Consider the following 72089-nt stretch of genomic DNA (forward strand, 5'->3'; position numbering starts at 1 on the left):
ATCTCAAGGGGGAGGTGCGGTTCGAGGCAGAGTGCGCGGACGCTGTTGTCCTCGTGGAGCTCACCGAGCGTGACATATGCGTCTAAGGAAGGAGTCGGGAAGATCTGTTGGAAATATGAGCAAATTACTACGAGATTTAATCCGAATAAACAGAAAATAAATCATGGCTACAGTAGCAAAGATTGAACTAATCATGTGAACTAACATAGCAGATGAACAGATCGCATCTAGGGCACACACTAGAAACATGAGTTCTACCACGATCTCGAACAGAAAAGATAGAATCACGTATGGTGCAGCGGGAGCAGCACCGCCGGCGTTGACGTTGTCGCCCATGTCGTCGAGGATGAGGTTGCCGAGGTCGGGGAAGAAGTCGTCGTTCGCGAAGTCGTCGCTGCCAGCAGTCGCACGAGTGCGCTCCCCAAAAACCTGATCGCCCCTCTCCCGTACATGATCATGAGAGGCGGGGTTCCGGAGGCCTGCTGCCCCTTCTCCCGGTGCACGCCGAAAGAAGGGATGGAGAAGACTTGCTTGGCGGCGCAATGATCTGGAACGGGGGTGAGAAACCATACGAAGCGGCGGCGGTTAGGGTAGACGTCTGCCTGACTATATAGCGCGGGCCGGGTAGGTCGTGGGAGTAAACCCCACGTCCGAGTCGTCACGATCCAAAAGAATCGAAAACGGTTCAGTAATTAACGCGTCCGTTAATTATTAATTAATGACTCATTAATTTTTCCCGAGCAGCAAAAATATAGACAACGTGCATAGCTCTGTCCTCGGCTCGGCTCAATCCCGCAACCCGCGGCGCATCGTGACGAGGCGAGCGAGGAGGAGGAGCGCGCGTGTAAGTCTCCTCTTCTCATGCTCATACAAGTGGTAGGAGAACTCACCTTATAAAGAGGTGCAACTCTCTCTCAACTTATGAGGTGGGACTAAACTTTAGCCTCACTCACTCCAATCACATGTGTGCATGAATGGGCCAAGAGAATTTCAGAATTTTAGTTGGGCTTTGGGCTAAAAGCCCACTAGCAAATTCCAATAATCCCTCACAAAGTCTCATTGGCACATTTCACCATTTGTTTCCAAAACATTGTTTATATACCGGTGCTTAGTGGAGACTGTGAAGTTGAACTTCCACTTAGAGATTTATGCTACACTAGATCACAACTTGAATAGTGGACTATGCCTTGAACTACAAGTTTTCTACGAGACTAGTTTCGCACAAATTCTTGACTGATACTGGGCTGCCGCAAGGCTTCCCCGCGGGTGGAGCGTATACGTCATACTCCAGGGCCTTTTCATGAATTTATTAGAGAACACCCAATTCTCACAGACTGCGACGTTAATAGTCAAATTCATATAGGTGTGTTCCTCACAAGATGTTCTGCAGGACAACATCTCTGCTTACCCGAATAAGCCGCTTGGAACACATTAAGATAAGTATCAACCTGCCATGAAGATCAGGAGAGTATTGCATCTTCACGGAGTGGAATAGGTAATATAGGGATACTCTCCTCCCAGCTGGCCAACAGCTTGTCTCCCACTTCTACTTCACGGGATCTCCGATCACATAGAGTGGGTTACCACTATGGACAACTCATGCGGTGGGTCTCAAACTCATCTCCATCGATGCATTATCTATCACATTATGTGATAGACCCTTTGTGAAGGGATCTGCCAGGTTTTTCGACGTTTGGATATAATCCAACGTAATAACTCCGGAGTTCCTCAATTTTCTGACAGATTTTAGTCTCCTCTTCACATGCCTTGAGGACTTCATATTATCCTTAGAACTGTTTATCTTGACGATCACAGTTTGATTATCACAGTTCATCAGGATAGGGGGTATTGGTTTTTCAACCATAGGCAAGTCCATCAAAAGCTCACGAAGCCACTCTGCTTCAACAGTGACAGTGTCTAATGTTGTGGGTTCTGCTTCCATAGTTAACCTCGTTAAGATGGTCTGCTTGCAAGACTTCCAGAAAACAGCGCCACCACCAAGTGTAAAATCGTAACCACTTGTGGCCTTAATCTCATCAGCATCAGATATCCAGTTCGAGTCACTATAACCCTCTAGTACCCTTGGATACCCGGTGTAGTGAATCCCGTAGCTCGCAGTGCCTTTCAAGTAGCGCATAACTCTCTCAAGCGCATGCCAATGATCATCTCCCGGTTTTGACACAAACCGACTCAGCTTGCTAACAGCAAACGAGATGTCAGGCCTCATGGCACTCGCCAAATACATAAGCAAGCCGATGATCTGAGAATACCTTAGTTGATCTCTAGCAATCCGTCGATTCTTTCGAAGCAACACACTAGTATCATATGGAGTTGGAGAAGGTGTGCAGTCGCTATACCCAAAACGACTCAAGACCTTTTCCACATAGTGAGACTGAAGCAGTGTGATTCCACCATTCTCATCTCTCAACAGCTTGATGTTTAAGATAACATCAGCTACTCCTAGATCCTTCATCTCAAAACAGCGAGATAAGAAATCCTTAACCTCCTTGATTAAATCAAGTTTGGTTCCAAAGATCAATATGTCGTCGACATACAGACAAAGAATAACTCCTTAGCCCCCACCATGGCGATAGTACACACACTTGTCACCATCGTTTACTACAAAGCCGGCAGCAGTTAATGTTCTTTCGAACTTCTCATGCCACTCCTTAGGAGCTTGTTTAAGACCATATACAGACTTTAATAACTTGCACACCTTTTCTTCTTGACCGGGTATTACAAAACCATCTGGCTGATCCATGTAAATTTCCTCCTTCAACTCTCCATTGAGGAAAGCCGTCTTAACGTCCATTTGATGAACGAGAAGACCATGTGAGGCAGCCAGTGATAGTAGCACCCGAATTGTGGTCAGTCTAGCCATGGGTGAGTAAGTATGAAAGAAGTCTTCACCTTCTTTCTGGGTATAACCCTTAGCCACAAGCCGTGCCTTGTACTTTTCAATCGTACCATCAGGTCTAAGCTTCTTCTTGAACACCCACTTACATCCTATAGGTTTGCACCCATAAGGACGGTCAGTGATCTCCCAGGTTCCGTTAGCTAAGATGGAATCCATCTCGCTACGAACAGCTTCCTTCTAGTAGTCAGCATCAGGAGATGCATAGGCTTCTAAAATAGTCCTGGGTGTGTCATCCACAAGGTACACAATGAAATCATCACCAAAGGACTTTGCAGTCCTCTGTCTCTTACTCCTTATAGGAGTTTCATTATCACCCTCAACAGGATTCTCAACGTGTTCCATGGCAATGGTGGGTTCAGGAATTACAGTGAGTTCCTCACTAGATGGAATAGGTATCTCCTGATTTGATGAACTTGACATATCCTTCATAGGAAATATGTCCTCAAAGAAAGTTGCATCATTAGACTCCATAATCGTACCAACATGCATGTCGGATACCTCAGATTTTTTTATCAAAAATCTATAGCCAATGCTATGAAAAGCATAGCCCAGAAGAACACAATCCACGGTTTTTGGTCCAAGCTTGCGCTTCTTGGGAATTGGTATATTGACTTTCGCCAAACAATCCCAAGAACGTAGGTAAGAGAGTTTCAACCTTTTCCTTTCCCATTCCTCAAATGGAGTCATGGTCTTATGCTTTGTGCGAACTCGGTTTAGGACATGACACGCGGTCATTAGCGCCTCCCCCACCATTCCTTGGAAATACCCGATGTGTCTAACATGGCGTTAACCAAATCAGTTAGAGTTCGGTTCTTTCTTTCGGCCACCCCATTAGACTGAGGTGAGTAGGGAGGCGTCCTCTCATGGATTATACCATGTTCCGCACAAAATAGATCAAATTCATTGGAAAAATACTCTCCACCATGATCGGACCTAAGCCGTTTAATTTTTCGATCAAGTTGGTTCTCTGCCTCAGCTTTATAGTTTTTGAAGAAAGTTAAAGCCTCATCTTTTGATTTCAGAAGATACACATAACAATATCTAGTGGAGTCATCGATCAACGTCATGAAATATCTCTTTCCACCTTTTGTCAACACGCCATTCATCTCACAAAGATCAGAATGTATAAGCTCTAGTGACGCCAAGTCTCTTGCCTCTGCAGTTTTATGGGACTTACGAGGTTGCTTAGCTTGCACACATACTTGGCACTTAGAGCCTTTGACAGCAGAGATTTTTGGAATTAATTTCAGATTGGCTAGACGCATCATGCAACCAAAGTTAATGTGACAAAGTCGTGAATGCCAAATATCAGACTCATTGTTGTGGCAAACATTATTAATAACTTTAGTGCAAATATCTGACAAAGATAGGCGGAACAAGCCTCCGCACTCATAGCCTTTTCCAACAAATTGTCCGCACTTGGAAATTACAACTTTATTGGACTCAAAAACCAACTTAAAACCATCTCGACATAAACGGGAACCGCTAACGAGATTTTTATTGATGGACGGCACATGATGAACGTTCTTCAGACGCACGGTCATCCCCGAAGTAAACTTCAGATCGACCGTACCAACACCTCGAACGATGGCATGTGACCCGTTCCCCATCAGCACGGGAGAAGTCCCTGTGGCCTGGTAAGAAGAAAACATGGAGGCGTCAGCACAAACATGTACATTGGCACCGGTGTCAATTAACCAATCAGGGGATTGAAATACTGAAAGGATGGTAGGAAAAATACCGTACCCTGATTCCTTCATATCAATATCACCGATGACAACATTAGCGGACTTGCCGCCCTTCTCATGTTCGCGCTCCTCAAAGCGGTTAGGACACTTCGGAGCCCAGTGATTAGGATCACCGCAGACATGGCAAAGTCCCTTCCCCTTCTTATGAGAATTCTTCTTGAAGTTGGTAGAATGTGATGGCTTGTTTTTTGTATCAAACTTGCCTTTGCCCTGAGTTTTGTTGTTGTTGTTTTTGAACTTGTTGGGCTGGAAGTTCTTCTTCTGTACCATGTGGGCACTAGAAGCTCCCTCAGCAACTCGAGCACGTGTGTCTTTTGCTCTCGCCTTCTCTTCAACATCAAGAGTACCAATGAGATCCGTAACGGAAAACTCCTGTCTCTTGTGTTTCAGGGAAGTAGCAAAATTGTTCCACGAAAGTGGAAGCTTGGCAATAATGCCTCCGGCAACAAATTTGTCCGGCAACACACACTTGAAGTGCTCAAGTTCTTTTGCGAGCGACTGTATCTCATGAGCCTGCTGTACAACAGAGCGCTCATCAGTCATTTTGTAGTCATAGAATTGCTCCATAACGTACAACTCGCTACCAGCGTCCGAGGCACCAAACTTGGCCTCGAGCGCAGCCCACATGTCCTTGCCGTTGTCAAACGACATATAAGAATCCACAATGGAATCATCAAGAACACCCAGAAGAGCGCCTTTAAAGAGAGTATCGATCTTCTCAAAAGCTTCCAGTTGTACTGGATTAAGATCGCCCTCAGGCTTGCCCTTAATGGCGTCATAGCAGCCCATGGTCTGAAACCAGTAGACTGCTCTCGTGCGCCACCTCTTATATTGCGCCCCCTTAAAGGCAGGCGGCTTCAGATGCGCAGCAAAACCACTCGGAGTAAATTGCCTATAATCAGGTTTTTGGATTGTTGGAAATATGAGCAAATTACTACGAGATTTAATCCGAATAAACAGAAAATAAATCATGACTACAGTAGCAGAGATTGAACTAATCATGTGAACTAAGATAGCAGATGAACAGATCACATCTAGGGCACATACTAGAAACATGAGTTCTACCACGATCTCGAACAGAAAAGATAGAATCACGTACGGTGCAGCGGGAGCAGCACCGCCGGCGTTGACGTTGTCGCCCATGTCGTCGAGGATGAGGTTGCTGAGGTCGGGGAAGAAGTCGTCGTTCGCGAAGTCATCGCTGCCAGCAGTCGCGCGAGTGCGCTCCCCAAAAACCTGATCGCCCCTCTCCCGTACAGGATCACGAGAGGCGGGGTTCCGGAGGCCTGCTGCCCCTTCTCCCGGTGCACGCCAAAAGAAGGGATGGAGAAGACTTGCTTGGCGGCGCAATGATTTGGAACGGGGGTGAGAAACCATACGAAGCGGCCGCGGCTAGGGTAGACGTCTGCCTGACTATATAGCGCGGGCCGGGTAGGTAATGGGAGTAAACCCCACGTTGCATAGCTCTGTCCTCGGCTCGGCTCAATCCCGCAACCCGCGGCGCGGCGCGGCGCGGCGCGGCGCGTCGTGACGAGGCGTGGCGAGCGAGGAGGAGGAGCGCGCGTGTAGGTCTCCTCTTCTCATGCTCATACAAGTGATAGGAGAGCTCACCTTATAAAGAGGTGCAACTCTCTCTCAACTTATGATGTGGGACTAAACTTTAGCCTCACTCACTCCACTCACATGTGTGCATAAATGGGCCAAGAGAATTTCAAAATTTTAGTTGGGCTTTGGGCCAAAAGCCCACTAGCAAATTCCAACAAGATCTGCAAAATTCGCTCACTACGGGCCAGCTTGGGTAATTCTTCGTCATAATGGGTTCTTCTCTTTATCGTTCTCCTTGTGGCTCAATGGCATGGTGCGGGATGCAACGATTTTGTTGGTGTCTACCCTAGCTCTCTCTCTCTCTCAGCGTAGCACTCTTCTTCTCTCTCTGATGCGCTCGAACGACACGAGGAAGAAGAAGAAAGGAGGAACAGGAGGGACACAAGAGACACGGTGGTGTTTTTCCCGGCGCACGAACGCCGCTGCCACAACGGGCAATATCACGAGCAACAACTCGACACACTCCCATTACAACGAGCTCCACAGGGGTCTTATACCCAGGGCCAGCAATGGGCACGACCCACGCTCCCACCCAGTCCAAGCGCTTGATCCGGCACGCTCTGGCGGTTCCCACGACCCGCACGCACGCGCGGGGATCGTCCCGAGCCCGCAACGGATCGGTGCCAGTCACCCCCGTCCAGCTCGCCAACGGCTTGGACCTGGTCTGCGGCCTCGCGCACATACACGCGTGCGCCTGCACCTTTGCTCTACCTACGCACGCACGGACGCAAACCAGACCTGCCCTCTACACTAGTCGGACACAAGTCAAACTATGCCCAGACTGTGAACCAGTCGGACCATGGCCAGACACACTCACGCACGCACGCCATGAGTCCGACGCACACGCTCGCACACCCGACGCGATCGCCACGGCTTATTGCCAAGAGATTTGTCCCAACTGGTTAGAGCTGCCAACAACTATGTAAGTGCTCCACAGTAAATGCTTCTCTATAGGTTTGTCTTCAAGTGATGTTGCACGTGTTTTGCTACTCCATCAATCGCTGGGGTTGGAGGGCAGGAGTGCAACCCGGATCGGGGTAGGGGTGTAGCATGGAAGTGGCCAAGGACAACCATAAAACAAATAATTTTTTTGTCGAAATCTCACTGGATTCTCGCCAAAATTTGGACAAAGCTCGGCGAGGCCGCAGGTTGTCGGCCGGCGTGTGGGGTGGTCGCCGGAGACAGAATGTGGCGTTGTGGGCGCCGGTGTGGACATAGAGGAGCGAGGGAGAGAGAGGTGGGTGAAGGGAATCATGTATGGAGAGTTGTGTTCGACTGCTCAAATTTGAGTCGCGGCTGACGCATCTCCTCAAACTTTTATAAGGTGTTTAAGGATTTGAGAGTTGGTTAGAGTGGTCTTAATTTCGAAACAGAGAGGAGTTAATGCATTTTAGGGGTTTGATTAGAGATTCCCATAGTATATGTATTGTACAAACCTACATGAGAAAAAGGAATGGAGGGCACCTATCAATCGAGGCCACACCGTGCTAGATCACCAAACACACCTGCAAAAAAGAGTCCATCCATGGGGACAGACCCTTGCAAGAAGGACAAAAAAAGTAAAAGAAGACCAAAGGACACCACCACGTAGGTGTGTTTGAGAAAGAAGCATCAGCTGGGTTGGCAAAGCTCTGAAAATAAGCGGCATTGTAGCATTAGATCTGACGTTTTGTTCTTAAGAGTCTTGAGTCTTCTTTTCGATCTCTGGTTGGCCTTCAGAGAAAAGAGGAGCTAATCTAGTTTAAAATCAATTTTACCTATTGCCATTGTTCAGGCTGCCAATTCTATGGATTGCTCGTTTAGACGTCGATTGGAATAGTAGTGGAAAGTGAGCTCCAGACTAATCCTCGTGGACCTTATGAGTCGGCTATTGGTAGATTCACCACAACATGAACATAAGGATTTTATCGTCTTCAGAAGCTGAAAATATATAGACAAGCCACTAAAAATATAAGCAATAACGTTGATTACATATGTCCCTTCGAGAACCCTCAAGCCAAATCCGAACAAACTATATGATATCCGTGTCAAAAGATCGCACAATTCTTAATAAATGAGCATTACATAGTTCAGCAGAAGATATAATCAGTTTGTTTCAAAAACAATCCCAAATAGTCCAACAAATTGCAGCCACATGATGAAGCTAGTACAACATTTATGCCTACACTGAGCCCCAGTGTGAAGTCCATTCCAGATGCTAAGTGCAATGCTAATATTTTTGAGACATTTGGTTTTCAACGGAGATGTTCAAACCACCTACTAAACGTAAACGGAATAATTTAGAGATGCAGAAGTACAAAGCACTTCCTCACTCATTGAGCCGTCCACTACAACACTCCTATGATTCGGAACTCAAGACTAGCTAAGTCCCCACAGTTCACCGGTGGAAGTATGGCTAAATTTTGGTACTGGTACAAGCGTCTTCTTATGTGTCCTTCGCCTGATGTGATTGTGGTTTGGTTCGCTCCAATCTCCCATGCAGAAGTTAATTTAAACATTCATTAACCTTGGGCCGTGATACACGAGCTCTTGTTTTGTGACATATTCATTGTCAAGGGCTGGCTAACTACGAGTATGTTAGTTCTCTCGTGTGATACCTTCTATAGCAGCTCCAGTACAACAAACCATATATATAACTAGCCTACCTAGACAGAGGTGTCCATAGCATAGGTAAGGTATGTATATGCATGCACTTTACCTGAATTAACTGAATGCAATACATTCACCAAAGGTCATGCTTCCATGCTTGTTTTGCCTGTAAGGCATCACATTGGTCTCATTGTTTCAGTGCACTTTTGCATGGCTTTGCCGTAAACATACTAAGGTTGGCTCATTGCCAAGTGCCAACGCCATCAAACAAACACGGTTAGCACACATACTAATTTCAACAAATAATTTAGAGCTAGCTTCTCCACAGTGCAGTCTACAATCGGACTGCAGACAACGATGTATTATCTTCCTTGGCGGCTCCAGTAGTGGCACACTTGGCCATCACGGTGCTAGTTGTAGACACACAACCCACCGATGTAAAGAGTGCCTGTCAATTGGACCAGTCCTCCAATTTGTCCTCTATTGCGTAACTGTGCATGGAAGGATGAATGTAGGCTGCCATTACATGTGCAGCATGGCAGCTTCACAAATCACAACCGTCGAGTGACCACATTTACGGCTCACATCGATGACAAGCAGACCAATCACGGCAGTCTGCATCTCCATCTTCCAAATGACTCAAGACTTCCTGTATCACGTGCCATGCCACCACCACAACAAATTTCCGACGATTGCATCACAGTGGGAGAAGACTGCTTGCTAGCATGCACTTTGGCATCCTCCAATCTCTCATCTAAGCTTTGCAAATACATTCATTGCTGTTAATATTTAAGTAAAAAATCTTCATTCTGAGCTAGGTAGCCTTGTTGATAAGCAATTAGGCAAATGAAATAAATCGGGGATATACACAGAAAGCTTTGGCCCCTCAACAAAGGCATGAGCGATGCGCATTAACATGATGAGGTCTGAAGTGCGTGAGTATATCACATAACTACTCCCACAAAGGGCTAGCATCTTTTTTTTTCTTTTCTTCTTTTTGCCGAAAAGGTCCGCCACCTAGCGAGCCGTCTGATCCAGCATACTATCCGTCTTTGCAACAACAGTATTGTTTCAGAAACAACGGTGACTATTGCAACATGAACTTTGTTTCAGACAGGGGCTCGCCCCCCCTCAACCGTTTTCAGCTCGATGTGCACTGTATACAACGCTAATGGCCGCTGCTAACTGTATCATTAGCCCATATAAAAATATATTCACTGAACCCAGTACACCGAACATAGAAGGCCAAAGCGCAATAGCCCACACACCTAAGCGTATATATGATGGCGACTGATAGCAACCACCGTCCAAGTTTGGGCCAACCGGTTGGCCCGCAGCCGTACGATGCAACTATATTCAACTGTCAGATTCGCCTCCAAGCTCCTTCCTGTTGAGCGTACGTTGTACACTGCATATGTATAGGACTTGGGTCTGTATTTATACCGTTGTATCTCTCTCTCCCCTCGTATATTTGTACATCTTAGGAGACAAGTAGAGGCCGATCCACCTTATACCTATATATGTGCACCATGCACACGATCAATGATTATCGATTCGTACAATCTCATTCTTCCTAACTAACACTTCCACCTTGCGCATCTCACTGAAAAATTCCCCTCTACTTTCATGCATCTCGCGGCGCACCCAACTTGTCGCCCGGACCGTGATGCAGCGACACTGCTGCCTCCTGTTCCCGCGATCACGCACCACCGCCGGTGTTGCTGCAAGACGCCACTGGCCACAGATCCACCATTGTTGGCTCCGCCCTGCTGCCGTTTGGATGCAGCTCTTCCAGGGAGCGTTGCACCAAAATAAAAATGTTGATCCAGCAAAAAAAAGCTGCTGGTCGAAGAAAAAACTCACCGCCGGTCCCAGCCAAACTCATCACCTGGGCACCCACACCCAACATTTGTTGGTTCTAGCAAAAACAAACAGAAAATCCAGCAAAAATCAAAGCCAGTTGCAACAAAAACCACGCCGATGCCAGAAAAACACCATTGGTTCCAGCAATAATTACCACCGGTGGCAGCAAAAAACTTGGCTGGTTCCAGCATCCCGCTTCCCCGGTTCCAGCACGTCGCCATCTTGCGGGTCGTCGTCATCGCAGCTTCTGCGAGTGCCGGTAGCAGCTTCCCCGTCAGCCGGATGCAGCTTTTCCACGCCCCGTGGTAGCACGCACGCTCGGCTGCCGCTTCCGCTCAGCATCGACGGCGATGCGCCGATTGCAGCTTTTTTTGGTTCTGGTTGGAGCTCTACGACGACGCGCGGGAGGACGGTGGGGCTTCGTGCGAGCACAACAAATGTGGAAGCTACCAGGGGAGGGCGTCGGGGCGAGCACGAACGAGCGCGCTGCGGCGCCACAGCTGGAAGAGTAGAAGAGAGAAGGGGGTGGTTCTGGCAACAATAAATGTGTGGCTAAGGAGAAAAGGATAAGGAAGCAGGGCGGTGTGGCGGAGGACGTGGCACGCATGCTCGATAAGGACGTGCGTGAGGAGCGAAGCTTCGGCCGGCCTGCCGTATCCAAACGTTTCCCATATGTGATCGATCCGATCTATTCATTGATCTACGTGTGTGTTCTGCCGAACTGCTTAGAGCGTTGCCGCTGCCGCTCATGCCATCCTCCGTCCGAGTCCCGTCCTGCGTGCCCAGCTAGGGCGTTTGCAAACTGCCAGGGCGGCAGCTCGCCACGACGACGGCGCCATCCACTGATCTACAGTCCTCTGCCTGGATATTACTAGAGGCAGGCGGATTAGATCACCAAAAGTTCAGAATACAATTAGCGGCCGCTAGCCAGACGACTAGGATTGAAGATAATTGCCGCAGGAACCACTGTGCACCAGTATTTTTTCCATGAATTATTATCTTAGTCTGGTTAATTAGCATTGCGTACAAAATAGAGCTTCTGATTTTTTATGCATTTTTGGATCCACGAGATTAGTTATTTGATGTGACTAATATATGCACAATGGTGGATTTTTGTATCTTGTAGTCTTTTCTAGTCAAGAACGGGTCAATTTGAGTCTAAACTTGCAACCATCTAGACCTAAAAATCTTGTCTTCACTTGCCGATTTAACCGTTCGATTATTTCATACAAGTAAAACTACCATAGATTAATGCAGTTTGTCATAACTCTTTCAATGTCAACCACGATCGACAACCGAACAAGCTTTTTCGACCATTCGAGACATGAATGTTTTTGAGACACAATGAAGACAATTTTCTTAGACATTACATGATTTTCTATATTGGAAGGAAAAATAGTCAACTTGTTTAACGCGGGTGGTTGTAGGGCTAAATTTAAGTTAACATTAATGTAACATTAATCAACAAAAATATTCAACCTATGATGATGTATCACGACTGTTGTGAACATTGACTTTTCGCCCCCGTCATGTCCAAATCCTGGCTCCACCCCTGATTTTCAGAAACACATCGGTGATTATTGCAACAAGACCTTTGTTTCAGAAACATTGGTGACGTTGAAAGCATTTCCGCGTATGTTCCCTTTTTGCAACAAGAGCTTTGTTATGGAAACACCATTGACTATTGCAACAAGAGCTTTGTTTCAAAAACATGTCGTATAAGGCTGGGACGGATCCAGCAAGAAGTACTCTCCGACACCAACAACGACGACGGAGAGGCCGCTAGCTGCGCCGCGCGCCACTGGAACAACCATATGGAAGTGTGGATCTCAGTCGCCGATGTCGGGTGACGGCTTGCCCAATCTAAATGTAGAGAGGAGAGATGTGAGCGACGGAGCACCCGCTTGCCCGGGCTCGACAGGTGAGGAGGCCAAGAAATAAAGAAGGGATGGAAGTGGGGCAGTGAAGGCTGGCTTTGCAGGCGAACGACGACTGCCGGAGCGGGCGGGCGGCGACCACCGGCGCGCGGCGAGTGTTTCCTTGCGGTGCTGATTCGGGGCGAAAGATCGAGGAAAATGGGCATAACGTACGAGACAGGGACGTGCGGTTGCAAAAAACGTGGTGCTGGGATCCACAGGGGACGCGTGGCACTTAATCGAGAAGGTAGACACGAACTTGATTATCGACCGGCTGACCAGAAGCTTTTCCCGTAAAACAAATACCAGAAATAATAAAAATTACATTCAGATTCATAGATCACCTAGCGACCACTACAAGCACTGAAGCGAGCCGAAGGCGCGCCGCCGTCATCACCCCTCCCTCGCTGGAGCCAGGCACAACTTGTTATAGTAGACAGTTGGGAATTCGTCGTGCCAAGGTCCTATAGGACCAACGACCCAAAAAAGTAACCGCCGCCAATGAAGAGAAGTTTAGGGCATCTCCAGCCGCGCCCCAGGAAGGCCTCTCCAGGTGTTTTTCTTGCGCCGGCGCCGAAAAATCGGCCCAGTTGCGCCCCCAGGAGCCCGATTTTCGCCGGCCTGGGCTGAAAACAGCGCCGGCGGGCCCAGGCCGAACCCGGGCGCTGGGGGGCGCCCGGGGGCGCCGGGCGAACTTTTTTGGCGCGAAAAATCCGCGGGCCCGCCGCGTCAGCGACACGGCTCTCTTCTCGCCTCTTCGTCGTCATCATCGCCTCGTCTCCCGTCCATATCGGCGCCAACGCCTCCCCACCCACCGGCCGCTTCGTCCTCGTCAAGCCCAAGCCGGAGTGCGGCCTCCCCGCGGAGTACGAGGAGATAGCCCGGCGCGGCATCTCCGACGAGGATGCCCTGCGGTGGGCGCGGGACGACTACCTCCGCGACGAGATGGTCCGGCAGCGCCGGGCCCTTGAGGAGATCGCCGCCCGCAAGCATGGGCGCGAGGACGAGCACGGTGTCGTGGTCCTCGACAGCGACGACGACGACGACGCCCCCGGACCGTCCAACCCGCCGCGCCAACCGGGGGAGGGATGCAGCAGGGACGGCGGAGGCGCAGGCGGGGCCGGCGGCGACGACGACGACTACGACGGCGGCGACTACACGCGGTTCTACCGCCTCCTCGGCATGTAGGCGGCGAGGTGGGCGGCGAGGGAGACGGCGGGGGTAGCCCGCGGAAGTTTTTTTTCTTTTTTTGTAAAATATGTTTAAGTTTGAACGAACTCGCCGATGTTTGCGTCAAATTTCAGTCGTGTTTGCGCCGTATTTGAATTTTTTTTAAAAAAATATGGGCGCCGCGACTGGGGGGCATCACGCCCCCAGTGCGCGGTTTAGCGCCGGCGCGCCCCAGGGGCGATTTTTTGCCCCTCCTGGGAGGCCAACGGCTGGAGATGCCCTTAGATCCGAAGGATCCAACCTGAAGACACATGAAAAAAGACGAACAAAGACCGGATCCGAGCATATCCACCAAAGAAAACCACTGATCAAATCCAGCGAGATCTGCCGGAGACACTCCTCCACACCCTACGACGATGCTAGACACACCATTGGGACGGGGAGATAGAGGGAAGAACCTTACTCCAAATTCAAGAAGCCGCCATCGTCATGTCTTCTTGAATAGGACACAAACCCTAACAAAACTTGAAGAAGTATCTGAAAACGGAGCCCTCTCATCGGCAAGGGCCGGGATCCACCATGCACCCATGGCCCTAAGGCCATAGGAGACGTGGGAGATCGGCGGCGCCGCCGAGGGGTAGAAACCATAGTCCCTTTTCTTGGTGGGGAGACAAAGGGAGGAGTGACGTACGTCCTTATAGCCACAAAGGGCTAGCATCAATTCTGAGAATTTAATCATCTTTTGCATGCATTTCACCCTCTCTTACTTCTCTAATATACTTCCATCCAGTTCCTATTTTCCGAGAGCAAAGTTTTATTCGCAAAGCAAGTCTGGTCCATCGTCCGAGAGCCGCGGAAGTAAAGAAGACCAGTAAAAAAACACCCACTACGCAAGATATATCCTGCAAAATAGAGCAAAGAAATGGGACGTGGCCCTACTCGGTTTCCAAGCACGGATAGATAAATTTATCTAGACTCTCTTCTTACCTTCTTTGATTATGTCTGCATACTCTAAACCAAAAATATAGGACGCCGATAACTGTTACACGTGTGGTGTATTAGGTGGTTGTTTCGCACGCCCTGTATGATACGGAGACGACCCCGCCCGCACGACCGCGTCCGGGTGCGTGCAGCCACAGCCCGCACGTCCGGTGTGTGGCAAAATCGCCCACACGTCCGGACAAACGATCGCGCTGCCCGCACGACCCAGCACGCCAGTCGTCCCGGCCTCCTTTTGGTCCCTAGTCCGACCCGCCGTCGTCTCCTACCTCTCGATCCCCTACCTCCGTCGCCTTCCTAATCTGGTTGCCATGGCAATCAGAGCAGATCCATAGCGCCTTCACGTACCTAACCACACATTTAGGATCGGCAGTTAGGAGGCTTTGATCGTGGTTCTGTTATTTGTAACAAATCCCCCCCCCCCTCCCCCCCTTTTTCTTATATATGTGTGTGCTAGGTACATGGGACCAGAACCAAAAGTTGTTATATATGTGCTCCCGATCAAGGCACATTTGTGAGAGGGTGGAGACTTTGTCTCTCTTATTTTTCTCATGGTTTGTTTACCGTGAGATCAATTCCAACATAGACACCCAACCTGCTAGCTGCCGCCGCACCACCACACCTTTTCTACACAATTTCACCCATGCTTCACCGCTTTGGCCATGCCAACCAACCGTGCCCACCTGGCGAAGTTCCCGCACACTGGCTTCTCCCACCACGCGCCGGTAGGGCGCCACCCAACATCTCCATTGGACTAATCCTGCTAGTTTGAAGTACTCCGAGGACACAAATTTGAACTAGTAACTACCATCAAACGAGCTGTTTGGTATGCTAATGAGAACCTCGGAGGATGATAAGCAACGAATTTACCATGTCAGAATTCCTGCTGCTAGCATGCCGATTCACACTCATACTGAAATTGAAAAGTGGTGCGTAGACTTGGCAATCTGAGCCTTGTATGCTTGTAAGGGGCAGTGGCCTCGCTAAATCTCCAACTGTTAGAAATTCGAGTGCAAAGTTAGTCGCGTAACTAGCGATAAAATTCACACAAAAAAATCTCTAAACCGCAGAGGACACGAACCTGTCGTCACAGCAGACGATGAAGACCTCCAGCAGCTTGCGAAAACTGGCATGCTCCTGGAGAAGTTGAGCTGCGTCGTAGAAAGCTAGGAGATTCCGAAGGCGTGGACATTTTCTGAGAAATCTGCCGCTGACGCTGCAGGGTGCGGCCTGCGCATGCGACAGTGGTGGCGGTGCTGGTGGCTATTGCGCCCGCGACCTCCTTACAAGGAGTGAGCTGGGACCAACGGCGATGCGGCGCTGAGTCCCGGAGGTGGGAAGAAGGCGGTGGCCTCTGGGCTAGTCTGTATGCTTTCCATTTTAGAATAGAGTTCGCTAGATTAAAAAGGAGTTTTACTAGAGCACATATGATTACTGGTATTTTGTTTCATCACTGCTTGAGAGAAGCAAATCAAGTGGCGCATCAATTGGCAAAATATTCTTATGAGTCTCATAATGAATTTTCTCTTATGTAATCCATGATGTACCTCCGTTGACATCGTCATAAAGCGTCATGAGGCGAAATTTCAAAAAGTAAGAAAAAGGTATAAAAAAGGAGTCATCTATTTAGCGACCTTTTTTATACAACTTCTATTTTGCAACCTGGCCGTGCGAGAGGCATTTCCTATTTAGCGCTGTAGGCGCCCATTACAGTGCATTTCAGCAACCGTGCGAGAGGGCACAAACGCCACACCTCCCTTGCATGATTTGGGCCGGCCTATATGCCCTGTTTTGCCTTTCTTTTTTTGGGTTTTTGGCTTCATATAGTTCATAATTTTTTTGTAAAAGCGAATTTAAAATATCTTCAACAATTTGAAAATGCTCTTGCATTCAAAAAATGTTTGTACATTCAAAAAATATTTTTAATATTGAAGACAATTCTTGTATTCATAAAACTAACCTATTTCAAAACAAATTTTGGTGTAATTGAAAATAATGTCACGAATTCAATAAATGTTCATGAATTTCAGAAAATGTTTGCAAATTTTTTACCAAAAATGTGGATTAAAAATATTTCATGAGTTTATTTTGTTTTTACGAACTTGAAAAGAAGGTCCACAAATTTCCAAAAATATTCATGATTTGGAAATAATATACTCATGAATTCGGAAAATGTTCACAGTTTTCAAAAACTGTTCACGAAGTCAAAAGATGTCCATGAAGTTAGAAGAATGTCCGTGAGTTCAGAATTTTTCCACTAACATCAAACAATGTTCACTGTGGTTCAAAAGTCTTCGTGATTATCAAAACATTGTTCGCGAATTCCATTAAAATGTTCACCAATTCAAAAAAATCATGAATTTGAAAAATATTTTCAACAACAACAAAGCCTTTAGTCCCAAACAAGTTGGGGTAGCTAGAGGTGAAAACCATAAGATCTCGCGACCAACTCATGCTTCGGGCACATGGATAGCAAGCTTCCACACACCTCGGTCTATAGCTAGTTCTTCAGTAATACTCCAATCCTTTAGATCTCTCTTTACGAACTCCTCACATGTCAAATTCGATCTACCCCGACCTTTTTTGACATTCTTCGCACGCTTTAGCCGTCCGCTATGCACTGAAACTTTTGGAGGCCTGCGCTGAATATGCCCAAACCATCTCAGATGATGTTGAACAAGCTTCTCTTCAATTGATACTACCCCAACTCTATCTCGTATATCATCATTCCGGACTCGATCCTTCCTCGCGTGGCCACACATCCATCTCAACATACTCATCTCCGCCCAACTAGCTGTTGAACATGTCGCCTTTTAGTCGGTCAATACTCAACGTCATACAACATTGTGGGTCAAACCGCCATCCTGTAGAACTCCAATGTATAGCGGACTGATAATAATTTGAAAAATATTTTCAATTCCAAAAAATGTGCACAAGTTTGAAAAATATGTTCACGATTTTTGAAGGTATTTTTGCGAGTTTGAATTGTTTTTCACAAATTCAAAAATTATTATCATATTCCAAAAATGTTGACAAGTTTTTAATAATGTGCACAAATTTTGAAATTGTTCACAATTTCATAAAAGTACATGAATTGAAAAATATTAGTGATCTGGAAAACAAAGTTTACAAAATTTAAGAAGGTTTGTGAATGTGAAAAAATGAAAGAAAGAAAAAAACAAAAATAAAATAGAAATGTAAAAGAAAAAAGAAAACTAATAAAAAGAAGAAAAAGCTAAAGAAACACGAAAAACAGGTTTAGGGAAGGTTCAAACCCGGTGGGGGAAAAAACCCGTCTAGAGAAGGCTTGGACGAGGAGGGGGAAGGTTTGGAGAAGGTGGTTATGGCGGTCGACCCAGTTGGGCCCAGATTGGAGATGGCGACAGCATTGTCGGCGGGCCGGCATCACACCCACCTCTTAATGGAGGACGTGTGGGAGTACTTCTGCCTCTTAAATGTTGGAGGAGCACCTCGTGGGGGAGGTGCGGCTCGAGGCGGAGCGCACGAACGCTGCCGCCCTCGTTGAGCTCCATGACGGCCCGTCCCTCATTGCTGAAATGCGTGCCATTCTGGAGTCCATGGAGGATGAGCGGGTGGTGTCGACGAACCACCACAGGATCTTCATTCATGACCAAGAGCCGAAGAAGACCTGTGTAGACGAGGACACGCAGATGCCTCATGCCGCCAATGACCACGAGGCCGGTCGTTCTGGCGAAGGGGTGATCCCGATCCCCTCGGACAAGAAGTAGATATATTAGTTTGCAGTATATGTGATTTTTATTTTCAGATGTAGTTTTAGCTCGTTTAATATATGAATAATAAATAAATCTATGAATGAGTTGTAGTTGTAGCTCGTTTGTAGTTCTATAGGCATTGTTTGCATATCTCCACTACTAATAAACAATCAAACTAATTCTTTCTTAAAGCCACACGGCAGACGTACACAGCTTAATTGTCACCGTACGATTAGACCCGCTAACCTTAATCTAACAGCTAACCTTAATTTAATCTATTCTCTGGTGTGCATTTAGTATTTTACGTTGGCTGAACATGCTTCACCGTAGAGGAATAGGAATCTCTGCCCCGCACCTATGCAATCCCTACAATCACGCAGAGGGTGAAAAAAAGAGGAAAGTGATCGCAAGCGGATCCCCTCGCTCGCTAATTGCAAGGCCGCGACCCACGCCGCCGCCTGATCCTCCTCCGCAGAACCGATGAGTGCGCCGGCAGCACCTCCCATCCCCTCGTATCATCTCCCCTCTTATCATCTTCCCTATCCCTACCCAGAACGAGACCTCACAAGTCGCCGGATTAAAGGAGAGGAAAATTTGGTATGTTGTTGCAGACCCGATGCATTGCGCCTCCATTACAAATCCTAAATTCTACTTTTGATCTAGAGCTCCTACCTACTGGACTTGCTCGGCGTCACGGCCGACGAGGACATCTACATCTCCCTCCTCATGGACTCCGCCGACACTGTCGAGGTCGCCGCCGTGCACACCCACATCGTCGCCACAGGTGTTGCGCCTGGTCTCCCTCCGCCGTTGCTCGCCTACGTGAGGTGTTCGACGGAAAATTCCCTTCAACGACGGCATCACGTGGGCGACCATGGTGTCTGCATCCCGCCAGTTAGCGCCCTCCATATGCCTGGGTATGTTGGATTTGAGGCACTTGGCTTGGATCTTCCCGAGAGCAGAACACGTACGTACAGCTGCAAGCTAAGCAAGCTGCTGATTGATTTTACGCGTAGACGTTGGTCTGAACCTTCTGGCCGGCTACATAAGCAAGCACTCAGGCAGCTGGATGGATTCCGGGCACACAGCTTGCCGTGAACCTTGTACATCTTGGCTTGTCCTACCTTGCTTGGCTGGATTGATTCACTATTTTTTTCAATTTGGATTTAAAGGCTAATGGAGTGTTTGCATCTGGTGCTGTCGATTTTGCAGAAATTGCTGCTCCAACAGGCAGCAAAGCAATCATTTGATATTTAAGGGACAGCAGTGAGCAGGCGCTTTGAGGAAGCACTGGTGTTGGCAAATAAAAGAATGCTTTAGGTATACCTATTTACCCTTTTCAATTGGTTTGATGCCATCCGTATGTGATTCACCGACCAAGAATGGAAAAATTCCTTACTATTAGAAATTTCTATGGTGGTACTTCTTTAGGTTCCGCCTGAAAAATGTTCCAGTGCCAATAATCGGTTATACTTTGTAATGGTGATTCGTAATTTGGTCTAACTTTCTAATTATTAGCTACAGTTTACTTCAGTGGTAATGCATGTACGCAAAGGAAGAATTACTGGCTATGGATGATTACTATGAGCGTATGAAATTATGAGTTGTGTAGGTTTCTTAAGCTAGATCGGTTGTTCTAGCTTGTGATGGTTAAATTTTTTATGAAATAGCAGTACTAGATTAGTTGTTCTAGCTTCTTTAGGTTGTAACCAATTGAAGGTAATTTGAAGATCGATCCCACAGCTGAGTATATTCCGTTTTTTATTAACCCGCAACAGAGTGTGTATAGGAAAATATACTTTTGTGAATTGTTAGTGCTCGCTGTCCTTACTGTACTGTATCAGGCTGTTCATGTTCAAATTCTTCAGCGTTTTGTACACATGAAAGGTACTTCTGTAAATCAGTTTTTCAAATTGGCATCGATAAGATGCATATAGATGCATGTATCCTTCTAAAAAATTAACACCAATGTTTCACTTGTTTTGTGAGATTGTTCCTCTTTCTTTTGGACAGCTTTTGGAAATTTTAAGATAGCTTTTTCTGTGGGCAAGCTGGACCTGATACTCAAAGGACCTTAAGTTCTAACCAAAGATGACAATGTGGATGGTCACATTTCAAAGTGTTTTTTCTTTCTCAGACACATGTAAGTTTTGTCTCACTGTGTAAAGAATGGTTAAAAGATGAGAATCAGTATAAAGTGGGGACAGAGGATCATGCTTTCAAAGTTGGTCAGGTTTCACAATAATACGTGTGCATGTGTTTGTGTGTCATCGTCTTTATAATGCGTGTGATGGATGTTGTAGGTTCATTGGTGACAACCAAGAGCATGCTCAAAAATGGCATCGTCTTGCTTCGTTTCTTCGCCTCAGCTAAAGTGCTTAATCTTGAGAAGATGAAAGATAATTGATAGAGTACTCCTGACAAGTGCATTTGTCAAATTCTAGCCAACAGATTGAAAGCATGTCTACCTATTTGTGAGTTTCAGTTCCATTCAATCTTCCTTTTCTTTTTGGATCCAATGTAGAGGAGACCATGTGACTGGTTGTTGATTGCCCAAACACTATTTCCTCTACAAGAGTGTAAATGTTGTTGATGCTTGTTTCCAACATGCAAGGACATGAGCACACACATTTTGTGTATCTATCTAAATCTCATATGCTATGAAGGTTTTCAAGTGCAGAGACGAAGCACCTTTCGAATTTAAAGAAATGGTTGTTGATTTTAGTTAAACTAAATGAATCCCCACATGTTGTGGGAATGTTTTTTGGTACATTTTGTGTAAACTATCCAAATCATCACTTCGTTTTGTGTGAATGGTGAAATCATGCACTTGAAATAATTAACTTTTTATTCCAGGAATATTTTGCAAAATATTGTACTTACCATTTTAGATGCAATCCTTGCACATTATATAGATCACCTTTTCATTCATTCATTTGCACAAATAGCACATATACATTATTTTAGAACTATAGATGTTTAATAATATAATGTGTGTCAGTGTTGACGTGCATTTGCACGTGCAAGCTTACTAGTAATATCGAAGGTTAAAAAATAGTGAGTCACACCTCCAACTGGACTGGGCTTTTTATTTTTTTTCAGTCCGGCTGGAGAAGAAAAGCTTTCTTGAGCGTCCTCCTGTCTGTGTCGCTCCCAGAAGCTCGTCGCCGCCGGCTGCATCCCCGCCGCCCGTCGCCGCCCTAAACCAAACCAAGGTACTACCTTTCCCGAATCACCACGGCGAGGAAGAGGTCACCACCACCAGCTACTACCTGATTTTCTTTGGCCTGATTCGTGATTCCCTCTCTCCATCTGCAGATCTGACCCCTGCCCAGGCCCTTCTGCTTCCGCTCCCGCTCCATGGAGGAGGCGGAGAAAGGGGAGCTCTTGGAGAGGAACACCAAGCCGAGGCTGGACAGCCATCCGGGGCCAACGGTCGGCCTGCCCCTGCTCACCGACGACCTCATCCTGGAGATCCTCTCCCGCCTCCCCGTCAGATCCGTCCACCGCTTTAAGTGCGTCTCCGTGTCCTGGCGCGACCTCATCACTGACCCCGCCAACCGCAAGAAGCTACCCCAGACCCTCGCTGGCTTCTTCTACATGACCATCAACAACAGGATCGGCCACCACTTCGCCAGTGTCTCTGGCGACAGCGCAGCCCCGTTCAACCTTTCCATCCCTTACCTGCACAATAACAAGTACGGCGGCATCACCCAGTTGGACGCCTGCAATGGCCTCCTTCTCTACTGTGGCTTCAAGAAGAAGATGGAGAGTTGGGATGATTTCTGTTTTCTAGTGTGCAATCCCGCCACTGGGAGGTGGGTGGAACTGCCCCCTAGGCCGCCTGTGCCCGCAAGCAGATATTGCTGTACCACAAGTCTTGCTTTTGATACGGCAGTCTCATCCCATTTCAACGTTCTTCACTTTGAGCAGACCGTTCCGGGAGCTTACATCACAGGAGTGAACATCCACTCGTCGCGGACAGGAGCATGGAGATTCAGGAGTGGTAGGATGGTTGAGAAAGTGGTGCCGCTCCATAGTAAATGTGTCTTCGTCGGCGGTATGATGTATTTGATTGGCAACCTGATGGGCTTCAACAACAAGTACGTGCTGATGGTGGTGGACGCGGAGGGGGAAGTGTGGAAGACTATCCCTGTGCAGTACGGCCGAAGATCTTCCACGATTGGAGTGTCGCAGGGGTGCTTACACTATGTTGTAGCTTCAACGGTTTCAGTCAACGATAGTAATGAAATCCTAGGTTCTGGGATAACACTTTGGTGCCTCAAGGATCATGACAGTAAAGAATTGGTTCTGAAGCGTTCTGCCAACATCAATGGGCTTATGGGCATGATTGGGGAGAAGTACAGGGTGGCTGAGATTCATCCAGATTGTGACACCGTTTTCTTGATGTCATCTGGAGGTGATACCTTGGTAGCGTATGACATGCAACATCAGAAAGTTGATTGTATCCTTAATCTTGAGAAAGGCATTACAAAACCAAAACGGTTTCTACCCTATGTTCCTCTGTTCTCAGAGTCATGCAGATGGGCAGTAGCTTTACCTCAAGCCACGCCAGTGCTTCCTCCAAGAACCGTCTCTTCTTTTGGCTGAACAATTTGTCTGTGCACATTGGAATCTGCTTCAATCATGCCACTGAATTTCCAAAGAACAATGTTACTCTTGGCCTGTTTTGCCTAGCTAGCACTGGTTGTTGTTCTGGGCATGTGTTAGTCGTTCCATGTGGCTAAATTCTACTGTAATTGCTCTTCCTTTCCATAACAATCAGTTTATTATGGTTATCCTAAATTTTGTTGCAGATTGTGAACCTGCTAGTGTTGTGAAAGGGTCAATCAGACTGGTTACTATTGAAAATGTCTAGTTGACATTATTCATTCAGTATTTTCATAAAACACCGCCTTTGAGCAAGTTCTTTTTATGTGTGTTTGTTGAAGCTAATGAATTCAGTAGAGCTTTGGATCTGTTAATCACAGAGAAATACATACATACATACATATATATACATACATATATATAGGACAAATGTTTCCTACAAGCGGTGGTAGTTACCACCACTTGCGTTTTGTATGTTGTATGTAGTATCTGTCAAAATCAAGAGTATGTACGTGTAGTATGTAGTATATAACAATGATTAGGTAGTATATATACTAATTTTTAGGTAGTATATACCATGTTATGAGTATGCTCTTTTTTACGTACAAATATGTACGTATTTCACAAATATAACAAAAACTATGGGCTCATATGCAATTTTTTCATGTAACTTGTTTTGAAATATCTTAGATATATTATATGAATATATTTAAAATAATAAAGTAGTATATATAGTACCACATGGTAGTATATGAGACATATGGGGTAACTACCACCGGGTGGTAGGATGAATTTTTCCAATATATACATACATACATATATATATATATATGTATATATATCTTGGTGTGGTTGATTGCTTTGGCTGTGTTGCTCGCTACCCTGTTTGAGTCGGCTTAACCAGCGTTGTTTCTGTGTATGTTTGTGATGTGGCGATTCCTGATTCTTGAATGTTCTTTTTAGGACCCTGGAATGTCATTTATTCCTAGAAAACCTCCGAGCTGCTCCAGAACTGATGATGTATTTATTTTAAAATTGGCATGGAATGAGTCAGACGCGTGTAGCAGTTTTATATTCATAAAGAGCCAGCCACCCATTTGTCAGTCTAAACATTTGCCGCAATGAGCAGAGGGTTGAATCCCAACTAATATCACAAATAATCTTGGTCTAGTGATTTTAGTTTTTCCCCTACCTGTATAAATCATACATAATCCTGGTCGAGTGATTTTAGTATTTTCCCCTACCTGTATAGATCATACAAATCTTGGTCTAGTGATTTTTGTTTTATCCCTACCTGTATATCTTCAGTTCCTTGGATTGGATCCAAAGTGAACTCCCGTATCCTTCTCTTTTTAGATAGCATCGGTGAATTAATTAACCAAGAACAGAAGGTGTCTTTCTGGAGACCTTCCCTACATGAAATGGCAGCAAAGATTCAAACAAGAGTGGTAGCTACAGAATGGAAGCTGGGAAAACTGCTCGTCATATGTATGTCAAACTTGTTGCAGGCGGCAACAAAAAGGACAGACAGGCGCCTCTTTTCAGGTGCCTGGGAAGAACATGGCACACTCCAGGTACCACGCAGCTACCTTGAGAAAATGTAGTAGTACAACAGAAGAATATTGTTTGTTCTCAGATCGTTTATTTCAACTAGACTAGAGCTATCTGGAGTTGAATATTCTGCCAACTGCCTGCTGTCTGGAGTTCTTGTTTCAGAAACTTACTTTGGTTGATATGAAAGGGAAGGTGCAGATATGACAGGCTTCTTATCTTTGTGCAAAACAAGTTTGTTTAAATTTTTCTTATAAACTGCCAGCCTATGATTAATAGATGGATGCTCTTCCTTGATCTCCCTTGAAGAAAATGACCCTGGAGGTTGTGTTTGCCAGGTTCTTATTATCTTGATCTTGACTGGAGGATCGGGAAGGATTCAGGCTGCATCTGGTAGTAACTGCAATCAGCTTTCGCTTGTGCAAACTGTGCGCCCCATCTAGGATGGAACAATTTTGTATATTACCATGTATCTGAACATTGCAATGTCACAAGCTTTTGACCAGGGAACAGCTCTGCCTTGCTTATCATTTGTTGGAACACCTCCTTGTTTGGTTGGCCATCATCGAGAACAGGTCGAGCGCCAGCTGACCTCTCCAGTTTTAGCAGAAGCTCTGAGAATTTCTGGAGTTCCTTTCAGAGAAGAATTGATATGTTACAACAGATTACTTTCATCCGTCTCTATGTAGCAGCGAACTCCTCTAGTTTTCTGACTGCTAGGCCATGTTTGAACTGAACCGAGCTGGGAGATGACAGCAGTGAGAAGAAAGAAGAATGTCGACATGTTCGATGTAGCGACCATCTAGCTTTGTCTGAAAAGGTGCAGGATGAGCATGTCCTTGAAGGCATGGAAATCCAGTTCGTCTCCCGCTCCGCAACACTTATCAACCAGGTGAATCAATACGATCTATCCCTTTTTTCCCTTATATATACATTGTGGTGATACCTTTATAATTTTGTTTTGTGATGCAAAAGATCATGGATTTTCGGGCTGCAGATTAATAATTTTCCGAGACAGAATTTTGTAGCGGGGTTAATTAAGATGTGCAATGGAAAACGTTATCTTTATTCCCACAGTGTTACTTGTGAGAGTAGGTACTCTGTTTATATTTCGCTGAAGCTGAAGATGGATGAAAGTAAAGTATATTTGGTTGAAACGAACATATGTGCCCCAAATGTTATATTGTTGGATGATTAGATTGTGTTGCTACACTAATTGAGCCGGTTCAATCAGCATTGTTCTATGTGTTTGGGATGTGATGATCTTGATTCTAGAATGAGAATAGACAGTATGACCTGAGAACAGATGAATTAATCAAGATTGCCATTTTATTCCAAGAAAAGCTCGGAGCTGGTTGAGAACTGATTTTTTTTTTGAACCGGGCAAACCCCCTTTCCATTACTTAGAACGGAAATACAAAGTTCGACGGAAAGTCCAAGAACAGGGAGAAGGGGAGAGCGAGTTCAACGCACTGCTAGGAAACCCACCACACTCGCCCGCCATCGAAACGAGTGTTATGGGGCGAAAACCTAAGTAGCACCAAAGTGAGACTAGCCCTATTACAAAAGCAGAGTTTTGAGCGATCTCACATAGTATCTCAAAGCGGAGTTAAAATAGTCCTAGTAACAAAACAACCACCACAGGAGATCTTCATCGAAGTAGACGCAGAAGAAGAAAACGAGCCGAAACCAGCACTGCACATCACTTGGACGCCTCGCAGGCCCTCATCAGCAGCACGGTCCCGTTACGAATCATTTCAGCACCCGCTCGAAGTTGCTTGATGTCTTCCCCCGCCTGCAAACCTGCCCAATATAAGAGAAAAGACACTGTCGTAAAGACAATCTCAAAAGGAGATTTGATCATTTTATTCTCAAACGTAGCTCTGTTATGAGCCAACCAGATGGCCCAAGTGACCGCCCCAAGCGCCACAGTATAAAAGGATTCGTATCCAGGTAAGAAAGAGTAGCCCCAAACAAAAAATTGCCAGTAATTACTAGGGCACAAATCTGTCCCCAGCGTGACCCCAATCGACCGCCAAACAACCTTAGCTACAGAGCAACCAAAGAATAAGTGCTGGGACGTTTCAATCTGATGACAAAAGGAACACTCAGGGTTCCCTTGCCACTTTCGCTGGCGCATCACATGCCTAGTAAGTACCGCATCTTGAGCAAGTTGCCAAAGGAAGATTTGTATTTTAAGAGGAAGTTTAGCTTTCCAAATCCACTTATAGGCGCATCCACTAAGTGGTCGCTCCAACCACTTGTACATGGACTTGGTAGTGAATTTACCTGATTTATTCAACCCCCAGTACACAGAATCTTTGTCTCCGGACAAATTCAGCTTACGAACAAAGCTCTGTAGAGACAGCCATTGTTTTGTCAAATCATCATCCAATCTTCTATGGAAAAAGTCAGCACAAACTACATTCTTCAGTTTATCCAGCGTGCAATTCTGTGCCACGCAAATGTTGTAGAGCCTAGGATACTGGTCCATGAACGGAGTCAGCCCGTTGATGGAGTCCTTCCATAATCGTGCCAAATCACCAGATCCCGTATGTATCCTCCTCCCAATCATATACAGATCCTTGATTTTCAAGAGATTTTTCCAGCAAGGTGAGTCATTGAAGCGGACCTCAACAGTCGCAACTGTCTGATTTCTTAAGTAGCGAGCTTTCACAACATCTTGCCAAATCCCATGTTGGGTATCCAATTTCCACCACCATTTAAGCATAAGACTGATGTTTTGTTTGCGTAGGTCTTTGATACCCAGTCCACCCTTCTCTTTGGACCTACAAATTCTGCTCCATCGAACCAAATGATATCGACGTTTTTGATTGGCACCCTGCTAGAAAAATCTCTTTCTATGTTTATCCAACTTTTCCGCAAAGGTCTTATTCATCAACCACATTGACATGTGGTAGAGAGATAGTTGAGTGACCACCGAATCCAAAAGGGTGTGTCTACCTCCCATAGAAGCAGCATTACCAACCCAAGCATCGAACCTGATTAAGTATTTGTCCACTATGAACTCCCAATCCGAGTTCCGGAGGGCAGTAAAGCTCACAGGCATAGTGTCACTAACTACCTAGATATATATAGGAGCTGGTTGAGAACTGATGATGATTGCTTTAGATATGACACTAACTAGTGTCATACTAAAATAGTATGTGCTTTGTCGTAGGTATATAATAGCACTCTAAATTTATTCTATTCTTTATCTTCACTTTTCCATAGAAAAGTATAGCTGGCACAAAAACAAAAGATAAAATAAATTTGTATCTCTCATTTAATCACAAGCAACTACTATAATAATTAAGCCATCACCACATTTGACAAAACATTACTGGAATGTACATGGCTTCGAAAATTGATCAGTGATAAACTTACTAGATCATGATACATTTATGAGTAAACTACCAACGGCAATCAGCAGGGGCCATCCGAGCATCTTCAAGTGCCAAGTTGAAACGAGTAACGCAGAAGCGTCAACGTCTCTGATTTGAATCCAAGAGGGAAACTACCGGGGGAGCTCCTATAGGGCGCTTCTTTGCGGAAGTAGCGCTCACGCAGCCACACACTTGGGCCTGCCCAACGCGCGTGCTCGCTTGGCATGTTGCTTTTGGCTGGACAGTCCCTTCGCTCGTTCGCTGTTGACTGGGCGCTGGAATGGTCAACCGCTGACTTTAGAAAAAAATCCTAAAAAAATTCGCAAAAAAAAAAATTTGTGAATTCAAAAATGTTCATGGATTTTAAAATTTTCATTGTTTTTGAAAAAAATTCATAGATTTTGTGAAAAATGTTCTTGAATACCAAAAAGTTCACGAATTTGAACAAGATCATCATTTAAAAAAAATCAAAACCCAGAAAATTGTTCATAGATTTTGGAAAATTTTCATCGATTTTGAAGAAAAAATTAATAAATTTGAAAAAAGTTCACGAATTTGATTTTTTTAGAATTTGAGAGAAACAAAAAAAAGACAAAGGAAAAAGAACAAGAAAAAAAGAAAAAAAGAAAAAAAAGGAACAAGAAACAGAAGGAAAATAACAATGAAGAAACCATCCGTAAAAATGTCCAGCGAACCAGAAATAAGCAATTATACCGGGGGCTTTCAACGAACTGAGAAAGAATAAAAAGAAATGAAGAAGTATGAAGGCACATGCGTTAGTTGTCCCTAGTGTTTAATGCGGTTAAGACTTAATGAATAGATCACAAGTTCGATTCACGGCGACACACCTATTTTGCGGTGTGCGCTTGTATGCTAAGTGCAGTGACGTATAGTTGTCCCTAGTGGTTAATGCGGAAATGCCACTACCGGGAAGACAAGGAGGCGCAAGACGATGATGCTAACAAAATTTAGGCTAAGACGCATCGCTAATTTATTTGCATCACAAATCACCATCACTGGCCTCAATAATATGATAAAGCCGCTAAATTGTACATGATAAAACTTGGTTTTGTATTTCGTTGGATGCACGCTATTGATAAAACTTGGTTTTGTATTTCGTTGGATTGGTTCCTTTCGGTTTTAAACTCGGTTCTCAACAAGATGATAGGATAAAATGCAACACCTTTGAGCTAAAAAAGAAAGCCTTCTTATTAAAAAAGAGGACGTGACAAAAATATGATGCGATAGAACTTATCTATGTGGAAAAGGAAAAATCTTTCGCGAAGGAGACATATATTTGTGGGCGAGTTCTTTTAGCGTATCAGACATTTCATGTTGAATTTTGCTTGAATGAGAGAGGCATCCAGAAGGACCCCGAAACTGCAAACTGGTCATGCATTTTATAAAGAGGGCCTCAACAACTGGATGAGAAACGTGATCGGGTCTCTGACATCTTCATGGTTGTAGCCACGTCGTCGTCAGGGACATCACCTCTTCGGACGGAGAAGCTTCTATGGCACCACACCATAGACGGATTAAGAAGATGACTAGATGAGTTGCCTCCCTTAGGCTCTTTGGTCGAGAGGAAGAAATAAGAAGGCCACTCTTCGACCTGCATGTAAGGCGGCGACATGGAGTCAGCCAATAACCAAGCACCTTGGTTGGCGCCGTACCCAGTTCCAATCAGCCACCGAGGATGAGCACAAACCCAAACAGGATCACCATCTCCTCTCTGCTTTGATTCCACCACCATGGTAACCTTGGAAGCTCGAGAGAGTGCTCCGTAGGACAGAACCAGGGAGGTTATTGGTTTAGGCACCGACTTTGCGTTCTATAGCAGCAGCTGACCATCAGCCAGCACCGCCAGGATCACCACCACCGAAAGCCACCAACCACTGCTCCCTTGCGCCTGTGGCATCCTCCACATCGACATATCACCAGACGCCACATGGGCAGAAGACAACCTAAAACTAGATGCTCTATTCACAGAACTACACCGAGCACCTCTCCCTTTTCTACTCCAACCGTCTGAGAAGATAGTGGATCGAGCCGGAAGATGCGGCTCTCTCTCGACTCTCAAAGGCCTCTCTCGAAGCGCACGAGCTGTCTCCTCCCTTTCATCAACAGAGGTCACAAGTGACTATTCGAAAGCGCAAGTGGGCTATTTCCTGTTGTATATATCCTCTTCTTCTAGTTTTAGTGTGGATTTTTCTTTGAAAAAGAAAAAAAAATCAATCAAGTCCAAATCGGGACTATGTTTTTTAAAAACCAGGATTATGGCTGGTTTTACAGTGTTGGTAATTATCCTTGGGGCTGCCATAATCCCTGCAGCGATGGCTCCGTAGAGCAGCGTGTGGTGGTGGTGGTTGGCGGCGGCGATTTGCTTGGGGCATGCGACTTTCTCGGTTCGGGCAGATGGACGGACTTGATGTAGTGTCTCTAGGCATGGTGAACTCCAGGTGAATGCCTAGCAGTGATCTTGGTCATTGCCAACGACGACGGCGTCCTAGGATGTTGTTCCCTTGGAGGCGTCGTCGTCGAGCCCCTTCACCTCCTTTAGGCATTTGGGTCTAGTGCTTTTCCGGGTGAAAACCTATGCTTCGGCTTTGGCTGAACCGGGCGGCGGCGGCGTTCACGTCGCATCCTTCTTGGGGGCGTCGCTTTGGTGGTCCATTCCTATGCCTTGCGTCGAGGGTTGGCATCGCCCGACATCTTTGCCACCGGCCAGGCGGGTTCGCAGCCTCGGGGCCGGTTTGGAGGTCGGGGCGGCGGTCCCGAATAGCGTTTTTGCTTTGTGGAGAGTCGAGTCTGGTCATCAAGGTGGTAGAATCGTTAGCTCGTCGGGTTCGCGACCCTGGGTTCGGAGCAGAAGTCAGAGCGGCGGCTCTGGAAAGCAGTTTTTGTTTTTGGTCATCGGGGTGACAGAGTCGTCGGCTCGTTTGGGACGCGGCCGCAGGGTCGGTGTGTGCGTTGTTTGAGGTTTGTATGTCGGAGCGGCGGCTCCGGGTCGTGTTGTAGGGTGTCGATTCTCGGCGCTTGGGCGGCGAAGTCATTGGCTCGCTTGGGGTGCAGCCTCAGGGCTTGTGTGGATGTGCCACCTATGTATGGGTTTTCCGTCGTTTTCCTTTGTTAACTGGTAAATTCTGTTCTTCTAGGAGTATATGAAAAGATAAGATGCACCGGAAGATAGTAGTACTAGTAAGACTAGTAAACGTGTACGTGCAACGCACATCTATTATTATCACCAGATGCATAGAAAAATAGCCTAATATCTCCTCATCATTCATTTTGTGAAGTGTGTTAAGATACCTCAAAAGTCAAATGTTCTTTTGTTGACCAAATTACTCCATGTCACATATTTCCTCAGCTGCAATGCCTATCCTACTGAATGAAAACAATGTTAACTGGCAATTGCACTAACTTCAACTACCAACTTCTCATATCCTCATTTTTTTGGTACCGACTGCTCCTATCCTATTTTTCTACTGGGAGCCCGTTGTCGATCATTCTACAAGATGACAATACTTCAGGAAATAATTACTACAAGCACATTTTAATTTTCTTCAGAAACTATACTTCACAAAACAATATCTTCAAAAACTATGGAAAACTTATAGGAAATTGCAGGCAAATGCACAGTGCATAATTATTAGCTAACACATAAAAATGATACGAAGTTAACAGATAACTTTCCTATCCAAATATCATGGCAGTCATATCAAACAAAAGTTGAATGGATCAACTAATGAAAAGATAATGTTACATTGTTATTCACCTTGCTAGTGTTATTATGCAAATCAAATATAGTTTTTCCACCTAGTGACGTTATCCTCAGTTTTCTTTTACATGGCTGATAGCCCCTTCAATCATTTGCTCCTCCCCTGTTGCTCTAATATTAAAGCTCCTATACTCGCTTCTCATATGCTTTCTTCAAGTCATTTCAAACCTGCATGAGTTGTCATATACTCTCAAGCTAAAACTAATACTCAACCTTGTTACATGAAGATTTCATTCATTCTCCATTATTTCAGCACTTCATGCTTTTATAGTAGTAGTACATGAGTCAAAAATTCCTATGGAAAGAAAGTTCAGTTTTTCATGCAACCATACCAATCCAGTAGCAGCACGAGAATAACAGCTGAAAAAATATGTCAGCTTAAATTGCATAGGGATGCAACCATGCAAATCACATAAATGAATTTGTTTCTCAGTTACTTTACACAAACAAAATAAATAATGACTTGGGTTAAAAATATTGATATCATCTATAGCACAATGCGAACAAAGATAGTGTGTTGTATATGAATATTTCAATCAAAGGCTAGCATAGGTCGTCTGCTCCATGGAGAATGATGGTCAGCCTTCCATTCTCGATGATCCCCTTCACCATTGCCACGAACTCCCCATAGTCAATTTGAACATCCTAATCAAATGTAGACACAGTCAATTTGCATTTCAGATTTTTAGTAATTAGCAAAATAGTACAGACTATTCAATGGAGTGAATTGAAACTAATTAATTAATTTGTGATGGTGACTGCAGTGAATAAACATAAGCATGTTCTCATTGCCGACCTCCCTAATGATGTCGCGATGCCGACGTCAGCCTGTGTTGTACTCCCAGCACACCTCTTCCAGCGGGTCAACGGTGATGTACCCGCTGTCGTCCTCGTCAAAGTAGGGGAAGGCAGAAAGCAGGCAATGCTTGTTAATGTGCACTTCGACCCGATGAACTCATCGTAGGCAATGATTCTACTACTCCATCTTTCCTTGCCCTATGATAATCAGCCATGCTTGACATGAAAATGCAAGTTGGCCCTATAGAACTTTGTTCAGAATGTTTCATGTAGGATTGTTGGACATTCCATATATTTTTCTCCCTGTACTGGCCAAAAAGAAACTTATGGACACTACACACATCCTGATGGAACTTGCATTGGTCAATAGATGCTACACTTGAACATCCAAAATAAACAGAGTAAGCATTAATTAGTACCAGGGATTGTGCATGTCATATACTCCCTCCGTCCCAAAATTCTTGTCTTAGATTCGTCTAGATACGGATGTATCTAATACTAAAACATGACTTGATGCATCCGACGTAGATCAAGAATTACATGAGAGCATGCCGGGCTATCTGCGACACAACCAAATCTGTAAATGGTTTCCCTTTGATCCGTGTTTGATCAGGGACCACTATGCCTGAGTCCAACATTATTCCAAATGATGTCTGTGACCAGTTATCACTTTCTCCCATCCACTTCATAAGAAACGATGAAGATATACTACAAATAGTTCAACTTGTACTCATGCATGAGAGTTTAAAAAAACTTTTACAACACCTCATCAACAGTACCTTGTTTGGGTCAGCCAACAGCACAAGATCGCCAATAAATTATAGTGCTTACCATTCTGCAAATTTCAAGTAATGACACTCCTTGTGTCAATCATAACAGAACAAGGGCATGGTGGTATTACCGTGAAACCACAATGAAAGCACCGGTAGACTGTATTATAAAACTGGGGGTATTATTTACTCAATACTCGATTTATTCTGATGTAGCAATGATCTGTGCCTACATAAATACCTTCAGTTTGTGCTGCCATTGGAATGATTGTAAAGAATTCACCAGCATCAAAAGTTTGTCCTCCCATTGGAATGTATATTACTTACTCATTATGCGAACTGTAAAACCATGATATACTGATTAGCTAAATTTCAGTGCAAATTGCAGAAACCACAAATAAAATTCTATAATGGTCGCCAATAATATAGGAATAGACGCCTAGTATTACCAGGAAGCGCCCCCAAAATGCCATAGCGATCAGTGCGGCGATGGCCAGTAGGATTGATTTTTTGGAGCAGTATTATAGAGTCCACCAACAGTCAAGAAGAACGGATAAAGCACCGTCAATCGATGGTATGGCAGCAAACCTTCCAAAGGCGGACATAGGAAATATTCTGTATGCACTGCAGGCAAACATGCATAACGATCATAAGGCTCCGAAAATTGCTAGAAACAATCACACAACTGGCATTCATGGGATACCAGCAACATGATCTTTGTAGTACCAATCTGGACATGTAAGCAGCTAACTTTTCACGGTCACATGTAAGCAGCGTGGGATGGAGGAATAGGACGCCGGGTAGGAGTACGAGCGGCACTGTCACGGTCACAGGTTCATAGCAGGCCGAGGGGGCGGCGACGGGCGGCGCTCCTCGGGGGGCGGCGATCCACCGCTGCGGCGGGGAGGCGGCAGCGGGGAAGCTTGGGAGGGTGGTGGGGAGGCAGGGAGGGGGCGGCCACAGGGTGGGGAGGGGGTGGCCACGGGGTGGCAACGGCGCGGGAAGGGTGCGGCGGCGGCGGCGCGGGGTGGCACAAGGGGGAAGAAAGAGGAGAGGAGACACAAAGAGAGAGGGCAACGGCAGGCGTGGCCGTTAAGTCAATTTTGAAGCTTTGCGGTCCGCCCCACCTTTGCCGTCTTCTAGCGGACGGGAAAGAAAGCTTTGTCGTCTACTAGCGGACGGCAAAGCTTCTATGCCGCCCGCTAGCAGACGGCAAAGAGCCGGCTGACGGCAAACACGCTCTTTGTCGTCCGCTAGTTCTTTGTCGTCGGCCTTCTGAATACTGATGGCAAAGACCTCCTTTGCCGTCGGCTAGCAGACGGCAAAAATCCTGATTCCAGTAGTGGACATTTTATTTTATTTTTCTTGCTATTTAATAAAATACTTAGATCTGAAAGTTTTTAAATAAGAGAGAGTTCTCAAATAGCTACCCATTGAACATATAAATCCAGCTACCCAACCCGCCATTCTAGCGACATCCCCGTTTCAAATTCATCCTAAACACTCGATTTGCCTCGCTGGCCAGCGACGTCGTACCTTTCATCGTGGTGGTAAACATCCGGTCGCTCGTTCTTCTGTACTCCAAGTAACAGGGCTAGAGCGACTGACACATGGGCCAGCCTTGCGCGCGGCCAGCCTCGCAGCAGCCGGTGTGTGCGTGCTTCTGTCCGGGTGAAAAGCAGGGCGAATCGATCGTGGGTTGGCAGGGTGTTTTTTTACAGTCATCGTTTGCACCCAGCGGCCACCCGTGAAAATATCTCCTCTCCCTTGCCTTCTCTCACGTGCTCTCCCCTCCCCTGATCCCCTCCTTCCCTACCGTCACGCCGCTGGCTCCACGCAGCGGCCGACGCGGCCTTCTCTCCCCGGCGCTTGAGGTACAGCAGCGGCTGCGGCACTTCTCGGCCCAGCCGGATCCGGTGCAGGTCGCCGGCATCACGCGCCGCGTGCCGTGATTCTGGATCGGGCGCAGATCTTGCCACCTATCCTCCTCTCTCTCTCCCATGTCGCCATTGTTGCAAGGAGCAGGGGAGATAGGTGCTGAGGACAAGAAGCAACGGGTTGGTCAGGGTGGGCTTGAGCTGCTGGGGAGATGGAGGAGGCCGTCGTGGTTCGTCATGGAGGCGGCGCCGCCGGCAAGCTGGTTGAGGTACGTGTCAGATCCGTTGGTCCTTATAGTTGTTCGTTCTCCTAATCTCCTCACAGACCATGTGTTTCCCCTTTCTTCCCTCAATGTGACGGGGAATACATCGTTCCTACCTATATTACTACTGGCTTGCAAGCTTTAAGGAGATTTTAATATGTTTGTCATTCATATATCTGGCCTTGTGTGACGATTTTTTTTGTTAATTGCCAATGCTTTATTTCAGAAAACCAAATCTGCACCATGCCGCCTCACCCTCTCAGATTACTGTTTCATCCCTTTGATAGTTTTCTAGGTTTGTCCTTGTCCTTCTTCCCTTAGCGCTGCACTTTTCTACCCTATATTGTTTACTGCTTATTATCGTGTTAATTCCTTTCTATTCCCGGTTTTTCCAGGTGTCGTGTTTGTGTGTTTGTTTTTGTGGTGCTGCTTATATGTGTGACTACCGTATGATCGTATATATATGCTGAAAAGTAAAATGATTTTTCCTTTGCACAATACATAATTTGCAGTGAGATGGTAGTACATCAGTGTATTTACAGGAAAAAACGATGGTCGTATATATGCTGAAAAGAATTAAGGCTGAAAAGAAAGAACATTCATCTACTATTTCTTGATGTATGCTATCGTATATTGCTTCTCTACTTGCTCAAAATCAAATTTGCATCTATGAAAGGTAAGAAATTAAGGCCAGCGAGATGGCAGTAGATTGGCATGTTTACAGAAAAAACAAATAGCCATGCAAGTTTGAAAGAACATCTTTTTACTATTCCTTGCTATGTGCATATTTCCCATCTTCTTCCTTCAGAATCAAATGTGCCTACTAAAGGATAAGAAATGAAGGCTGCAATCTAAGAATACTTTTATTTGCCATTCTGAATTTCTATCACAGCACAGAGGAATGAGGAATGGATACATGAGGCATGGCGTAAGCGTAGGGGTCAGCCAGGGCACGACGCAAGAGTCTGCCCATCTCCTCTCAAAGTTAGTTCTTGCTCTGTCCCCACTACCTCGCCTGCCAACTCTCTGATAGAGTATTTTATTTCTGCAATGTATTATATTCTTTGAAGCAATTGCAAATTTTCCATAGCTTCTTGGCATACTATGGATTTAATTCTTTGCGAGAACAAGCAAAAGATAGTAGCAGTTTCTTTCAGATACAATTTCGGAAAGGTTTGCCGACTAAATGTACAAATATGAGCAAAAGGGCCATGCTAATTAATGTTGGCCAGGCTCAGGAGTAAAGTTATACAGATTTTGATTTGCAAGTTATTTTGTCCAGCACGAAAGGCACTAATGCGTCCCGAAAACCTAGCGCACAAAGGACCAATCCTTCCCTTCCTCGAGCCCCATTCGAGTCCGCGCCGTTCAGCATCTCCAGCCTCCCCTGCTCCTCGACCCTCCGGCCCCACGGCCTCTCGCGCCGCCGCCTTCTTCCCTGGACGTCTTCCCCGACGCTCGTGGTGCAGCAGCGGCCATTGCAGTAGGTTAGTTAAGCTTGCTTGCCTAACCTGCTATGGATGAATGGTGTGTCTCACCAGGAAACATTAGATTAATGAATTACTTGGCCTCTACAAATTTCGAAATATTGGTTCGGGATATATTAATTTCCACTCCTTATTGTTCATGGCATAAACAAGCACTATAAAAGGTCACAAGTAGAAACTTAGGTCAAGTTATTGCTGGATGTAGCCTGCTTTGTTCAATTGAAATATATTTGCAACATGAGCTGGTTGTTGATCGTTACTCTCGATTGAGGAATGGGAAAAAAATCACATCTTGTGGTGTTTACTACTTTTTGCATTGTCAAATTGAAAATGTTCTGCAAAAAAATAGTAGGTTTCCCTTTCAATAGTTCATTTTGTCAGTCCAGTTGTATCGACAGTTCAATTTTTGTTGGTCTGGGCATAGCAAGGGAGGTCCCCCATATTTGATGAGTGGCTTGAAGCTGAACTTCTGTATTTACCTGTACTTCCTATGCATCTAATATGACCTATAAATTTAAACAGAATTTCATGAGTTGCAAGTTGCAGCTTATTTTCTTGTACAGTCTTGCTATTTGATTATTCTCCTTATGCCTCCACCCTGTAATATTCTCCCAATGGCCGATCCATGAACTCACAGAAAACATTAGGTTCTATGCCAAGTTGTTGGCACCGTATATATACTGAAAGTGGAGTGGTAATAGTTGAACTTTTTTCTTCCCCTTGTAGTAACACAGACGTCGGTAGCAGGAGAAAGTATGTGACTTGGTTGAGTCAACCAAGAAATATGGTGGTACAATGCACATATTTCCTTCGATGCATGTCTCCGGCGACCCTGAGTATAAATACTGCTATCATTTCTTACTGCACACTCTTTATTCAGAGGTGCTCTGAATTTGAACTCCCCATTGGCATATCTGCAGTTCCATGCTATACATCCCCCAAATGACGAAAATTAAGTTCAGGGGCATGTTTTTTTTATATATGCTTGACTTAACTGGAGCTTAAATTTGTCATTTGTTTAATTACCAATCTGGTTTATTCTTGACTCTTGATTGCAGCCGCTGGAACTGATGGATATTGACATGGGTAACAAAATAGTTGAAAGATTTTGTACCGACGAGGCTCTTGAGACTACAAACATTTCTTCACTCCTTGTACGAAAGGATTCTAGGAGTAAGTTATAGGATTTTATATTTTAGTCGGATATTCCTTCTGTTAATATGTGCTCCTGTGCAATTTTTCATAGGCTTCTCTTTCCTTTTTCTGGTTACGATTTACAAAGCTGAGCAATAGTTTCTCTACTAATATAACTTGTGTGAAAAACATCCGTCTTTAGGATGCTTTTGCGGCATGTGTAACTGCCTCACATTAGCCTATGCTTCTATCCGAGTTGTTTACTACTAAGACCATAATGGATCATGCTTTTTAACTGGCATATAAGTGCTGATGGAAAATGATGTCTTATTTTTTGCCTGGTAAATTTTAATTGGCGCATGCAATCCATGCTTCCCAGTCTTTGGTGACAATGTTGTCAGGCCTAAAAATAGAAGTTTTCGATTTCCTCTCTCTGGTTTTTAGTTGGTTAGATGTTAATGCGTGGAAATGTATATGCTGATTTTTTTCCTGTTTTAATAAATTGCTAATACGTGGATCTTGTCTGCTTGCTTCAAAACTAAAATGTGACTTTTACTTGCCTATTACCAAAGAAGATTTCATGCATGCCACATCAAGTCGCCATAGATGCCTCCAAGTGAAATTTCAGCGACGACAAGGTATATTTTCCCCAACACCTGATCTTCTTTAATCAGACTACCGTTCATTATTGCGTATAGGCTTCTTACTCTGTGCCTGAATAAGCGATTGGTATCCACATGTTTGTTTCCATGTGTTCTACTGTCTTTCTGGTACTTGAAGCATAGTATGTTCATGTGTGCGACTACAGTTCCAGCGAGTTGGAAGTCCTGTTGTTCTCAAAGTTTGCATCATATGCCCTTTAGAGAAATCTTTATTGAACATTTTAATTTTCCTCATACATGCTTATCATTTGGCATCATGTTATTTTGTGACACAGTAACTGAATATGCACACAAGAGGATCCCTCTGGATGTGTAGGGGGTATGAAGTAATAGCCATTTTTTTTCTCCGTGTAGATTTGGCATCATATTGCCCAGTAACTGAATATGCACGCAGGAGGATCACTCTGGATGATGGAAAATGCATTATCCGTGGTAAGAAGCTAACGGTGTCGCCCCATTTATACCACATTTAGGCATGATAATTAAATTAGCCTTCAAATTAAATAGATGTCCGCATTCATGGGTACATAGATGAGCTGAGCTACTATTTTCTTGTTTGGGAATGAGGTAACACTATACAAACAGCATGTTGACACTCTGAAGAGCTTAATACTAGACGGAAACAAAATTTCTCTTCCTACTATGTCTGTACCATGAACAAGATGTTCGCAACAAGTGGTCAACAAATGGTATTCTGTTCCTGTCCTTTCTCCTTTTTATGAATCTTCATAGCTGCATCTTAACCATGCTTAATATCTATTGCAGTACTTTTCCACTCACTTCACACAAGAATATCTCAAGGGGCACATGCATGAAGAGCATACTAATTTGCTGATCAAAGCTGGAAACAGACCTGCCATCGTCATTGCTCGGCTTATCATACAATCACAAGAAGCTGGACTCAGTTCTTTGACATCGCAAATATGAAAGGAGGAGTGTCATATGCATTTGCCTTTGAGGAATTGGCGGGAGAACTCATATCATCGTGCACTCCCTTTGATAGCGTCATGAGCAACCACTGCCATCATCTCATAATATAGCTCAGGTTCAAGACCTAGGTCATGCACTACTTTTCTCGACCATATAATGTGCTCTGCGTCACCTTATCCTTTCAGCTCCAGTACTTCATAATATAGAGTAGATGAAACATCTTTTTAAATTGGTGTGGAAATACCAATGCAGATGGAGCTATGTAATCCAGCTTGCTTTCTATCATGAGTTGGTCTCATGACTTTGTTTTTAGCCATCTTGGTACCATGCAATGGAATATATAACACTATGTTTGAACATCGTATCTAAATATTATCTAAACACTCTTTCTTGGTTCCCTCTCGCCCTTTGCACCATCGGCACAACGGGTAAAGCAATGTATGCTATTATCAAGCGATCTTATTACTTCCTTTTAGTCTATCATGGTATCATCTATATTGTAATTAATGGGATATAAGTATCCATGAAGTTGGTTCAAAATCAGTCACATGTGCATGGGCTTGATCTCGCTTTTTGCGCCATGGGCGCAACTGGTCATCTAGTTTACATAACTACTCACTTGATCTTCACTTATATCTTTTTGGAGTAACTTGTCATTTACTCTTGTGCTTCACTTATATCATGTGAGTAAATTGTTGAATTAATTGAATGTCATGAAGTTGAAATCATATCATGCCGAGTGGTAGCTTCACATTCGGTGTAGAAAGTGAAATCTTTGAAGGCTTGATAATCACAATATTGGTCATACAAGCAATTCACGAATGATTAGTACAAGGAAAAGAACTTTCACATGCAAATACACTATCTTAGAAATCTTTTGTGATTGTGAGCCCCCATTAAAATATTATAATCAAAATTGTTGACGTTTGACAAGAAAGACGACATAATGATTCATGTTTGTTTATATTCACATAAAAGTTATATTGTCATAGATCCTTCAACATGTGGTGCTTGCAAAAACCCTTAAACCAAAATCTTATTTTCAAGAGTCCACCATACCTACCTAAGTATTTAGCAAGATCCTTCAAGTAAGTTGTTATCAGTGCAATAAGGCAATAAAATTGGTTATAAAAAGTGTTAGATCATATTGTGTAAGAGAAAATTGAGCGTTGTACGAACTTGTGATGGCAAAGAATAAAAGCGACGGACTGCATAATAAAGGTTGCTATCATAAGGGGCAATATAACGTGACGTTCCTTTGCACTAAGGGGTTGAGCATACAAACAAAAAGTCAAAGTTTTTCTCTCTATTCCTTTTTATTTTTCTCTTTTGGCAAGCATTATGTGGTGAGGAAATATCTAGGCACATATATCTAGTTGGATATGGGTAGCATCTGTTATTATTATTGACATCACCCTTGAGGTGAATACGTTGGGAGGAGAAATTATAAGCCCCGATCTTTCTATGTGTCCGGTTGAAACGTTCTGCTCATGTGTATGCGGTGAGTGTTAGTAATCATAGAAGACTATATGATGCTTGAGTATGTGGAGCTCTTACTTAGACTCTGTTGAATAAGTTGAATTGCAATTGCTTGGTGATTGAGAACATAGATTGTTGAGTTTCAAGAGAATTCATTGTTCGAACCTTAACATGTGAATTGGTTGCTACTTTAACATGAGAAGAAATTTTATGAGAAAAAAAATTGATGTTATGATGCTAGGAAAAGTGATCGAAATTATCATTGATCAAACTTGTGCACTTTGCTAGTATTCACACTTCATAAATTATTTCTTTTATCATTTACCTACTCGAGGACGAGTAGGAATTGAGCTTGGGGATACTGATACGTCTCCAGCGTATCTATAATTTATGAAGTATTCATGTTGTTATATTATCATTCTTGGATATTCTACAATCATTTTATAGCAACTTTATATCATTTTTTAGACTAACCTGTTGACCCATTGCCCAATGCCAGTTGCTAGTTTTTTCTTTTTTTTACATCGCAGGAAATTAATATCAAACCGAGTCCAAACACCGTGAAACTTCTTGTGGATTGTTTTGGACCAAGAGACTCGCCCAGGTGGGTTGTGCCCACCTCGGTGCATCCCGCACCCCCACTTCACCCTATAAATTCCCAAATATTCCAAAAACCCTCGGGGAAACCCTAGATTAGAAGTTCCGCTGCCGCAAGCCACTGTAGCCACCGAAAACCAATCTAGACCCCGTTCCGGCACTCCGACGGAGGGGGAAATCATAACCGGTGGCCATCTTCATCATCCCGACGGCCACCACGATGAGGAGGGAGTAATCCACCCTCGGGGCTGAGGGTTTGTACCAGTAGCTATGTGTTTAATCTCTCTCTCTCTCTCTCTCTCTCTCTCGTGTTCTTGAGATGTCACGATCTTGATGTATTGCGGGCTTTGTTAATATTGTCGGATCATATGGTGTTTTCCCCTCTCTATCTTGTTGTGATGAATTGAGTTTTTCCCTTCGAGATTTCATTGTCATCGGATTGAATACTTTTATGGATTTGAGAGCACTTGATATATATCTTGCATATGAATACTCGTGGTGACAATGGGGTATCATATTGATTCACTTGATATATGTTTTGGCACTTAACTCGTTGATTCCCGGGGTGACATTGGGGTAATCTATGCATAGGGGGTGATGCACGTTCTCGTCTTCTGTTTCCCCGGTAGAAATATTGGGGCACTCTTTGAGGTTCTTTGTTTTGGATTGAGCCTTCGAGGCGATGGAGTCAGCTAGGTGTTTGCTAACTCTCAGGAGCAACAGTGTCAAGTGGGGGCGGCAGCGCCAGAGGAATTCATTTTTGGTGGTGCTCCTCGAGTACCGAGCCGTGACTTTCAAGGTGAAAACCTAAGGTCTGGCCCTCATTGGTTGTGGGCAATTTCCTTGCTGAAGGAATTGTTTTGAGAGCTCGGACTTATTCCAGGTGAAAACCTAACATCCTGGATCAAGCAAAGATGGTGCTTGTGCATTGTTTCCTTCTTGGAGGCGTTGCTTTTGAAGACCTTTTATGTTTTCCGAGTGTTGAATTTGGTGGTGGTTTGTGTGCGGCTACTGAGATAAGTCGATCACCGTGGTGGGACCTTTGTTTTTTCCTTTCTCTTCTATTTTTTTCTTTGGCTGTGTGCATCCTGGATGTCATTACAACATTTTGTAGGTGCAGAGGCTGGGTGTAATTGGTATCTGCGTGATATTAATATATTCCCCTTTAATTTTTTTAAAAGAATCATGTAGTAATCATAGGAGCGAAGCCATTGATTGAGAAAAGGACATAGCTTGTCGATAGGTTCAATCAGATCCATGCATTAAGTCTAGTCGTGCACGCCACATACGACAGTATGTTGTTGTCGTTGGATTGCTTTGTACTACAGAAAAATATGTGATATCGATACTTATCCCAGATTGCTTGCATTTGTTGCCAAACATTAAGCCATTGCTATGCATTTGCACGATGCATGTGCCATTTACATTTTTCGCCCGCCCCAGTATAACACTTTTCTCTAGTTTTGGGCACAAGCCCAAACTAGACATTCGTCTAGATTCTTAGAAATTGGTGGAGGCACGCATCTACCCAGTCGTGCAAGCAACTCTATTGCCTCACGATCTGCAAAGTCGCTGGATCTTGCACAAAGGATAAACAAGGTTTAAGTTATTGCTTCTGAAACTTACGATTTTGTTGCTCGTAGGTTCGGAAACTTATGATTTTGTCGGACGCTTGTACTAAGTTTCAAAACTGAAAGTTAAAACTTATGATTTTGTCGGACGATTTTGTCGGTTGCTCCTACTAAGTTTCAAAAGTTAAAACTTAGCGAAATTTTGAAATTCATCAAAACGTATTCAAAATGAATGTTATTTGAAAGCCCTCGTCACCAGAAACTCGAATATGCAAACCAAACTTAATTTAGAATTTTGATTCAAAAGATATAGAAGATTGAAAATCAAAAGCAAAAGTGATAAGGGGGTTGGTTGTTTGCCCCACCCCTACATGGTACAAATCCTTCCATGTAGCTTCTATCTATTCTAAAATTCAGTGTGATACAGTAGAATTTGATATATTCAATCTCTCTCTCACACACACGCGCGCGCGCGCGCCATATGCGACAAATTTGATGCAGCAGTATTCTGACGGGATATCATCCTTTGCACATGATCGTGTCCATAGCAATGGTAGATGAGCAGTCTGTATCTAATTAACATCACAAGCAAACGTACAGTCCCTTTCTCTCTCATTTTCATGGCTATAGCTAGGGCGGACGAGCAGTCCGTCTCTAACATCACGCACAAGTCAGAAGCAAAAAGGCGTTTTGCTTCGTGGACCAAGCTGGTATTTTTTGTTTTGAGAATTGCACAGGTTAATTTTAGGTGTGAGAATCGTACTAAACTGGCATGCTCATCTTATCATTTTCAGCATAGGAATATGAGGCATAGTGCTTGATTAGATTTTCTTGTTTATCTCAAAAAAGAAAAGATTAGACTTTTCTTGTTATATGTCTGTAGATGACCTACAAATAACAACCTTCCTGTTTACCTCCTCATACATACTCACAAGTGCATAGGCATGGCCAGCTCGTCAGCGTTGGAGTTCACCGTGAGGAGGAAGCTTGCGGTGCTTGTGCCGCCCGCGGCCCCTACGCCGCGGGAGCTGAAGAGGCTCTCCGACATCGACGACCAGGACGGGCTTCGCTTTCAGGTCCCCATCATCCACTTCTTTCGGCAGCATGACGGCCGGGACGACGACCCTGCGCCTGTACTACGCGGCGCCATAGCGGCGGTGCTCGTGCACTACTACCCGTTCGCGGGGCGGCTGAGGGAGCTCGAGGGCCGCAAGCTCACCGTCGACTGCACCGGCGAGGGCGTGCTGTTCGTCGAGGCTGATGCCGACGTCTGCCTCGACCAGTTTGATGCGGCCCTGGGGCCGCCCTTCCCGTGCCTCGACGAGCTCCTATTCGACGTCCCCGGCTCCTGCGGTATCCTCGACTGCCCGCTCCTCCTTTTCCAGGTATGCTTTCCTCAACTTTCCGCGTTGATAAACCTAAAAAAAAACAGTCGAGACTTTTCACAAAAAATGCACTGGATTATAAACAGGAAAATAATGCAATTTTCAGAATCGGCTGAGACTTTTAAAATCCATCTAAAATGTACCCTAACTATATAACGTGTCATCCAATACTGAGCCGCCTGCATGCATGCAGGTGACACGGCTCGCTTGCGGCGGCTTCGTCATGGCTGTGAGGGTACAGCACACGATGGCAGATGCGGCGGGGATGGTGCAGCTCCTGGGTGCTATCGCGGAGCTGGCTCGGGGTGCGCCGGCGCCAACAGTGCAGCCGGTGTGGGGGCGCGAGCTGCTGCAGGCGCCGCTGCTGAACGATGATGTACTACTCCCACCGCGTTTTGCGCACCGTGAGTACGATGATGTGATGGACATGAATGACGCCATCGTGCCCTTTGAATTCATGGTGCACCGCTCCTTCTTCATTGGGTGGCGGGAGATCTCCGCCATCCGATCCCACCTCCCGTCGGCTCTCAGCCGCGAAGCTACCAACTTCGAGGTCATCACGGGGTGCCTGTGGAGGTGCCGCACGACAGCTCTGGCCCCCCATGCCGACGAGGAAATGAGGATGATCTGTACCGTCAACATCCGTGGCAAAAAAGACACTATCATCCCCGTCGGCTACTATGGCAACGCCTTCGCTTCCCCGGTCGCCATCTCCACGGCCGGTGACTTGCTCGCCAACCCTGTGAGCTATGCCGTGGAGCTGGTGATGAAGGCGAAGCGGGAGGTGGATGTGGAGTACATCCTCTCCGTGGCAGCGCTCATGGCACAACGCGGGCGGCCACACTTTGCGGTGGCACACACCTACCTCGTGTCGGACGTCAGCAAGGTTGGAATCCGCGACCTTGACTTCGGCTGGGGCAATCCGGTGTATGCCGGTCCGACGAAGGGCGGAGTCGTCGACATACCAGGCGTCGGCAGCTTCTTCATTGCTGTAAGGAATGCCATGGGCGAGGAGGGTATCTCAGTCCCCGTGTGCATGCCTGGCCCCACCATGGACAAGTTCGTTAACGAGATGGGCAAGCTCATGCGCCCGGCATCGGCTGGCACGTTTTCCAAGATGTGATCTGCAATCTGAGTTTGAATCATCATCTGGTAACACGGTTTCAATTGACCATCAAAATGAGTGCTTGTACCTGAAATCTCGACCGACTACATGCTTCTGCGTTTAGTCACTTTCTTCTTTAGCAAACAATGTAAGTATGATTTAAATAATTAATAAAGATAGCCATGACGGCTTTGTTGGAAATATGCCCTAGAGGCAATAATAAAAGCATTATTATTATATTTCCTTGTTCATGATAATTGTCTTTATTCATGCTATAATTGTGTTATCCGGAAATCGTAATACATGTGTGAATAATAGACACCAACATGTCCCTAGTAAGCCTCTAGTTGACTAGCTCGTTGATCAACAGATAGTCATGGTTTCCTGACTATGGACATTGGATGTCATTGATACCGAGATCACATCATTAGGAGAATGATGTGATGGACAAGACCCAATCCTAAACATAGCACAAGATCGTATAGTTCGTTTGCTAGAGTTTTTCCAATGTCAAGCATCCTTTCCTTAGACCATGAGATCGTGTAACTCCCGGATACCGTAGGAGTGCTTTGGGTATACCAAACGTCACAACGTAACTGGGTGACTATAAAGGTAGACTACGGGTATCTCCGAAAGTGTCTGTTGGGTTGACACGGATCAAGACTGGGATTTGTCACTCCGTATGACGGAGAGGTATCACTGGGCCCACTCGGTAATGCATCATCATAATGAGCTCAAAGTGACCAAGTGTCTGGTCACGGGATCATGCATTACGGTACGAGTAAAGTGACTTGCCGGTAACGAGATTGAACGAGGTATTGGGATACCGACGATCGAATCTCGGGCAAGTAACATATCGATTGACAAAGGGAATTGTATACGGGGTTGCTTGAATCCTCGACATCGTGGTTCATCCGATGAGATCATCGTGGAGTATGTGGGAGCCAACATGGGTATCCAGATCCCGCTGTTGGTTATTGACCGGAGAGTCGTCTCGGTCATGTCTACATATCTCCCGAACCCGTAGGGTCTACACACTTAAGGTTCGGTGACGCTAGGGTTGTAGGGATATGTATATGCAGTAACCTGAATGTTGTTCGGAGTCCCGGATGAGATCCCGGACGTCACGAGGAGTTCCGGAATAGTTCGGAGGTAAAGAATTATATATAGGAAGTGCTGTTTCGGCCATCGGGACAAGTTTCGGGGTCACCGGTATTGTACCGGGACCACCGGAAGGGTCCCGGGGGTCCATCGGGTGGGTCCACCTGCCCCGGGGGCCACATGGGCTGTAAGGGGGTGCGCCTTGGCCTACATGGGCCAAGGGCACCAGCCCCAAGGGGCCCATGCACCTAGGGTTTCCAAAGGGGAAGAGTCCCACAAGTGGAAGGCACCCCTAGGTGCCTTGGGGGGGAGGGAAACCTCCCTTGGCCGCCGCCCCCCTAGGAGATTGGATCTCCTAGGACCGGCGCCCCCCCCCTAGGCCCTCCTATAATAGTGAGGGTAGGAGGACTTTTTCATCCATGCCTTTGGTTGCCTCCTTCTCCCTCTCCAACACCTCCTCCTCCTCCATAGCGCTTGGCGAAGCCCTGACGGAGTACTGCAGCTCCATCACCACCACGCCGTCGTGCTGCTGCTGGAGCCATCTTCCTCAACCTCTCCTTCCCTCTTACTGGATCAAGAAGAAGGAGACGTTACGCTAACCGTACGTGTGTTGAATGCGGAGGTGCCGTCCGTTCGGTGCTAGGATCTCCGGTGATTTGGATCACGTCGTGTTCGACTACCTCATCCCCGTTCTTTGAACGCTTCCGCTCGCGATCTACAAAGGTATGTAGATGCATCCAATCACTCGTTGCTAGATGAACTCATAGATGGATCTTGGTGAAACCGTAGAATTTTTTTTTGTTTTCTGCAACGTTCCCCAATAGTGGTATCAGAGCCAGGTTTATGCGTAGTTCTTCTTGCGCGAGTAGAACATAATTTGTTGTGGGCGTAGATGTTGTCAACTTTCTTGCCGTTACTAGTCTTATCTTGCTTCAACGGTATTGTGGGATGAAGCGGCCCGGACCAACCTTACACGTACGCTTACGTGAGACCGGTTCCACCGACTAACATGCACTAGTTGCATAAGGTGGCTGGCGGGTGTCTGTCTCTCCCACTTTAGTTGGAGCGGATTCGATAAAAAGGGTCCTTATGAAGGGTAAATAGAAGTTGACAAATCACGTTGTGGCTTTCACGTAGGTAAGAAAACGTTCTTGCTAGAACCCTATTTCAGCCACGTAAAACTTGCAACAACAATTAGAGGACGTCTAACTTGTTTTTGCAGCAAGTGCTTTGTGATATGATATGGCCAAAATTGTGATGAATGATGAATGACATATATGTGATGTATGAGATGTTCATGCTATTGTAATAGGAATCACGACTTGCATGTCGATGAGTATGACAACCGGCAGGAGCCATAGGAGTTGTCTTTATTTTTGTATGACCTACGTGCCATTGAGAAACGCCATGTAAATTACTTTACTTTATTGCTAAACGCGTTAGCCATAGTAGTAGAAGTAATAATTGGCGAGCAACTTCATGGAGACACAATGATGGAGATCATGATGATGGAGATCATGGTGTCATGCCGGTGACAAGATGATCATGGAGCCCCAAGATGGAGATCAAAGGAGCTATGTGATATTGGCCATATCATGTCACTATTATTATTTGATTGCATGTGATGTTTATCATGTTTAGCATCTTGTTTACTTAGAACGACGGTAGTAAATAAGATGATCCCTCATAATAATTTTAAGAAAGTGTTCCCCCTAACTGTGCACCGTTGCGACAATACGTTGTTTCGAAGCACCACATGATGATCGGGTGTTAGATTCTAACGTTCACATACAACGGGTGTAAGACAGATTTACACATGCAAACACTTAGGTTGACTTGACGAGCCTAGCATGTGTATAGACATGGCCTCGGAACACAGAAGACCGAAAGGTCGAGCATGAGTCGTATAGAAGATACGATCAACATGAAGATGTTCACCGACGTTGACTAGTCCGTCTCACGTGATGATCGGACACGGCCTAGTTGACTCGGATCATGTTATACTTAGATGACTAGAAGAGGGATGTCTATCTAAGTGGGAGTTCATTGAATAATTTGATTAGATGAACTTAATTATCATGAACTTAGTCTAAAATCTTTACAATATGTCTTGTAGAGCAAATGGCCAACGTAGTCCTCAACTTCAACGCGTTCCTAGAGAAAACCAAGCTGAAAGACGATGGCAGCAACTACACGGACTGGGTCCGGAACCTGAGGATCATCCTCATAGCTGCCAAGAAAGATTATGTCCTACAAGCACCGCTAGGTGATCCACTCGTCCCACAGAACCAAGACGTTATGAACGCTTGGCAGACACGTGCTGATGACTACTCCCTCGTTCAGTGCGGCATGCTTTACAGCTTAGAGCCGGGGCTCCAAAAGCGTTTTGAGAGACATGGAGCATATGAGATGTTCGAAGAGCTGAAAATGGTTTTTCAAGCTCATGCCTGAATCGAGAGATATGAGGTCTCCGACAAGTTCTTCAGCTGTAAGATGGAGGAGAATAGTTCTGTCAGTGAGCACATACTCACTATGTCTGGGTTACATAACTGCTTGACTCAGCTGGGAGTTAATCTCCCGGATGATGCGGTCATTGACAGAATCCTCCAGTCGCTTCCACCAAGCTACAAGAGCTTTGTGATGAACTTCAATATGCAGGGGATGGAAAAGACCATTCCTGAGGTATTTGCAATGCTGAAATCAGCAGAGGTAGAAGTCAAAAAGGAACATCAAGTGTTGATGGTGAATAAAACCACTAAGTTCAAGAAGGGCAAGGGTAAGAAAGCCTTCAAGAAGGACGGCAAGGAAGTTGCCGCGCCTGGCAAGAAAGCTGCCGGGAAGAAGCCAAAGAATGGACCCAAGCTCGAGACTGAGTGCTTTTATTGCAAGGGAAGTGGTCACTGGAAACGGAACTGCCCCAAATACTTAGCGGACAAGAAGGCCGGCAAAACAAAAGGTATATGTGATATACATGTAATTGATGTGTACCTTACCAGTACTCGTAGTAGCTCTTGGGTATTTGATACCGGTGCAGTTGCTCACATTTGTAACTCAAAGCAGGAGCTGCGGAATAAGCGGAGACTGGCAAAGGACGAGGTGACGATGCGCGTCGGGAATGGTTCCAAGGTCAATGTGATCGCCGTCGGCACGCTACCTCTACATTTGCCTTCGGGATTAGTTTTAAACATTAATAATTGTTATTTAGTGCCAGCTTTGAGCATGAACATTGTATCAGGATCTCGTTTAATTCGAGATGGCTACTCATTTAAATCCGAGAATAATGGTTGTTCTATTTATATGAGAGATATGTTTTATGGTCATGCTCCGATGGTGAATGGTTTATTCTTAATGAATCTCGAGCGTGATGCTACACATGTTCATAATGTGAGTACCAAAAGATGTAAGATTGATAATGATAGTCCCACATACTTGTGGCACTGCCGCCTTGGTCATATAGGTGTCAAACGCATGAAGAAGCTCCATGCAGATGGACTTTTAGAGTCTCTTGATTATGAATCATTTGACACGTGCGAACCATGCCTCATGGGTAAAATGACCAAGACTCCGTTCTCAGGAACAATGGAGCGAGCAACCAACTTATTGGAAATCATACATACTGATGTGTGCGGTCCAATGAGTGTTGAGGCTCGCGGTGGCTATCGTTATGTTCTCACCCTCACTGATGACTTGAGTAGATATGGGTATGTCTACTTAATGAAACACAAGTCTGAAACCTTTGAAAAGTTCAAGGAATTTCAGAGTGAAGTTGAGAATCAACGTGACAGGAAAATCAAGTTTCTATGATCAGATCGTGGAGGAGAATACTTGAGTCACGAATTTGGCACACACTTAAGAAAATGTGGAATAGTTTCACAACTCACGCCGCCTGGAACACCTCAGCATAATGGTGTGTCCGAACGTCGTAATCGCACTCTATTAGATATGGTGCGATCTATGATGTCTCTTGCCGATTTACCGCTATCTTTTTGGGGCTATGCTTTAGAGACTGCCGCATTCACTTTAAATAGGGCTCCGTCGAAATCCGTTGAGACGACACCGTTTGAATTATGGTTTGGGAAGAAACCTAAGCTGTCGTTTCTAAAAGTTTGGGGATGCGATGCTTATGTCAAGAAACTTCAACCTGAAAAGCTCGAACCCAAGTCGGAAAAATGCGTCTTCATAGGATACCCTAAAGAAACTATTGGGTATACCTTCTACCTCAGATCCGAAGGCAAGATCTTTGTTGCCAAGAATGGATCCTTTCTAGAGAAAGAGTTTCTCTCGAAAGAAGTAAGTGGGAGGAAAATGGAACTTGATGAAGTATTACCTCTTGAACCGGAAAATGGCGCAACTCAAGAAAATGTTCCTGAGGTGCCTGCACCGACTAGAGAGGAAGTTAATGATGATGATCAAGATACTTCTGATCAAAGCTCCTACTGAAATTCGAAGGTCCATGTATGAAAACGAAGTATGGACTTTGACTGACTTGCCCGTTGAACGGCGAGCCATAGAAAATAAATGGATCTTTAAGAAGAAGACAGACGCGGATGGTAATGTGACCATCTATAAAGCTCGGCTTGTCGCTAAGGGTTATCGACAAGTTCAAGGGGTTGACTACGATGAGACTTTCTCACCGGTAGCGAAGCTAAAGTCCGTCCGAATCATGTTAGCAATTGCCGCTTTCTACGATTATGAGATATGGCAAATGGACGTCAAAACGGCATTCCTTAATGGTTTCCTTAAGGAAGAATTGTATATGATGCAGCCGGAAGGTTTTGTCGATCCTAAGAATGCTGACAAGGTGTGCAAGCTCCAACGCTCGATTTATGGGCTGGTGCAAGCATCTCGGAGTTGGAACATTCGCTTTGATGAGATGATCAAAGCGTTTGGGTTTACGCAGACTTATGGAGAAGCCTGCGTTTACAAGAAAGTGAGTGGGAGCTCTGTAGCATTTCTCATACTATATGTAGATGACATACTTTTGATGGGAAATGATATAGAACTCTTGGACAGCATTAAGGCCTACTTGAATAAGAGTTTTTCAATGACGGACCTTGGAGAAGCTGCTTATATATTAGGCATCAAGATCTACAGAGATAGATCAAGACGCCTCATAGGTCTTTCACAAAGCACATACCTTGATAAGATATTGAAGAAGTTCAATATGGATCAGTCTAAGAAGGGGTTCTTGCCTGTGTTTCAAGGTGTGAAATTGAGCTCGGCTCAATGTCCGACCACGGCAGAAGATATAGAAGAGATGAGTGTCATCTCCTATGCCTCAGCCATAGGTTCTATTATGTATGCCATGCTGTGCACCAGACCTAATGTAAACCTTGCCGTAAGTTTGGTAGGAAGGTACCAAAGTAATCCCGGCAAGGAACACTGGACAGCGGTCAAGAATATCCTGAAGTACCTGAAAAGGACTAAGGAAATGTTTCTCGTTTATGGAGGTGACGAAGAGCTCGTCGTAAAGGGTTACGTCGACGCTAGCTTCGACACAGATCTGGATGACTCAAAGTCACAGACCGGATACGTGTATAGTTTGAATGGTGGGGCAGTAAGCTGGTGTAGTTGCAAGCAGAGCATCGTGGCGGGATCTACATGTGAAGCGGAGTACATGGCAGCCTCGGAGGCAGCGCATGAAGCAATTTGGGTGAAGGAGTTCATCACCGACCTAGGAGTCATACCCAATGCGTCGGGGCCGATCAAGCTCTTCTGTGACAACACTGGAGCTATTGCACTTGCCAAGGAGCCCAGGTTTCACAAGAAGACAAGGCACATCAAGCGTCGCTTCAACTCCATTCGTGAAAATGTTCAAGATGGAGACATAGATATTTGTAAAGTGCATACGGACCTGAATGTAGCAGATCCGTTTACTAAACCTCTCCCTAGACCAAAACATGATCAACACCAGAATTCCATGGGTGTTCGATTCATCACAATGTAACTAGATTATTGACTTAGTGCAAGTGGGAGACTGTTGGAAATATGCCCTAGAGGCAATAATAAAAGCATTATTATTATATTTCCTTGTTCATGATAATTGTCTTTATTCATGCTATAATTGTGTTATCCGGAAATCGTAATACATGTGTGAATAATAGACACCAACATGTCCCTAGTAAGCCTCTAGTTGACTAGCTCGTTGATCAACAGATAGTCATGGTTTCCTGACTATGGACATTGGATGTCATTGATACCGAGATCACATCATTAGGAGAATGATGTGATGGACAAGACCCAATCCTAAACATAGCACAAGATCGTATAGTTCGTTTGCTAGAGTTTTTCCAATGTCAAGCATCCTTTCCTTAGACCATGAGATCGTGTAACTCCCGGATACCGTAGGAGTGCTTTGGGTATACCAAACGTCACAACGTAACTGGGTGACTATAAAGGTAGACTACGGGTATCTCCGAAAGTGTCTGTTGGGTTGACACGGATCAAGACTGGGATTTGTCACTCCGTATGACGGAGAGGTATCACTGGGCCCACTCGGTAATGCATCATCATAATGAGCTCAAAGTGACCAAGTGTCTGGTCACGGGATCATGCATTACGGTACGAGTAAAGTGACTTGCCGGTAACGAGATTGAACGAGGTATTGGGATACCGACGATCGAATCTCGGGCAAGTAACATATCGATTGACAAAGGGAATTGTATACGGGGTTGCTTGAATCCTCGACATCGTGGTTCATCCGATGAGATCATCGTGGAGTATGTGGGAGCCAACATGGGTATCCAGATCCCGCTGTTGGTTATTGACCGGAGAGTCGTCTCGGTCATGTCTACATATCTCCCGAACCCGTAGGGTCTACACACTTAAGGTTCGGTGACGCTAGGGTTGTAGGGATATGTATATGCAGTAACCCGAATGTTGTTCGGAGTCTCGGATGAGATCCCGGACGTCACGAGGAGTTCCGGAATAGTCCGGAGGTAAAGAATTATATATAGGAAGTGTTGTTTCGGCCATCGGGACTAGTTTCGGTGTCACCGGTATTGTACCGGGACCACCGGAAGGGTCCCGGGGGTCCATCGGGTGGGTCCACCTGCCCCGGGGGCCACATGGGCTGTAAGGGGGTGCGCCTTGTCCTACATGGGCCAAGGGCACCAGCCCCAAGGGGCCCATGCGCCTAGGGTTTCCAAAGGGGAAGAGTCCCACAAGTGGAAGGCACCCCTAGGTGCCTTGGGGGGGAGGGAAACCTCCCTTGGCCGCCGCCCCCCCTAGGAGATTGGATCTCCTAGGGCCGGCGCCCCCCCCCCTAGGCCCTCCTATATATAGTGGGGGTAGGAGGACTTTTTCATCCATGCCTTTGGTTGCCTCCTTCTCCCTCTCCAACACCTCCTCCTCCTCCATAGCGCTTGGCGAAGCCCTGACGGAGTACTGCAGCTCCATCACCACCACGCCGTCGTGCTGCTGCTGGAGCCATCTTCCTCAACCTCTCCTTCCCTCTTGCTGGATCAAGAAGAAGGAGACGTTACGCTAACCGTACGTGTGTTGAACGCGGAGGTGCCGTCCGTTCGGTGCTAGGATCTCCGGTGATTTGGATCACGTTGTGTTCGACTACCTCATCCCCGTTCTTTGAACGCTTCCGCTCGCGATCTACAAAGGTATGTAGATGCATCCGATCACTCGTTGCTAGATGAACTCATAGATGGATCTTGGTGAAACCGTAGATTTTTTGTTTGTTTTCCGCAACGTTCCCCAACAGGCTTTCCCCTAAAAAAATTAGAATACTATATATCTAGGGTTGTGCTACGCGTCGGTCGACGGATCTTTTAAGAAGATCCACCCGCTCAACAACCATTAGATTTGGCGTTATCCAACGACCCACTTCCATCCTCACTACTGCAACAAAGACGGTGTTGCAGAACCCTTTATAACAAAGCTCGTGTTGCAGAAACATTTGTAATAGCGTTTTTTTTTCCAGCTTCATCTTTTTGCAATAGAGATGATGTTGCGGAAAGAGCTTCTGCAACATCGATGATGTTGCAGAATCTTTTTGTAATGAAAGGATGTCGCAGCACACTGTCGTTGTTGCCGTCGCCGTTGTTGCAGAAACTCGTCACGCGTGCGTCCGCACGGCTTGACGGGCATCGGCAGCTTCCGATGCACGAGGTCGACCCCACTAAGCGTCAGGGCTTCCGATGCACGGTGTTATTTAAATAAAAGTGAAATAAAATAAGTATAGCGATTGTGGAAAAGTGGTGGTTAGATGTGCGGTATTGTACATATGAAATTGATAACTAAACAGATAACCATCATTGCAGTTTTGTGTGTGGGAAAGGCCTCTGCTATCCCTTCCTCGGAATTTTATGCACTTATGATTGGAACTATTAATAAGTATCCGCGACTACTAACTAAGTTCATTAAGGTAAGCCCAACCCTAGCATTAAGATAAATTTGGTCCATGTTCATCCCATATGCAACGACTCGCGAACTGGGGTTGAGGTTTCTATAATCAATCACATATTGCAACACCCTAAAGCGTAATCCATATACGTGTGCACTTATATGATGGGCACCAAAGGACAAAAAAACATGTCACTCAAACATATCATGATCACCAACTAATCTATAGGACAAGAAGAAATTACTCACACATGAAATCTATAGCATCAACAACCATATTCAAGTATAGGGTTACAGCGGGTTGCGGGAGAGTGAACAGCTGAATAAAGAGGGAGGAAGATGAGTGAGGTGTTGATGAAGTTGATGGAGATGGTCGGAATGACGATGGTTCCCCTAGCGGTTCTATGGCACCACCAGAAGAGAGGGGGAGCGAGGGCCTCCTGCTTCTTCTTCTTCTTCTTCTTCTTCTTCTTCTTCTTCTTCTTCTTCCATGGCCTTCCCCCAAGATGGGATCGGAGAAGGATTCCCCCACTGGTCCTTGGCCGCCATGGCTCCCTGAGGGCGGAACCCCACTGAGATTGGATCTTTCTCTGTTTTCGCTACTATTTTGGTGGCCGAGCACCATTTCCTAAATATCCGGAGATTGGATCGGGCTGGAATTTTGCACTTTTTTTCATAAATTAGCTTTGTTGCGCCCGAAGTAGAGCTCCAACCACCTTACGGTCTAGCCACATGGATGGTTGGCGCGGTTGGGCCCCATGCCGCACGGTCTATCCATGTGGCTCCCACATGTGTAGTCTTGCGTTGATTCATCCACCAAAAATTCTAATATATTCTATACGAAATCCACACAAAAATTAAGGTCATTCTGGCTCCATCAATTTTTCACCTAAAAACCCAAAAAAAGGAATTGGCATTTGGCACACGCGGTTAATAGGTTAGTCTAAACAAAAATAATATAAATTATTGCCAAAAGTATATAAAAGTGTTATGATAATAGCATGAAACAATAAAAAATTATAAATACTTCGGAGACGTGTTTGCTAACATGGATGAACTGAGCTTGCTCAGATGGTGGGTTCTTTGTGGTGGAACGTGTCGACGAGGGTTAAGTCTTAGACTTGGCATTGATGCTCGCATTTTTTCTAGATTTATTTCAGCATTTTTAGAGATATTCGTTCTGTGGGAGTAGACGTTCTCGTCGACTATGGAAATGTTTGTAGTGACTTTGCACTGGATGTTGTTCTGAACATGCATGTATTTATTTCATGGGGCTAAATTATACTGCAATCGGCCTTCTTGTCCGTAGCAATCAGATTATGATTATCATAAATCCTAGTACATATTGTCACACTACTAGGGAAAAGCTTATAGGCAGACGCTTACTAGTAGCGCGGGTTTATACCCCTCGCTACTGCTATTTACTAGTAGCACGGGTTTATAACCCTCGCTACTACTAAGTTGATAGTAGTAGCACAGGTTTATAACCCTCGCTACTAATAAGTGGTCTCTACCGTGCCCCCGGGACAATGCCATAGTAGTAGCGAGGGGTATAAACTCGTGCTATTACTAAGCTGATAGTAGTAGCGCGGGTTTATACCCCTCGCTACTAGTAAGTACAGGATTTTTTAATAGCCCTGAAATCCCCATCTCCTCCCCCAAATCCCTCCTTTCTTCCGCCAGTCTCTCCTCTCTCTCTTCATACGCTCTCACATGGACCTCTTGCCCATGCGCCCCTCCTCCTCCATCGCGCCGAAAGAGGCCGCCGCCTCGCGCCACCGGCGTCTAGGAGCTCGCCAATCTTCCACCGGCATCTAGGAGCTCGCGGTCTTCCACCGGCGTCTAGGAGGCCACCGCTTCGCGCCACCACGCTGGAGCACCTCACCACCGGTGACCAGCCCCGCTGCTCCCTCCATCTCCTTCCTCTCTCCCTCGGTTTTCTTTTTCTCTCTCTTTCTTTGGTTTGACTCACCCTCCCATGTCCATGCCTGTGCAAGTCGACGCCATGGACGACCAGGAGCTATCTGGCATGGTCAGGAAGAGGAGCCCCATGCAGCCACCGCCAGATCTAGTCTGTCGCTGCCCGTTCATGCCTGCGGCGACCCCAACCGTCGCTGGATCGGACACTGGTGCCAGACAACACGCACGGGATCGAGATTTTTTTTTGTTTTTGAAATAATAGTAGTAGTGCGGAGTATAAGACCCGCTACAGATAATTAGTAGTAGCGCGGGTGGCATCCGCGCTACTACTAACAAATGTAGTAGTAGCGCGGGTGGCACCAGCGGTACTACTACTAGTTAGCTATAGCGCCATAGTAGTAGCGCGGGCAGCCGCGCTACTACTAGCTATTTATCCGGCGCTAATACTAGGCGTTTCCCTAGTAGTGTCAACCTGCTAGTGTACTATTAAAAGTTTCAATCAGACTGGTTACCGGTGCCATGTCTAGTTGACCTTATTCATTCAGTATTTGGGTAAAACACTGCCTTTGAGCAAGTTCTTTTTAGCTAATGAATTCAGTGGAGCCTTAGATCTATTAATCACGTGTCAGTAAATTAAAATAACTGTAGCTAATGTTTGGTCCGTTTTTGTTGTTTCAGATGATAAACCGAAGGTATTGTCATATAAGCTTGTGTTACACATATGCAAATAGGATTTTGGCAGGTGCCAAGACATGGCATTTACTATGTTAGATATGTAGTGACCATAACATATAGGCTTGTCTGTTGGTTTAGGCGGTTAACGTTGGTTTAGACGCTTAGCGTGGTGCGTCTTGGCAGCCTATATTCTACCCTGGTAATGCTGTGTCGATGTGCCTTCACTACCAGAAAAGCTGGGTTTGCCGACGGCCAAATCTATGCCGACGGCCCCCGTCGGCATCGCCGCACCTATGCCGACGGCCAAGGATGGGCCGTAGGCGTAGAAACGCCGTCGGCATACATTGATCTATGCCGACGGGGCCGTCGGCATAGACGTGGCCGTCGGGACCGCCCGAGATAAGCCTACGGCTCCCGTCGGCATAGGACAGGCCGTCGGCATATCCCGGGCCCAACTCCCTGGTCAGTGCTGACGCTTGACGGCGTTTATCCTACGCCGACGGGCGGTAACGGCGGCCGTCGGCATATCTGTGGCAGAGGTATGCCTACGGCGTAGCCGTCGGCATAGGCCCCTCTGCCACGTCAACGATCCGTATGACACACCACGTCATCGATCCGTGTGTGCACAGATATGCCGACGGCCCCGCCGTCGGCATATGTTTACTTTACTTAATTTTTTATATTATCTGTGGCAGAGGTATGCCTACGGCACGGCCGTCGGCATAGGCCCCTTCGCCACATCATCGATCCGCGTGCCACGCCCCGTCATCGATCCGCGGGATAACCTGTGTGTGTGCACAGATATGCCGACGGCCTTGCCGTCGGCATACATATATTTTACTTTATTTTTTTATTTTTACTTTGTTCTGTTATTTTTACTTTATTTTAGTTTTTGTTTTTGCATAAGATAATTATGCCTTATCTAAAAAAACATTCCCGATGGTATATCGATTGCCGCCCCCCGTTACGAACGTCGCTATCGCCGTGTCACGGAGGGGGTAAACGGACGCGTGGGGTCTACACGGAGGGGATCTTGCTGTGGGTCTAGCCCGGATGTTGCTCCAAACTGTTTCTATGGGCTGACCTAACACAACCGGGTGGGGAGGTCCACTGGTCAAAGCCCGTCCGTGCAAAGTCAAAGGGCTAGATCGCGTGGTCAATCGCTACAGGGTTAGGCGGGACGGGGGCCCTGGGGGGGGGGGGATAGCAATGCCAAGCATGGCACCGGGCCCTCATACATGCGGGGTGGTGTGGTGGCATGTCTGAAGAGGCGGCACACGTGTCCGGGGTGTGCCCCCCCTCACGGACGGCGCCGCCGCCGGCACCTGGAGGGGGGAAACGGACGCGTGGGGTCTACACGAAGGGGATCTTGCTGTGGGTCTGGCCCGGATGTTGCTCCAGAGTGTTCCTATGGGTTGACCTAACACAACCGGGTGGGGAGGTCCACTGGTCAAAGCCCGTCCGTGCAAAGTTAAAGGGCTAGATCGCGTGGTCAAACGCTACAGGGTTAGGCGGGACGGGGGCCCTGGGGGGTAGCAATGCCACCGGAGCGTGGCACCGGGCCCTCATACATGCGGGGTGGTGTGGTGGCATGTCCAAAGAGGCGGGACGCGTGTCCGGGGTGTGCCCCCCCTCACGAACGGCGCCGCCGCCGGCACCTGGAGGGGGTAAACGGACGCGTGGGGTCTACACGGAGGGGATCTTGCTGTGGGTCTGGCCCGGATGTTGCTCCAAACTGTTCCTATGGGCTGACCTAACACAACCGGGTGGGGAGGTCCACTGGTCAAAGCCCGTCCGTGCAAAGTCAAAGGGCTAGATCGCGTGGTCAAACGCTACAGGGTTAGGCGGGACGGGGGCCCTGGGGGTAGCAATGCCACCGGAGCGTGGCACCAGGCCCTCATACATGCGGGGTGGTGTGGTGGCATGTCCAAAGAGGCGGGACGCGTGTCCGGGGTGTGCCCCTCCTCACGAACAGCGCCGCCGCCGGCACCTGGAGGGGGTAAACGGACGCGTGGGGTCTACACGGAGGGGATCTTGCTGTGGGTCTGGCCCGGATGTTGCTCCAAACTGTTCCTATGGGCTGACCTAACACAACCGGGTGGGGAGGTCCACTGGTCAAAGCCCGTCCGTGCAAAGTCAAAGGGCTAGATCGCGTGGTCAAACGCTACAGGGTTAGGCGGGACGGGGGCCCTGGGGGGTAGCAATGCCACCGGAGCGTGGCACCGGGCCCTCATACATGCGGGGTGGTGTGGTGGCATGTCCAAAGAGGCGGGACGCGTGTCCGGGGTGTGCCCCCACCCCCACCCTCACCGTCGACGACCCCCTCCCCCTTCACTCACCTAACGAACTAAGCTCCAGATCGAGCACGTGATCGAGGGCGGCCATGGCGCTCCCATACCCGCAACTAGGCCACGGCCTTGGCGGACGAAGCTGCTCGAATTCGGCGCCTCCCCTCCCCTCCCCTCTGTGTGGTTCCGGGAGAGGAGAGGGCTGAGCAGAAAAAAATAAAAAATCTATATGAAATAATAATACATAAAAAAGGAAAATTATAACTATAAAAAAATTTAAAAATCTATATAAAATAAAAAAGAATAAATATATAACTATAAGAAAACATTAAAAATTTTATATAAAATAAAAAAAACTATGCCTACGGCTGAGCCGTCGGCATAGGTGCCACGTGGCATCACTACATATGCCGACGGCTTAGCCGTTGGCATAGTTGCCTTATCCATATCCAGTCAACCCCCTCCACTCGTTCGTCCCCGGCCAGATCCCGCGCACCCCCGAGCCCGACCCGCGCTGCCGCCGCCGCCCGCCGCTGCTCCCCGCCGCCCGCCCGCCGCCGCTCCACCCGCGCCACTCTCCCCTTCCCTCGCCCGTCCCCCTTCCCCGCCGTCCTCGCCGTCTCCACCCCTGCCTCCCCCGTCGCCGTCTGAAGCCGCCGTCGCCCCGGCCTCCCCCTACCGCGCTGCGCCGCCCCGGCCTCCCCCGACCCCAACGCCGCACCAGCCTCCCCCCGACCGTGAGCCGGCCGCAGCTCCTGCCGGCCCGTGCGCCCGGCCCTCCCGTCCCCGGCCGCCCCTGCCACGGCCCTCCACCGCCGCCCCTGCTCGCTCGCTGCCCCGGCCGCCCCTCTGCCTCGCCGTCCCGGCTGGCCCGGTGAGCTTTTTTTTTCATTTTTTTGCATTTTTTACTGCTTGTTATGTGATAGATGCATGTTGTATGGATGAATGGATGGATTGATGTATATTGGTTAGTTATTTTATCATGATGATCTTGCTAAAAAAATGTTGTCAAATGTTGTCAAATGTATGTGATAGATGCATGTTGTCAAATGTTGTCAAATTTGAAGAACAAAATTGGTATATTTGAGATGTTGTCAAATAGCTATAGTTTCATTTTGTGATGACAAAATTGGTATCTGATGAGTAGTTATTTTATCATGATGATCTTGCTAAAATAAATTGAAGAACAAAATTTGACACTTGATGAAAATTAGGATTTGAAGTATCATGATGATCTAAAACCTTGACTAGATGTCATTAGCAATATGATTTTTTCATAGTTTGAAGTGTCAATGCTTTATGTGATGTGGTGCCGTCAAATTTTTTGACTCGGTAAAATTTACAGGCTTTGTGGTATTTCATCTCCCTAGAGCCTTCGTCGTCTGGGTTTGGTCCGTGATCCTGCCGCTGCTCGACTACTTCCTCTACAGCGGAGGGTGAGCTACGAATCCACCTTCACCTCCTAGCTTCTTTTAACTAGATTAAATTTTCACATCAAGTCGCGTAACCTAGGTCTCCCGTCCGAAAGGGTTGCATCGATAAATATGCATTCAATTGCATATTTATCACCGCAGCTCTTTCGGATTGTCCAGCGCTTTCCACGGACAGCCCGAGGATGTGTAGATTGGGTACGTTGTTCATGCTCTACCCCGTTCCGAGACAGGATTTCGGCGGCGCCTCCCTGTTGTTCTCCGGATGCACATTCTCTCGGCATTTTGCCGAGACGTGTATCTGGAGAACAGCGGGGAGGTGCTGCCGAAATTTTGTCTCGGAACGGGGTAGAGTGTGGACAACGAAATTAAGCCGACGGTCCGGCCGTCGGCATAGGTGCCCACGTGTCAGCAACTGGGATCTCTGTTTGAAGTACTATGCCGACGGCCTGGCCGTCGGCTTAATCTCAGACTATGCCGACGGCTGGGCCGTCGGCATAGCCCTGGCCCACGAGCAGCGGACGGTCGGCACGTGGCACATCTATGCCGACGGTCTAGCCGTCGGCACAGTTTTCTACTAAGCCGACGGCGGTTGCCACGTGGAGACAAGTCGTTGGGCAGGCTTGACGGCGGCCGCCGTTAGGCGATAGCGTTGCCGACGGCCTTGGCCGTCGGCATAGATGTACGGACACCGTCGGGATAGGTCTTATGCCGACGGCCTTTCTATGCCGACGGCCTTTCTGGTTACGCCGACGGATATTTTGCCGACGGCTCTATGCCGACGGGGGCCGTCGGCATATGCCTGTCCCGACGGCCATTCAGGGCTATGCCGACGGCCAGGGCCGTCGGCATAGGGTGCGATTCCGGTAGTGCTTGTGGCTGTACGCATGGAAGCGGTACCTCGCAAGGAAGGAAAATCGTTGTGTGCATTGACAGACTCCAAAGTTCTGTCAAAAATGTAAATCATAATATCAGTATGTCGCTGATATCTCCACGAACTACCATGGAAACCTATAAGGTTGTAAAAATTATCTTTAGAAATGCGAAAGAAATCATTATGTTGCCAGTGCTTCATGGTTCGGTAAAGACGCAAAAAAGTTGCCTGAAGCAAAGGGCCCTGCAGACAGTATGAAGACAATGGGCGACGAATCGTTCAGTCCTTAGGGAGGAGGAAAACTCCCTGGCTCCATTTCATGGGTGCGGTAGCAGTGTGGCTGAAGCAGATCGGATTATTCCAGTGATTTCTTTCCAAGTTTCTGTTTCTGAAGCTACTCCTCTCTTGTCAAGGTGCGTGCATACTAGTAACAAATATATAGCAGCATTTGCCAGCTTCCTTCCTTGGTGTCCTCTAATTATTCTGCCAAACACTGCATGTGATTAAATAGTACTAATGGTTAACGGTTGCAAGAAATCATTAGATTGATTCAGTTTGCTACTTCGCATTAATCATGACTTCATGAGTCTTTCTGAATGCGTAGTACTCCTGTTCGTTGTATGTCGAATGGTTTTCTTTTAGCTAGGTGTCATTCAGTTGAGCGATTCATGGTCATGTACACCAGTATATATTTCTACATCATGCATGGATATCACTGATTGGACCAGGTACTAGGTTGTGAAATGGCATTAGCCTCCACCTGCTGCTGCTACTTCCACCCCCACCACCACCAGTGTTGCATGCATGCTTGAATTACTTCACTGCATCTTCTTCTGAATTTTGTGCACATACTTCACTTTATGCTTGACCCTTCTGAATTCTGCCACTAATCTTTGGGCTGGCTCCCCTTTCCTGAACCATCCTCACCTGATTCATTGCTTGTTGGCTACTCTATTTCAGCGCTGGCTTGGTCTGCTTCAGTGACTGACAGTGTCCCATCTTGGATGAAGAAGTTTGCAGTGTCACAAGCTTTTGACCAGATATCCATCTCGTGAGAAGGCACCTCCTTGCGGCAGAAGCTCCTTTCAGAATTTCTGGAGTTCCCTTGTAGAGAAACGAATTGTCATGTTACAGCAGATGGATTATCCGCAGTCCAGTGCGCGCAAGAGAGTGTGCAGAATACAGAGTAGATCTTAGTAAAGCCCTTTATTTAGAATTAGTTACAAGGAGAGGGGAGAACGGTGGTAATATTTTGACAACAACAAACGGAAAAAGGATAAGAGCAGAATCTACTTTCTCGATTTGCCTGCATATTTTAAAAGTTCACTCCCCTCTTTTTACGTTGCTCTGATCTCTCGACCACGGCTTTGTTCAGTTTAAATACGGCCTAAAGTCAAAAATACATAGATGTGGTGATAGGTGAGTAAGAACGTCCCCTTTTCCCAATCAACTTGGGTGACTAGCAAAACAGTTGAGAGGTATTAACATGGACTTTGATAAGCATAGTATTTTGGAAATCATGAAGTTTGTTAACATTTGCTTGGAGGACATGCAGTTTCCTGAACCTGCATCGTTAACGAGTTGGATGACGGCAGTTTGTAACAAGTGGCCAACATCTGCAACAATAACTCTGGTTCAGATGCATGTAACAACTTTATATTCATAAAGAAACATCCATTCATTTGTCAGTCAGAACATTTTCCATAGTAGGAAGAGGATTGAATCCCATATAGTATCATACATAATCTTGGTCTAGTATAGTTTTTTCCAGTTTGTATCATACATAATCTTGGTCTAGTATAGTTTTTTCCAGTTTGTTGAATCCAAAGTGGAGGCATTTATCTCTCCCCTTAGGCGGATAACACCAATTAACTAATTAACCGAGGGGAGAATAAAAGCACCGATACCTGACTGTGAGAGCTTGCACGCCGGTAGCTTTCAGGATCCCTGCATGAAATTGCAGCAAAGATTCACGGCAGTAATAACTACTATGAAATAGAAGCTGGAAAGAGCTGTAAAAAGAAAGGTGGGAACACTGCTCATCATATATGTCAAACTGTTCGCAGGCAGCAACAAGGCATGCAAGCAGATGGAGACCTCTTTTCAGGGAGTGAAGTCTGATTTAAACCTTGAGGTTATTGAGCTTGTCAGAAATGAACCCTCACTTCCGAATCCCTGAGGTTTGTACCCTATCATATGTAATCCCGATCGTTTTTAACGTTGATGCCCTTTTAGGACATTAGTAGAAAACAGGGCTTTGGTTGAGGCCTGGATAAGGGCATTAATCCCGGTTCACTCACGAACCGGGACTAAAGGGGGCACCAGTCCTGGTTCATGAGGCCAGGGCGTCGGCCGGGCCTCAGGGCCCATTGGTCCCGGTTCGTCTGACACTTTTGGTCCCGGTTCCAGACACGAATTGGGACCAATGGGCCTCGTTCCTGGCCCAGCACTTTTAGTCCCAGTTGATGGCTTGAACCGGGACCAAAGATCAGTCTTTTGTCCCGATTATAACCACCAACCGGGACTAAAGAAAAGCCTATATATACCCTGCCCGCATAACCGGAACTAAAGAGAAGCCTATATATACCTTGCCCGCGAACAGAGCCACTGCTATATTTTTTGGGCCGGCCGTGGGAGAGATGTGTGTTTCTCTAGCTCACCTCCTATGCACATGAGATGTCCTCTCCAAACTCCTTGTCCAAAATCCATTTTCCTGAAGATTTGTCTAGGTTTGGCGGTCCGTCCTGTCCTGTCCCCGTCCTCACCGCCGTCGATCGCCTGTGATGATCTCGTCACCGGCACCACCGTGGTGAGCCTCTTGTTCTTATCTTCTTTCTAAAAAAAAAATTCTTACTTGTATGATTTGAATAGATATTTGTATAGTTTTCTTACTTTTATTATTGTTTGTTATTATATAGTGCGATGGTTTTGGTATCCGCCCCCGTCGGCCTTCGTCGTTGTTCTGTAGTGGTTTTTAACACACTTAATTATATATAATGCATGCAGATAAACCGGCAATGGATGTATGGTGACAGACGCACCTCCGAGTACATTAAGGGCGTGCATAAGTTTCTCGAAGTGGCTGAGGCAAACAAGCAGAATGGTTTTATGTGTTGTCCATGCCCTATCTGTGGGAATACAAAGTCTTACTCCGACTCGAAAACCCTTCACATCCACCTGCTTGAGAAGGATTTCATGCCACACTATAATGTTTGGACCAAGCACGGTGAAAGGGGGTTATGATTTAAGACAACGAAGAAAAAGAGGATGATGACAACTATCCGCCCCCTGAATACGGTGATGCTGCAACGGGGGAAGCTGAAGATCAAGAGGAACCAGACGATGTGCCCGATGATGATCTTTGCTGGGTGATTGTTGATGCAAAGAGACAATGCCAAAGTGAAAGGGAGAAGTTGAAGTTCGATCGCATGTTAGATGATCATAAAAAAGGGTTGTACCCAAATTGCGAAGATGGCAATGCAAAGCTCGGTACCACACTGGAATTGCTGCAATGGAAGGCAGACAATGGTGTATCTGACAACGAGTTTGAGAAGCTACTGAGCATATTGAAGAAGAAGCTTTCAAAGGATAACGAATTGCCCGACAATACATATGGAGCAAAGAAGGTTCTATGTCCTCTAGGATTGGAGGTCCAGAAGATACATGCATGCTCTAATGACTGCATCTCTTTGATGAAGAGGGTAGGTGATTGATTTTATCTCAGCATTCTGGTTTTGGGGTATAATTTGGTGAAGAGGGGTAGGTGAGATGTTGAACAGAGATGAGAGCAGAGCCTTTCTTCAGTTCCCCAAGCCAGTGACTCCATTTGAAGGATTATTTGGTCCAAATAGCTGACTCGATGGCTGGTGAACCCACCACTAATCTTTGGGCTGGCCTCCCTTGCCTGAACCATTGTTGCTTGGTTCATTGCTCGTTGGATGCTTTGTTTTAGCGCTGGCTTTCTCTGCTTCAGGGACAAGGTTCCATCTTGGATGAAGAAGTTTGCAGTGTGACAAGCTTTTGACCCAGCATCCATTTGGCTGAGGCGTCTCCTACCTCGTGGGAAGGCACCTCCTTGTAGTAGAAGCTCCTTTCGGAATTTCTGGAGTTCCCTTGTAGGGAAAAGAATTGACATGTTACAACACATGAATTATCGGCAGTCCAGTGCACGAGAGTGTAGAATACAGAGTAGATCCGCAGTCCAGTGCACGACAATTACACAAGCTTTTTGAACACAGGGATCCATTTGGTGAAGGCGTCTCCACTTCAGTGGAGAAGGCACCTCATTGTAGCAGAAGCTCCTTTCGAAATTTCTGAAGTTCCCTTGTAGAGAAAAGAATTGACATGTTACAACAGATGAATTGTCCGCAGTCCAGTGTAAGAGAGTGTAGAATATAGAGTAGATGTTAGTAAAGCTCTTTATTTAGAATTAATTACAAATAGTGGGGAGAAAGGGTAGTAATATTTTGGCAACAACAAACGGAAAAAGGAAATGATTAGTGTAGAATCTATTTTCTGGATTTGCCTGCATATTTTAAAAGTTCATCCCTCTCTTTGTATGTTGCTCTGATCTCTCGACCACGGCTGGGTTCAGTTTAAATATGGCCTAAAGTCAAAAATAAATAGATGTGGTGATTGGTGAGTAAGAACATCCCCCTTTTCCATTCAACTTGGGTTACTAACAAAACAGTTGAAGCAGGCAGAGATATATATATATATATATATATATATATATATATATATATAGAGGGAAAATACATCCTACCACCTAGTGGTAGTTACCCCACATGTCTCATATACTGTTGCTGAACCAATTATGAACAAACACTATTTGCTAAACATCTTGTAATGTTTTTCCAATGATATACTTCATTTGATGCCTCAAGAAAGAAGTGAACACATAGGATCCTACGCCAAAGGATGAGGAGGAAGTGGCGAAAGAGGGTGCATGGAGGAGGACAGGTATATGGGGGAAGCTGATTTGATGTCTGCAACGATTGAAGGAGAAGGCTAGCACAAGACACATTTTGGAGCGTCTAGACAGGCACATCACGAGTCAAACCTTTGGGGATTTAAGTGAGGGTGGTTCTGTCTTTTCCTCCCTTCAATGACTAAAGGTAGATGATTAGGGAAATTTTATCAATTACCATGGATTATGGCCCATTTTAAAATAGCGTAAAACAAACGTGATATCTTGAGGCTCTCCTACTTTCAATTGTCCAACCACATGTTTAATGATGATAGCTGCTAATAGTTGAACAAATGTATTAGGTAGGAATGATTTGGCTCTGTGCGCACTAAGAATTTCGAAGAATGTGAGAAAACTATTGACATTGCATCATCTCCCCCTTCATCACCCATTTTAAGATTCTATGATTAATCTACGGAAGCCAGATCAGACGGAAGACAGAGGGGTGGCAATGTCCACGGGTGGCAAAGACATAATAATCATATATATATATATATATATATATATATATATATATATAGGGATTGACTATTCGTCTCCACTTATTGTACACCATAGTTATCTGATTGGGTCAGCACACAGGTGAACAAGTCAAATACACCAGAGTTATTATCATTGACAGAGATAACCAGAGTGTTTTGGGGATCACGACGTGTGTTGTTGGTTGCTTGGAGGACCTGTTAGCAACTGCGTCGTTACTATGGATGAAAACGGAGCGGAAACAGATGGAACTGAGTGCTACCACATTTGTTTTCATATAATTTTGCAAAAATGGAAATGAATGCAGAAACCCCGGAAATGTATACGGAAACAAACACTACCGGAAACAGACACGAAGCGAATACAAAGTGGACACGGAAACAGAAGTGGGCGTTGACCGGAACTTAAAAACCCCTTAAATCATAGAGAAATACACACAAAAGAAAACAAATTTAATGAATTCTTAACATGGCTACAAAATAATATCATCATGTTAGCTACTTAGGTTAGTATACCGGACAATTGATTATAGGGTCAAACTGAGTACATGTCTGGTAGTATAAGTTGGGCCGCAAATGATCTATTCTACTCGTTGTGTCATTCTGTATTGTTTAATGGTTGGGCTACAAAGCAGCCATAAGTCTATAGTCAAAATGGAAATTCCATATTCACCGAAACGGAAAGTTCTGTTTCCCTGCCTATTCAACCGGAAAACTCTGTTCCATTTTTGTTACTGTTTCCATATAAAAATTTCCATTTTCACTTCCGTTTTGCAAATTTTCGTTTCTGTTTCCATATTTCCTCTCCGTTTCCATTTTCCTCTGGAAAAACAGAAAGTTTCCACTCCACTTTTATCCCTAGTCGTTACCCAGTCGAATGGGATTGATGGGGTTCTCAAAGGCTGAAACTTTGCTTTACGATCTGTGTTGGATCAAGGCAGTTTGTAACAAGTGGCCAACATCTGCAACAACCACTCTTGGTCAGATGCATGTAACAGCTTTATACTCATAGATAGCCGGCCATTCCTTTTTCAGTCTGAACATTTGCCATTGTCAGAAGAGGATTGAATCCCAGACGGACACTGCTCATCATACATAATCTTGGTCTAGAATACATGGGAACATTTGCCATAGTAAGGAGATATCTACATTGATCTCTCACAGCTTCTGCAGGACAAGATATATCTGGTATTTGCAGGTTCCACTGGTAACTTCACCCAACTGAACCAGATAAAGTCGTGGAACTTCACCACGATAGATGAATAAGCCTACATTTGTTTGGCCTTCAACGGGAGATGGAGCTACTAGACGCCGGTTTGTTCTTCATGTGGGACAGTTTCGTGACGGGGAGGTGCGTATTGTGGTGTACTATTGTATTGCGAGTGTTGAGTGTTCACTATGATGTGCTTGTGAAGTTGTATGTTGCATTCCATCTTGTTTTTCTAGCCGAATGATTATATACATGTATCAGTTCATTTTAACCATTTAAACAAGACCTACCAAACCAATGGTCAGATGTTGTTTTTATGATTCCTTAGCATGTCGCTTTTTCTCTTGTTAACCTGCTATATACTTCTAATATACCAAAACAAGACTTCGAAATAAAATGGAAGGCATATTTTTAAGAGAATGCTTGTTAAGCTACATCAAGAAAGAGATTGTAATAGTATTCTCGACGGATGCAACTATTTATAAATTCAACTGCGATGAAACATTGTGTGCGATTCAACTAAACATTGTTAGTTTATCATCATTTAATTTGTTGTGCTCGATGTTTGGCCCCCTTGTGTATATCTGACTTGCCATTATTCTTGAAGAAATGAAGGGTTTGAGAAATAATAACTTGGTGACAGTTTGTAGCTTACCTACCTATCAGAATCTATGTGGCATTTTGTCGAAACTGTGCGAAGCTTCTGACGGTACCTGAAGCTTTTCAGTTTGTAGTTCCTCCAACGCCTGCTTCAAATGAGCAGTTCTGGGCCTCACTGTCGACGCCCAGCCTGCTAGCCACTCCTCCACAGCCGTGATACAGCCAACATCTTCAATTCCTATGTTTCGGTACACCTTGTTACATTTAGGAGTTATTTCAATGTGCGGGCTCCCTTGGTGTATTTTTTAGTTCCACCACTGAAAAAAGGGTTTGAAAAATATCAGCTTGCTGCTAGTTTGTAACTTACTAATTTGTCCGAACCTACGTGTCGGTCGCCAAAAATGGGTCAAGCTGACCGGCAGCTGTCGACACCCAGTCTGCCAGCCACTGCCGCACCACCACACACTCTAGACACAATTTCCCCTCCGTTTCACCCATTTGGCCTCCTTGCAGACCACTCACGCCAACCTAGCGCAATTCCCGCACACCGGCTTCTCACACCTCGTCAATGCGCCGCCCCAAGCGTGCCAATATCTTCTTTGGACTAATCCATTCTCGAAGCAGTTTGCAGTACTCTCAGGACACAATTTTGAAGTAGTAGTTGTTAGATATTCCTATCAACGAACTATTCCAAAAAGACCTGTCTGGTAGAAAGAGGAGATATACTATACTTAACACCCCCTTCACATCCGACGTTGACATGGAATGATCACCACCACCCCTACGTCCGACGTGGGCATGGATACATGATTGGAGAAAATGCAGAGACTGAAACTTGAACCCTAGACCTCAGGTCTGATACCATGTTAGATATTCCTATCAACCAACTATCCTAAAAAGACCGATCTGATGGGAAGAGCAGATACCCATAAACGAGCTGTTTAGTATGCAAATGAGAAGCTGTATGGATGATAAGCAAGAAATTAACCATGTCAAAATTCATGCGGCTACCATACCAATTCACGCTCATATTTAAATTGAACAGTGGGGTATGCTTGTAAGGGGGTGGTCGCCTCGCTGAATCTCCAGTCTGTTGGAATTCCAATGCAAGGTTAGCTGCTTAACTAGCGATAAAATTTAGATAGAAAAATCTCGAGCACATGAACCAGTAGTGGCAGAAGATGATAAAAAGCTGCAGGAGCCTGCAAAGACTGGCGTGCTCGTGGAGAAGTTGAGCTGCGTCGTAGCAAGTTGAGGAGATCCCGACTGAGTGGACATTTCCTGTGGAATCTTCCACCGATGATGTAGGGAGCGGCCTGCACATGCGCGGCGTGGCGGTGATGGTGGTTATGGCGCCCGTGACCTTCATAGAAGAAGCGAGCCGGGACTAGCGGGGATACGCCACTGCCACGGCACTGAGCCCCGGAGGTGGGAAAAAGGCGGCGGTCTTTGGGCTAGTTTCTATCCTTTCGTTTTTAGAATAAAGTTCTCTAGATTAAAAAGGAGTTTTACTGGAGCACATATGATTAGTGGTATTTTGTTTCATCACTGCTTGAGAGAAGCAAATCAAGTGGCACATCATTTGGCAAAATATTCTTATGAGTCTCATGCTGAATTTGGTTAGCATGGTCGTCCACTCCATTTTCTCCTGTCGTATGTAATCTATGATGTAACTCTGTTGATATTGTAATAAAGCTTCACGACGCAAAATTTCAAAAAGAAAAAAAAGGACTCGTCCTATTAGCAACCTGAGCATGCGACGCCTGCCTCCTCCCGTGCATGATTGGACCGGCCCATGTGCCCTGTTTTTCCTTTCGTTTTATTTTATTTTTATATATTTTTGCTTCATATTGTTCAGGATTTAAAATAATCGAATTTCAAATATCTTCAACAATTAGAAAATGCTCTCAGATTAAAAAACTGTTCACGAGTTCAAAAAATGTTCTCAAATTCAAAAAATATTTTTATTTCTGAAAAAACATCTTGTATTCATAAAAGTTCCCGAATTTGAAACAAATGTTTGCGTTTTTAAAGAAAATGTCACTAATTCAATAAAAGTTCATCAATTTCAGAAAATATTTAAATATTCAAAAAAATCGTAGATTAAAAAATTCCATGAGTTTAATTTTTTTATGAATTTCAAAAAATGGTCCACAAATTTCAAAAAATGTTCACGATTTTGAAAAATATGCTCATGGATCCGGAAAATGTTCATGATTTTCAGAAATTCTTCACAAATCTAAAAACATCCAGGAAGTTAAAA

General features: G+C 45.6%; 3 protein-coding genes and 1 long non-coding RNA gene across 14 annotated transcripts; 3 read left to right on the forward strand and 1 right to left on the reverse strand.

Moving 5' to 3' along the window:
* Window positions 1-10276: 10276 nt before the first annotated feature.
* Window positions 10277-11244, reverse strand: LOC125522280. The gene is made up of 2 exons (XR_007289710.1): window positions 10877-11244; window positions 10277-10777 (listed from the first exon to the last, which is right to left on the reverse strand). It is a non-coding gene; the product is annotated as an uncharacterized LOC125522280 (long non-coding RNA).
* Window positions 11245-21876: 10632 nt separating this feature from the next.
* Window positions 21877-23451, forward strand: LOC125524097 (putative F-box protein At3g17490). The gene has a single exon (XM_048689178.1). The coding sequence runs from the start codon at window positions 21902-21904 to the stop codon at window positions 23150-23152; it is 1251 nt and encodes a 416-aa protein (XP_048545135.1). The 5' UTR covers window positions 21877-21901; the 3' UTR covers window positions 23153-23451.
* Window positions 23452-35173: 11722 nt separating this feature from the next.
* Window positions 35174-40175, forward strand: LOC125522031. Of its 11 annotated transcripts, none has more exons than XR_007289610.1 (7): window positions 35174-35469; window positions 35514-35581; window positions 35802-35870; window positions 36468-36559; window positions 38121-38834; window positions 39213-39290; window positions 39464-40175. XR_007289610.1 is itself a non-coding variant. In XM_048687097.1 (4 exons), exons 1-4 carry the CDS (start codon window positions 35436-35438, stop codon window positions 37060-37062), a joined length of 399 nt encoding a protein of 132 aa, XP_048543054.1. In that variant the 5' UTR covers window positions 35207-35435; the 3' UTR covers window positions 37063-38114. The 11 variants fall into 11 exon arrangements, 2 of the variants coding, with proteins under 2 accessions (XP_048543055.1, XP_048543054.1); XR_007289612.1 differs by lacking the exon at window positions 35174-35469 and adding an exon at window positions 36858-37062 and having other exon boundaries at window positions 35477-35581; XR_007289606.1 differs by lacking the exon at window positions 35802-35870 and adding an exon at window positions 36858-37062 and having other exon boundaries at window positions 35178-35581.
* A 4023-nt stretch (window positions 40176-44198) lies between these two features.
* On the forward strand, window positions 44199-46120 carry LOC125522900 (benzyl alcohol O-benzoyltransferase-like). Its single transcript, XM_048687945.1, has 2 exons — window positions 44199-44820; window positions 45014-46120. Exons 1-2 carry the CDS (start codon window positions 44380-44382, stop codon window positions 45941-45943), a joined length of 1371 nt encoding a protein of 456 aa, XP_048543902.1. The 5' UTR covers window positions 44199-44379; the 3' UTR covers window positions 45944-46120.
* Window positions 46121-72089: the final 25969 nt, after the last annotated feature.

Source organism: Triticum urartu, chromosome 7 (assembly GCF_003073215.2).
Source record: "Triticum urartu cultivar G1812 chromosome 7, Tu2.1, whole genome shotgun sequence".
Classification (NCBI taxonomy): Eukaryota; Viridiplantae; Streptophyta; class Magnoliopsida; order Poales; family Poaceae; genus Triticum; species Triticum urartu.

What these genes read in the sequence shown, in the direction of transcription:
- LOC125524097 (XM_048689178.1), top strand. Translation starts at nt 21,902, where the DNA reads ATGGAGGAGGCGGAGAAAGGGGAGCTCTTGGAGAGGAACACCAAGCCG.
- LOC125522031 (XM_048687097.1), top strand. Translation starts at nt 35,436, where the DNA reads ATGTCGCCATTGTTGCAAGGAGCAGGGGAGATAG. An exon ending in CCGCCGGCAAGCTGGTTGAG is followed by an intron (nt 35,582 to 36,467) that starts GTACGTGTCAGA and finishes TTTCTATCACAG; the next exon opens with CACAGAGGAATGAGGAATGG. An exon ending in TCTGCCCATCTCCTCTCAAA is followed by an intron (nt 36,560 to 36,857) that starts GTTAGTTCTTGC and finishes TATTTTGTCCAG; the next exon opens with CACGAAAGGCACTAATGCGT.
- LOC125522900 (XM_048687945.1), top strand. Translation starts at nt 44,380, where the DNA reads ATGGCCAGCTCGTCAGCGTTGGAGTTCACCGTGAGGAGGAAGCTTGCG. An exon ending in GCCCGCTCCTCCTTTTCCAG is followed by an intron (nt 44,821 to 45,013) that starts GTATGCTTTCCT and finishes GCATGCATGCAG; the next exon opens with GTGACACGGCTCGCTTGCGG.